The sequence below is a fragment of the Oncorhynchus clarkii genome, chromosome 1 (genome assembly GCF_045791955.1).
Source record: "Oncorhynchus clarkii lewisi isolate Uvic-CL-2024 chromosome 1, UVic_Ocla_1.0, whole genome shotgun sequence".
Lineage (NCBI taxonomy): Eukaryota > Metazoa > Chordata > Actinopteri > Salmoniformes > Salmonidae > Oncorhynchus > Oncorhynchus clarkii.
Window position 1 is genome coordinate 33441012 of NC_092147.1, and position 71355 is coordinate 33512366.

The window sequence follows — 71355 nt, forward strand, 5'->3', positions numbered from 1 at the left end:
GAGGTATGGTGCACTGTGTGTGTGCGTGTGCGTGCGTGTGTGTGTGTGTGTGTGTGGGGGGGGGGGTAGTGTACTATCAGTCTGTCTGTCTCTGTTGTGGGACGAATATGCCTCTCTTTCTCTCTCTCTCTCCCCCAGAGTGAGGTGCGTCTAGCGGAGGACTATGAGGTGTTTATTCCCAAGGCCCAGCTGGACTCAATCCTGGTCAACTACACACGCTCTGGAAGCCTGCTCTTCAGGAAGTTGGTGGGTCTTATTAACCTTATCACTGGCTTTATTCACTTTATTTATGTTGATTGACACACCATCTTGGTCACAGGTGTGCGCCTTCTTTGACGACACCACGCTAGCTAACTCACTGCCCAACGGCAAGAGGAAGAGAGGTCTGAACGACCAAAGGAAAGGACTGGACCAGAACATTGTGGGAGCCATTAAAGGTAGGAAAGAAACACACCGTGAGAGTGGAGTGGAGTGGAGAGAGATCGGGCATGGAGCGAGAGAGATGTAATATCTACTTGTTTTGTTGGGTTTTCTGTAAATCTCTCGTGCTGTGTCTAGTGTTTACAGAGAAGTACTGCACAGCTCACAGAATAGAGAAGCTGCCAGGCCCTCGAGATTGGGTCCAGATACTACAGGACCAGATCAAACTTGCCCGCAGACGACTAAAGAGAGGTAGGTGTGTGTGTGTGTGTGTGTGTGTTTGTGTGTGGGTTCAGAATGTATCTTACTGAAACTCTGTTGTTTTGTGGACTCAGCAGAGGCTACAGACCCTCAGGACATCTTCAACAGACCGTGCACAGGTACACACATATGCACACACATGACAACAGTCGCTGCACCTGACATTACCCCTTCCCCTCCTTCGCTCACCCATCCGTCCCTTGTTTATGCACCTTGGGTGTAATGGCTCTGTCTTTGGCCGGTATGTTTAAGTGAGGCAATCCCCCTGACATTTGACATTCTCTTCTCAGACTCCCAAAATGTCAGCTAATTCGTTTCACACGGTGCTACTATTTCCTGCTCCTCTCTATTTCAACTTACTCTTTCACACACACACACACTACAATTCTCTCTCCTCTGTCTCCTACGCTCTTTCACCAATCCCTCTACTCTCTTTCTCATGTCTCCCATCTTTATCTCTCTCGCACTCTTTCTTTCTTATTATTTCCCTCGCTCCCTCTCTTTTTCTCTTTTTTTGCCCTCCACATCTGTTTCTGTCTTCCCTCCCTCTCTGTCTACCCTGCTCCTTTCTCCCTCTGTCTGTCGGTAGTTCTCTATTACCTCATCGTGTATCAGTCCAGAAGTTCTGTAACATTAGGGTGGGGGATGTGGACACTGTCCAGAGGATGTACTGAACTGTGTTAGACTGGACTGAGCTCACCCCCTTTAACAGCAGCTCTCATATGAGAACAGCGGTACACTGGAGACTAGCAAACTCTCTACAACAGTAGTCAGTGGTGTAAAGTACTTAAGTACTACTTAAGTAGTTTTTTGGGGGTATCTGTACTTTACTTTTACTTCACTACATCCCTAAAGAAGATAATGTAGTTTTTACTGCAGACATTTCCCTGACACCCAAAAGTACTCTTTACATTTTGAATGCTTAACAGGACAGGAAAATGGTCCAATTCACACACTTATCAAGAAAACATCCCTGCTCATCCCTGCTGCCTCTGATTTGGCGGACTCACTAAACACAAATGCTGCATTTGTAAATTATGTCTGAGTGTTGAAGTGGGCCTTTGGCTATCCTTTTGATACTTAAGTATATTTTAAAACTAATACTTTCAGACTTTTACTCAAGTAGAATTTTACTGGGTGACTTTCACTTTTACTTGAGTCATTTTATATTAAGGTATCTTTACTTTTACTCAAGTATGACAATAGGGTACTTTTTCCACCACTGACAGTAGTATCGTAGTAAATGCTGAACATCTGTATGTTTGCTTCACACAAAACTGTGATACAAATCAAATCAAATCAATTTATATAGCCCTTCGTACATCAGCTGATATCTCAAAGTGCTGTACAGAAACCCAGCCTAAAACCCCAAACAGCAAGCAATGCAGGTGTAGAAGCACGGTGGCTAGGAAAAACTCCCTAGAAAGGCCAAAACCTAGGAAGAAACCTAGAGAGGAACCAGGCTATGTGGGGTGGCCAGTCCTCTTCTGGCTGTGCCGGGTGGAGATTATAACAGAACATGGCCAAGATGTTCAAATGTTCATAAATGACCAGCATGGTCGAATAATAATAAGGCAGAACAGTTGAAACTGGAGCAGCAGCACAGCCAGGTGGACTGGGGACAGCAAGGAGTCATCATGTCAGGTAGTCCTGGGGCATGGTCCTAGGGCTCAGGTCCTCCGAGAGAGAGAAAGAGAGAAGGAGAGAATTAGAGAACGCACACTTAGATTCACACAGGACACCGAATAGGACAGGAGAAGTACTCCAGATATAACAAACTGACCCTAGCCCCCCGACACATAAACTACTGCAGCATAAATACTGGAGGCTGAGACAGGACACAGCCTGAAATCAAACCAGGGTCTGTAGTGACGACTCTAGCGCTGAGATGCAGTGCCTTAGACCACTGAGCCACTCTGGAGCCTAGTTAAATAAAGGTTAAATAAATAAATAGATTTTTTAATGTGGATTGATAACTATGGTGATATCATATTCTTGCAATAGAATCTCTTCAGCTGTCTGGAGAGAGGGAGGAGAGGGAGTTTCTAACAACAGGTAACACCACACACACACACACACACACACAGGTTATAATTAGATAATTTAATTACATTTGATATAACACTGTTTTAATTGAAAATGTGTCCTGTAGGCTGTGACTACAACAAGCCAGCATGTTTGGTTAAGGTGGGGAAGAATGTGACTGATTGATTCCGGTGCTGTGAATCAACAACTTGCAATGAAGATACAACGCACTGTACTTTATGTCTTTGTTGCTCCACTAACTTGATGCGTTGTGCCACTTTAGAAAGTCCATTTTGGAAGATGTATTGTTCTTTTACAGCTATGTCAAAATTGTATTGTGGTTGTAGAGAAAAAAACAGAACAGTGACCAAAATAAGTTGGTCAGTGAAATGTAGTTAGTTTCCATGGACTGCTTTGTTTTACATATGCACACCACATGCACACACACAGACACACACAGAAATACACACACACACACCAGTCTGACCAGTATAGTCTAGGTGGTTCTGCTGGCTGACCAGCAAAGTCTAGCTAGTTATGATGGAAGAGCAGCATGGTCTAGCTGGTCTGACCAGCATGGGCTAGCTGGTTATGCTGGCAGACCAGCCTTCGTTGTGTTTTCACTGGTGACCTACCTGCATTGTGTTTTTGCTGGTGACCAGCCTTCGCTGTGTTTTCGCTGGCAGACCAGCATCTGTTGTGTTTATGCTGGTGACCAGCCTTCGTTGTGTTTTCGCTGGTGACAAGCCTTCGTTGTGTTTTTCGCTGGTGACCAGCCTTTGCTGGGTTTTGGACAGTGGTGATCATTGAAAAACATGCTAGCAGATACCCAGAGACATAAAAATGGTATCCACAAGTTCATCTGACTCTGGGGAAGTAGATAAAGGGGCTCATTGCCAAAATGTTCACGTATCCCTTTTCACGTATCTTGTTCGAAACAAGATTCATGTTAGAAATGAGAGGATCGTCCAGAGTCGAGGTCATCTGGGAAACACTCCCAGCAACAAGCAAATGTGCCTCCCCACCATAGACCAGGGTTCAAATCCGACTCCACCCTTAATGCTATGTGTCTGTCTAAGTAATGCAAAAAATACTAAATGTAGAGTGGAATTCCACTTAATTTTACCAACACAAAAAGATTCCACCATGTCGAACGAACAAATGATCTGTCAGCATTTATAAAATTGTACTGAAACAACCTGTTTCCTTCACAGCTGACGTGATACTTTTTTTTAATAAGGTATGACTTTACCCACATTAAAACTGGATGGAAATGTGGTAACTGACAGTCACTCAATTATCCCATGTCAACCAACATTTTTTAGACTGCTAAATTAGTCTAGCCAGCTATCTAAACTTAGTAATCATGGTTGAATTACATGATTTTGTTTATCACTCTCCTCAGATATCATATTAAAAACTGCATTTCTCTCCACCCTATGGAAAAATGTGAAGATTTGCAGGAAATTAGCTGTTAAATTGTAAAATATTTTATATGCCCAATGGAAAAATATGTTTCAGGAAATTAACTTCAGTTTTTTTTCTCCTGTCCAGCGGGGACACTAAAATGTTAGGGCCGGCTTTGACTGCATATGTGGGTATGGATGTGGTTACGCAGACCCGCAAGCCACTGTGGGCCCCTCATGATGAGTTCAGATTTTTTGTGGCCCCCATCCCAACCCAAAGTTACCCATCCTTGGTTTAGGTGGTTTCCTTTGTCCAATTCTCCCTACCTTGGCAGTCATTCCAAATGAAGGTTGAAAATTCCAATTGCTGGCTGGGTATTACATATCACTTTGCAAGCCAGCATAAAGTGACATGCCTGTTGTGCCTGTTGTGGCCTGCAAACCAGGAGTTTCAGACCACTGTGTTAGGGTAAAACTAGGCTGTTGAGGTATAGCCTTATGATACCGTATGTAATGTATTATCATGAAGGGTAACATTTTAAGGATACTATATTCACTTAGGCAATCACTTGGTGAAAGCTACTGGTTTGATAAGAATTAAATGCAAAACCATGTTTCTGTCACTAGCTAACACAGTCACGGTGACTCACGGGTGGTAATTCCAATGTTCACTAACTGGCACTCATATTTTCCCACATTTGCATATATCCCAGTGTGCTAAATGCATTAAGTCCAGTAAATGTAAATTGCACAATTATAATACAATTCAAGTTTGACCATTTTTAAAATTCCAATTCCATTCATTGGGATGTTTTTATTTTCCAATTCCAATTCCATTCCAAGGATGGTTTTGTTCTTCAATTCCAATTCAATTCATATTCAGACAGTCTAAATCCAATCCAATTCCATTCCAAGGTTCATGTTCAATTCCAATTCCAATTCCGACAATCAAAATTCTAATTGAAATCAAATTAAGTTGTTTGAAGATTGCTGCAATTCCAAGTAAATTATCTACTTCCTGCTTGAATTTGAGCATTGAATTTGAAATACAATTGGAATTGACCCCAATCCTGCTGGTCACCCGCGAAAACACAACGAAGGCTGGTCACTAGACTGTGCTGGTCTATGCTGTTTTTTTCAGCAGGGTTATTGTCTCTTTATGACTGTTTATCTGAAAACAAAGGTGGATAACTTCCTGGTAACTCTTTGTTTTGCACTTGTAAAGTCCCTCAGTCCTACAAAATAAAAACATCATCTCTTCCAGGTGACATCTTTGAACTTATGAACCTCAAATGTACGGATTGCGCCTTTTAAAATAGTTATGGTTTTGTATACCATGTAGACTGTAATGTGTTGTCTTAATGGCATTCTAACCTGCCACTCACTATGCACCTCAGTGCCATTTATGTTATTAATGTGACCAATAGGACAGTACTGTTTTTATTTGTGTTCACTGTGCCACCTGCCAACACCTTCATGTAAGGCTCCTTTGTGTACATGTACAGTTGACTGTGTATAATACATATTAAACTAAATATGATCTGATGGTACTGTGTTTTAGTTGATGATGAGTGCTGCTTTGAGAGCAAACACTGTAAATGATAGCTCCTTTGATTATATCAGTATCGTGCTAGAATTATGAACATGAGTTCAAGTGAGATTGTCAGAACTGATAACGAGCAAGTACAAGGTGTTGGGGTGAAATGAGGGTTTGAGTTAAAGGGCAATTCCAACACTTTCCAACCTAATTTTCACTTTCTCCAGCACAATACCAATACAAAGTTAAAAAGTTATACCCGATGACATCATCAAAAGTTTAAACATTTTTAAAACAGTGATTTTCTCCATCTAGTGTTTGCCAGGAGCCCAACACCATTCTGGTTCTGTTGGAACATATCAAACGCCTCCTCTCCTTACCACAGACAGGTGGAAACATCTTGGGGGCGTTTGACTGGTAAGGCGAAAGCAACTGACTGTAGACAAAAGTTGCGGAATGAAGTCGGGAAAGGTGTATCTGCGATATCCGAAAGTCGGACACTAATGTAGTTTTCCAACAGCAAGGCTCACATTGCAGTGTTTCATTTGTTTATAAACATTTTTCTTTGTAATGTCGAAATAAACATGGCTCCAACCCTTACATCACACACTCACAAACTTAAATCATATGTGTGTACATTGTACAATCAATCAGTGAGAGAGCATCAAATATCACATTCATTTGTACATATCCACTGTATACAGGACTCACGGCAAAGTTGTTTCCTGTTTCCGTCATGTCTTTGGCCACATTCGCGTGGGTCAAACAAAAACACCGTAATGATTGGTTGGCAATAGTCTCCCGCAATGCAGGTGATGGCTGCAGGATGAAGTTGGTAACAACTGCAGAAACTTGCAGTCAACTGCAGTCAAAAGTTCCGTTCCTCTGATCAGACGCTGCTGACGCCTGCCAGATCTTAAAACACCTTAATATGTTACGTATCAGCTAACCACATCATATGTTATAGCAATATTGTGCCCAACTGCGGTTGACGTGGTATGCAACGTCTGAGCCGGGGAACACGACCAAAACCTTAAATAACCTTTGATCACATGATTTTTGTAAAGTTCATACAGTCGACATGTAGGCGCTAGTCTGACATTTTTAACCCCATAATGCAATATACTTTGAAAGATGGTCACCAACTTTACAAAAATGATCCACTCGAACGTGCCCCTAGACATTATGAATTGTCTACTATAAATTATAGTTTATGTTCCCATTGCTTAACCCTCATATCAGCACCATTCAGTAGTTCCAGATGCATCAATGCCTTTGTGCTGACATATTATGAGTATAATTGTAAGACCTAATTAAAAATAAATTTAGCAAGTCGATTAATGCAAATCATTCATTCAGTCATTCATTTGCAAAGTTATCAGTCTTTCCCCACATGGTTAAAACCACGCACTAATGACACGTTTTATTTAAAAAACGATAGCCTACTGAACATATACTGGAATTCAGAGGTAATTTAACATTGAATGTACAATCATATAACATTACGCATGCACTGTTTATACTGTGAATACAACTAGATTACAGCATATGTAATGCTACTGATGTGAGGGATCACATTGGAGGGAAAATACTAAATTAAAGGTACAATCCATTGTTGACTTTTTATTGCCAGACTCTGCGGTTCTTTAAAGGGGAGGTAAAACCGCCAGTCTCCTTGTGAAGGACCCTTTGTGATCTCGTGCCACAGACAAAATAGTATTTTTGCTCGTGCTTAATCAAAAAAACTCCCCAGTTGTGATTACTTTCCTCACGTTGCGATATAATCTGACGCATGTACATCTATTTATTTTATGCACCTCCCAACGCCGAATAAATGTAATATTCTGTTGTATAACAAGAAATAAAAAGGAATGTATTTTTCGTCAGGCTATCTTCAGAGGCACCCGATTTACTCCAAATGCATTCTGGTACGGTCCCTTCTCTTGTATCGGGAGACCCGAAGCTAAAGCAAAACCGGTAAGGATAAACTGGTGAGAGCAATTAAAGGGGAAATGTTATAGGAATACACCTCCGCGTCAGCCCTGTAAATGCAAGGGTGGGTACTTTAAATATATCGTAGGCAGCATATGATGACAAACGGTGTGCAAGTTGCATGTATGGCGCTATTTTATTGTTACAAAGTCTGTTGTTGCACGTCTCGCATGGCGCTGGACACGAAGGGGTTAATTTTTTCCACCGCCGACATTTTTATACACTGCGCCTCCCGCTTACTTCGAACCATAAAATGCTCCTTATTGTTCTGGTTTCTATAACTGAAATGATGAATACAGTACTATTCTGTACGTTTTTTTAAAATCCTGTATGAGTCCCAATCAGTCATACTTGATTGATAGTTAACTCTTTGATTAGCAAACGTTAGCTCTCAGGCAGGTTTGTTCAAATCGGTGGGCTTTTCCTGTCTTGCAGCTAGCCCACCGAATTATTGTTAACATCATGTTTTACTGTCTGTAGATAGTTAATATTTCAAACTTTTGACTGCTGAAGTTGAAAGTTGGCTGCAAATGACTGGTGCATGATTTAACTGGAGCTGGCGCACACTAGCCCAACTTCACATCCTCCTCGCACTGTTTCAGGAGCCTCCAAAACGCCCCTGTTAAACCGTTTCAAACTAGGCCCTGAGCGCAACAATTTAGCCAGAGCCATGATGAAATACAGGCTCGATCACACAGGGAAAGTTTGCTCCTAGTCCTAGCCTGCGGCTGGGATTTTCTGTTTTATTTATCAAAGAAATTACATGAGTTAGGTCTGATTCTATGTCCTTAAAGGTGTTTGTAAACAGTGATGTAGTGCTATTTGTTTTAGGGGAGGGAGCGATTTTTAAAATTTAAATGATGTCATCATTTCTCAATTAAAATTTGCACCAACATATTTAGCCTATTTAATTAATATCATTGTAGAACAGGCCTATGCATAAAATGCATCCTCCAAATGTAACGTCTTCCTATGCCCACACATATTGTCAGAACATTTAATACTCATAAACACCAAGTTTGGCATACCTCATTTCAATAATGCCATGACTGTCAGTTGTGAATGTTAAATCTTCACGTTTTACCAGTGGACACTCCAAACTGCATGCCAATCCATTTGATCTCAATAAATTTCATGGGAATATGTATTTTGATCTTCTTGAATTACTGTTTCTTACGCGAATTAAAGCAGATGGTGTTAACAAACTATTAGCCTTTCTTGTAGACCTATATTGTTTCAATCAAAACATAGACCTATATCCTGCCTAGTTTTGGCCACAAGGGGAAAAAATGACTATTCAGCTTCAGATAAGAAATGACTGAGGAGGTGTTTTTGGTGTAACACATCTGCTTTAATCTGCTACAAAGCTACAGTGTATATAGGCCCTACTATTATTTTCAGTTCTGTTATGTAACATACTAATTAATAATTCTGAGCTTGCGAGGCATTGATTCAGCTTTGATTACTAAACAATCACCAATGTGAGAACTGATCATCTTCTATTTGTAATAATACTAAGTGATGAGTAGGACTTAGCATGGGCAACATATCTCGTTGAGGGTTATTTTAAGCGATTTGAAGGCCCTTTGAATCGTGGTGGTGAAAGGACTGCACCTTAACCAAGTGGTCACACATCGTTCTGGGTTCCACTACTGAAGAGGGGTCCGTGGAGTTTTCTGAACATCAAGGCAGGCACAGTGAATTTGGTTCCTAGATCTTGTTAGTTTGATGATTCATGGGGTGGATCCGTTTGTTTGCATATGGAATAGGGGTGGTACGTTTCTGTAAGCTAAGCACTCGGATTGTAGGGCGAGTTCAAGTGCATCGTACATGATCCCGAAGTCCATAACAACCTGTTTTGAGGACAGCTGTTTTAGCAACCCCTGGTAGAGTTTTCTGTCTGTGGCTTGTTACGTTGGTTTTGGCCCGCACAAAGTGGTCAAGCTTCCGACCGTCTTGCTTCTGCACACACGCCAGAGAGAGGGAAGGCAGGGAAGAAACCACCATTTACCTACCTATAGGCTACTATAGCTTACATATTAATTTACTATAATTTTCATGGAATTTGAGTGGTAATTAAATAGAATTGATCAGAATACATTTCCAGAAATATTTTCACCAGCTTTGTATTCTGAAATTGCGGCTCTGCCTGTGCTCCCCATGCAGCCCTATGGCAGCACTACATCCCTGGTAGGCAGCTCACTAGAACAATCAAATAAGATTTACCAATACTGTCTTTGAAACAATCTGTCTAGATCGATTTATCCTACTTTAAACAGCTCTGACTTTTCTAAGAAGTTCACTTTTTCCCTCAAATGTATTTTGAGTAATTCATTTATGATTGATTTTAGATAGGGTTTCGAAACAAATTAAAAACATCAATCAACTGATTCAGCCACTAAACGATACATAAATTAATAGGCAGTTTTGGTTGTATTAGGTATTTGCAAGTTCTCACTTTGGACATTTTGGAGTTATAACCTAATCTCCATTAATAGCACTATAACGTAGTCAATCATTCTTCAACATTCTTCCACACTATTGATACCCGAGGATACATTTTAACCAAATGTCAGCATCCGCTATACCTGTACCTTTTCAGTTTAGTCGTAGTTACACAACAACTGGATATTTCATGTTTTACTCTCTCTCCTTCACTCATCCCTCAGTCCTTCTCTGTTCCGTTATCCTAAGTCACTGTATCCCGATCCCAGATGCTGATTGGTTGAACAGAGTAGAGGTGTAGTTAGTGGTGAATGTCCAGCATTACTCCAGACATGTTTCTCATCCCTCTCTTCCCCTTTCCCGCTCTTCTGTCCACCTCAGGTTATTGACTGAGAGCCCAAAGTGTTTTCAGCCATGTCTGTCAGAGAGTCGTTTAACCCAGAGAGCTATGAGCTAGACAAAAGCTTCAGACTCACACGCTTCACTGAGCTCAAAGGAACGGGCTGCAAGGTGGGTTTTTCTACACCCCTGGCACTGTGAACAGAGAGTTATTAGGCGACATCTAAGACTGCCTACTGGTATAATGGCATTAAATAGAATGTTAATGTCCACTCAGTCTTTGCTGCTTACGAATATTATTTGCTGTATCCCTAGCTTCAATATTAAATAATGCTTGGGAGCAACGAGCAGACATTTACTCTATGTTCATAACTATACAATGTAAACTGTGATGAGTGTGAGAAGCACTACAAATGTTAACATTAGGATGATTATGATTATGCTTGACTTGTACTTCTAAGGTAATCTGCTTGTTATTCCATAGGTGCCCCAGGATGTGCTACAGAAGCTTCTAGAAGCCCTGCAGGAGAACCACTATCAGGAGGATGAACAGTTCCTTGGGGCTGTCATGCCCAGACTTGGTATGAACACATACACATATGCACTTTAATCACATCCATTCTTTAGATAACTTTTACAGTTTAATAATAACTCTGTTCTATGCAGGCATTGGTATGGACACCTGTGTCATCCCCCTCCGACACGGGGGCCTTTCTCTCGTCCAGACGACAGACTACATCTACCCCATAGTGGACGACCCCTACATGATGGTATGTTTTCATTCTGTACCACTCTTTGTGTTACTGTTTTCAGCTATACCACATGCTTTAGGTCCTGTGAATATCATATACAGTGAATTCTGAAAGTTATTCAGACCTCTTGACTTTTTCCACATTTTGTTACGTTACAGCCTTTTTATAAAATTGATTAAATCGTTTCCCCCTCTCAATCTACACACAATACCAAATAATGACGAAGCAAAAACAGGTTTTTAGACAAATGTATTAAAAATTAAAAGCGGAAAATATCACATTTATATAAGTATGCAGAGCCTTTACTCAGTACTTTGTTGAAGCACCTTTGGCAGTGATTACAGCCTCAGGTCTGACGCTACAAGGTTGGCACAGCTGTATTTGGGGAGTTTCTCCCATTCCGCTCTGCAGAGCCTCTCAAGCTCTGTCAGGTTGGATGGGGAGCGTCGCTGCACAGCTATTTTCAGGTCTCTCCAGAGAGGTTAGATCCGGTTCAAGTCTGGGCTCTGGCTGGGTCACTCAGACATTCAGTCACTCCTGCGTTGTCTTGGCTGTGTGCTTAAGGTTGTTGTCCTGTTGGTAGATTAACCTTCACCCCAGTCTGAGGTCCTGAGCACTCTGGAGTAAGTTTTCATCAAGGATCTCTCTGTACTTTGCTTTATTCATCTTGCCCTCAATCCTGAATAGTCTCCCAGTCCCTGCCGCTGAAAACATCTCCACAGCATGATGCTGCCACCACCATGCTTCACCGTAGCAATGGTGCCAGGTTTCCTCCAGAGGTGACGCTTGGCATTCAGGCCAAAGAGTTCAATCTTGGTTTCATCAGACCAGAGAATCTTGTTACTCATGATCTGAGAGTCCTTTAGGTGCATTTTGGCAAACTCCAAGCGGGCTGTCATGTGCCTTTTACTGAGGAGTGGCTTCTGTCTGGCAACTCTACCGTAAATGCCTGATTGGTGGAGTGCTGTAGAGATGGTCGCCCTTCTGGAAGGTTCTCCCATCTACACAGAGGAACTCTGGAACTCTGTCAGTGATCATTGGGTTCTTGGTCACCTCCATGATCAAGGCCCTTCTGCCCCGATTGCTCAGTTTGCCGGGCGGCCAGTTCTACCCTTCCCCAGATCTGTGCCTCAACACAATCCTGTCTCGGAGCTCTGCAGACAATTCCTTTGACCTCATGGCTTGGTTACTGGTCTGACATGCACTGTCAACTGTGAGACATTTATGTAGATGGGTGTGTGCCTTTCCAAATCATGTCCAATCAATTGAATGTTCCACAGGTGGACTCCAATCATGTTTTAGAAACATTTCAAAGGAAACAGGATGCACCTGAGCTCAATTTTGAGTCTCATAGGGTCTGAATACTTATGTAAATAAGGTATTTAAAAAAATAATTTTGCGAACATTTCTAAAAACCTGTTCTTGCTTTGTCATTATGGGGTAGATGGTAGTGTGTGTAGACTGATGAGTAACATTTTTTATTTAATTCCACAAATTGTGTGGAAAAGTCAAGGGGTCTGAATACTTTCCGAATGCACTGTAGATTGAATAGTTACGGAGAGCTTTGGACAGGAGTCTTTCACCCTGAGCGGAGTATGTGTTATCTTCATTCATACACTATATATACACAAGTATGTGGACACCCCTTCAAATTAGTGGATTTGGCTATTTCGGCCACACCGTTCCTGACAGGTGTATAAAATGGAACACACAGCCATGCAATCTCCATAGACAAACATTGATATTTGAATGGCCTTACTGAAGAGCTCAGTGACTTTCAACGTGAATGATAGGATGCCAACATTTCAACAAGTCAGTTTATTAAATTTCTACGCTGCTAGAGTTGCCACGGTCAACTGTAAGTACAGTTATTGTGAGGTGGAAACGTCTTGGAGCAACAACAGAGTGGTAGGCCTCACATGCTCACAGAATGGGACCGCCGAGTGCTGAAGCGCGTAAAATTAATCTGTCCTCAGTTGCAACACTCACTAATGAGTTCCAAACTGCCTCTGCAAGCAACGTCAGCACAATAACTGTTCGTCAGGAGCTTCATGAGATCGGTTTCCAAGACCGTCGGCTGGAGTGGTGTAAAGCTCGCCGATATTGGACTCTGGAGCAGTGGAAACGCGTTCTCTGGAGTGATGTATCTGGCAGTCTGACAGACAAATCTGGCTTTGGTGGATGCCAGGAGAACTCTACCCGCTCCAATGCATAGTGCCAACTGTAAAGTTTGGTGGAGGAGGAATAATGGTCTGGGGCTGTTTTTCATGGTTTGGGCTAGGCCCCTTTGTTTCAGTAAAGGGAAATCTTAACGCTACAGCATACAATGACATTATAGAAGATTCTGTGTTTCCAACTTTGTGGCAACAGTTTGGGGAAGGCCCTTTCCTGTTTCAGCATGACAATGCCCCGATGCACAAAGCGAGGTCCATACAGAAATGGTTTGTCGAGATCGGTGTGGAAGAACTTGAATGGCCTGCACAGAGCCCTGACCTCACACCTAAACCCCATTGAACACCTTTGGGATTAATTGGAACGCATACTGTGAGCCACGTCTCATCGCCCGACCTCACTAACGCTCTTGTGGCTGAATGGGAAGCAAGTCCCCGCAGCAATGTTCCAACATCTAGTGGAAAGCCTTCCCAGAAGAGTAGATGCTGTTATAGCAGCAAAGGGGAGAACCAACTCCATATAAATGCCCATGATTTTAGAATGAGACGTTCGACGAGCAGTTCTCCACCTACTTTTGGTCATGTAGTGTTTCTAAATCATGTCAATAATGCCTTCTTGATAACTGTCTGTAGGGGCGAATTGCGTGTGCCAATGTTCTAAGTGACCTGTATGCCATGGGAGTGACGGAATGTGACAACATGCTGATGCTACTGGGGATCAGTAACAAACTGTCAGAAAAGGTAAATTGCATTAACACACACACACCACCACCACCACCAATGGCTAGCACCCAGCCACTAAATTGTCCCTCTCCTTTCTCTATTTCCCTGTCAGGAGCGGGACAAGGTGATGCCTCTGATCATCCAGGGTTTCAAAGACGCGTCAGAGGAAGCAGGCACGTCTGTGACAGGGGGACAGACGGTGCTTAACCCCTGGGTGGTCATGGGGGGTGTGGCCACCACCGTCTGTCAACCCAATGAGTTCATCATGTAAGAACGCTCTCATAGACAGCTACCCTCTTGTCCAACTCTTGCCCCCTCTCGGTCGCTCTCTCCGTCTCGTTTTTGTTCTCTGTTTAAGCCTCTGAACTATTGCTAGCTTGTTCATGTGAGCTGTGTTTTGCGTTGTGATAGTCATGATATCAGAATTGATCATGTTGATGATGTGTTCTCTGCTGTCTCCCAGGCCAGATAACGCAGTGCCAGGAGATGTGTTGGTGCTCACCAAACCTCTGGGGACTCAGGTGGCTGTGGCTGTACACCAGTGGCTGGACATCGTAAGTGTCAACACACAAATCACCTTTCATTTGATTTAATAGCCTATATTGTAACTTCAACACTAAAATGTCAACAAACAAGGTGTCTGTATTTGTTCCAAAATATCAACCTCTACAGTCGAGTTAAAGCTTTATCGGTGGTTTTCATTAATTCAAAGTGGTCTAATGTCGTGTGTACAGTGCCTTCGGAAAGTATTCAGACCACTTTACTTTTCCCACATTTTGTTACGTTACAGCCTTATTCTAAAATTGAATTGAAAAATCTACCCACAATACCCCATAACAACAAAGCTAAAACAGGTTTAGAATTTTTTTTGCAAATTTATTATTATGCCTTATTTACATGAGTATTCAGACCCTTCGCTATGAGACTCGAAATTGAGCTCAGGTGCGTCCTGTTTCCTTTGAAATGTTTCTAAAACTTGATTAGAGTCCACCTGTGGTAAATTCAATTGATTGGACATGATTTGTAAAGGCACACCTCTGTCTATATAAGGTCCCACAGTTGACAGTGCATGTCAGAGCAAAAACCAAGCCATGAGGTCAAAAGGAATTGTCCGTAGAGCTCATAGACAGGATTGTGTCGAGGCACAGATCTGGGAAAGTGTACCAAAATATTTCTGCAGCATTGAAGGTCCCCAAGTACACAGTGGCCTCCATCATTCCTAAATGGAAGAAGATTGGAACCACCAAGACTCTTTCTAGAGCTGGCCACCTGGACAAACGGAGCAATCGGGGCAGAAGGGCCTTAGTCAGGGAAGTGACCAAGAACCCAATGGTCACTCTGACAGAGCCCCAGAGTTCCACTGTGGAGATGGGAGAACCTTCCAGAAGGACAACCATCTCTGCAGCACTCCACCAATCAGTCCTTTAAAGTAGAGTGGCCAGACGGAAGTCACTCCTCAGTAAAAGGCACATGACAGCCTGCTTGAAGTTTGCTAAAAGGCACCCAAAGACTCTCAGACCATGAGAAACAAGATTTTCTGGTCTGATGAAACCAAGATTGAACTCTTTGGCCTGAATGCCAAACGTCCTGTCTGGAGGAAACCTGGCACCATCCCTACGGTGAAGCATGGTTGTGGAAGCCTCATCCTGTGTGGATGTTCTTCAGCAGTAGGGACTGGGAGACTATTCAGGATCGAGGCAAAGATGAATGGAGCAAAGTACAGAGAGATCCTTGATGAAAACCTGCTCCAGAGTGCTCAGGACCTCAGACTGGGGCGAAGGTTCACCTTCCAACAGGAGAACGACCCTAAGCACACAGCCAAGACAATGCAAGAGTGGCTTCGGGACACGTTTCTGAATGTCCTTGAGTGATCCAGCCAGAGCCCGGACTTGAACCCAATCGAACATCTCTGGAGAGACCTGAAAATAGATGTGCAGCAACGCTCCCCAACTTTGTAGCGTTCTACCCAAGAAGAGTCAAGGCTGTAATTGCTGCCAAAGGTGCTTCAACAAAGTACCGAGTAAATGGTCTGAATACTTATGTAAATGTATTATTTCATTTTTATTTTATTTTAATACATTTACAAAAATTATAAAAACCTGTTTTTGCTTTGTGATTAATGGGTATTGTGTTTAGATTGATAAGGATTTATTTTTATTTATATATATATATATAAACATTTTTAGAAAAAGCTGTAACATAACAAAATGTGGATAAAGTCAAGGGGTCTGAATATTTCCCAATTGCACTGTGTATGTATGTACAGTCATAAGTTTGGACACCTACTCATTCCAGGGTTTTCCTTTATTTTACAGTTTTCTACAATGTAAAATAATAGTGAAGACATCCAAATTATGAAGTAACACATATGGAATAGTAGTAGTAGTAACCAAAAAAGTCTTTAAAAAATCTAAATGGTTTCTTCAAAGTGTCCACACTTTGCCTAGATGACAGATTTACACGCATTCTCTCAACCAGCTTCATGAGGAAGTCACCTGGAATCCATTTCAGTTAACAGGTGTGCCTTGTTCATTTGTGGAATTTCTTTCCTTAATGCATTTGAGCCAATCAGTTGTGTTGTGACAAGGTAGGGGTGGTATACAGAATTTGGTAAAAGACCAAGTCCATATTATTCGGTAAAAGACCAAGTCCATATTATGACAAGACCAGCTAAAATAAGCGAAGAGAAACGGCATTCCATCATTACTTTAAGACATGAAGGTCAGTGAATCTGGAAAATGTCAAGAACTTGAAAGTTTCTTCAAGTGCAATTGCAAAAACCATTAAGCGCTATGCTGAAACTCTCTCATGAGGACCGCCATAGGAATGGAAGACCCAGAGTTAGCCCCGCTGCAGAGGATAGGTTCATTAGAGTTAACTGTCTCTCATGAGGACCGCCATAGGAATGGAAGACCCAGAGTTAGCCCCGCTGCAGAGGATAAGTTCATTAGAGTTAACTGTCTCTCATGAGGACCGCCATAGGAATGGAAGACCCAGAGTTAGCCCCGCTGCAGAGGATAGGTTCATTAGAGTTAACTGCACCTCAGATTGCAGCCCAAATGAATTATTCACAGTTCAAGTAACAGACACATCTCAACATCAACTGTTCAGAGGAGACTGCATGAATCAGGCCTTCATGGCCGAATTGCTGTAAATAAACCACTACTAAAGGACACCAATAAGAAGAAGAGACTTGCTTGGGCCAAGAAACACAAGCAATGGACATTAGACCGGTGGAAATCTGTCCAAATTTGAGATTTTTAGTTCCCACCGCTGTCTTTGTGAAACGCACAGTAGGTGAACGTGCCTGTGGTTTCCACCGTGAAGCATGGAGGAGGAGGTGTGATGGTGAGGGGTTGCTTTGCTGGTGACACTGTCAGTGATTTTATTAAGAATTCAAGGCACACTTAATCAGCATGGCTACCACAGCATTCAGCAGCCATACGCCATCCCCTCTGCTTTATGCCTAGTCCTACTATCATTTGTTTTTCAACAGGACAATGACCCCAAACACACCTCCAGGATGTGTAAGGGCTATTTGACCAAGAAGGAGAGTGATGGAGTGCTGCATCAGATGACCTGGCCTCCACACTCACCCGACCTCAACCCAGTTCAGATGGGTTGGGATGAGTTAAACCGCAGAGTGAAGGAAAAGCAGCCTACAAGTGCTCAGCATATGTGGGAACTCCTTCAAGACTGTTGGAAAAACATTCCTCATGAAGCTGGTTTAGAGAATGCCAAGAGTGTGCAAAGCTGTCATCAAGGCAAAGGTTGGCTACTTTGAAGAATCTCATATATTTTGATTTAACACCTTTGGTTACTACATGATTCAATATGCGTTATTTTATAGTGTTGATGTCTTCACTATTCTATATTGTAGAAAATAGTAAAAAATAAGGGAAAACCCTTGAATGAGTAGGTGTGTCAACTTTTGACTGGTACTGTATATATCGTTTGTGTGTGTCTCTCTGTCTGTCCTTCAGCCTGAGAAGTGGAATAAGATCAAGCTAGTGGTGACTCAGGAGGATGTAGAGCTGGCCTATCAAGAAGCCATGATGAACATGGCCCGGCTCAACAGGACAGGTACACACGCACACGTGTGTAAAATACTGAAGCTGGACTTTTCCTCATGAAGGACAATGAAGCGTGATTTATACTGTCCATTTGATACGATTAGTTAGCTTTAATTTGTCTTAGAAACACACACACACACAGCCCGACTCGACAGACCAAGTACATATCCTCAAGTTGTTCTCCCTCCCTTCTTTCTCTTCTCCTCTCCTCTCTTCTACCATTGTTTGAACCAATATGATTTTAAATATTGATGTCGTTGTTTTTCTCTCTACAGCCGCTGGTCTGATGCACACCTTCAATGCACACGCTGCCACTGACATCACTGGCTTTGGGATCCTGGGCCACGCCCAGACATTGGCACGGCAACAGCGTAGCGAGGTGTCGTTCGTCATCCACAACCTCCCCGTGCTCGCCAAGATGGCAGCTGTGTCCAAGGCCTGCGGGAATATGTTCGGACTCATGCACGGAACCTGCCCTGAGACATCAGGTGTGTGTGTCTGGGCGTTTTTGTCAGTCTGTTGTCTCTTGCTTGTCTTTCACACACATAATCATCACCCACCTCTCTCTACCTACCTGTAGGGGGTCTGTTGATCTGTCTTCCCAGGGAGCAGGCAGCTCGTTTCTGCGCTGAGATCAAATCTCCTAAATACGGTGAGGGCCACCAGGCCTGGATCATCGGCATCGTGGAGAAGGGCAACCGCACTGCCCGCATAATCGATAAACCACGAATCATCGAGGTCGCTCCTCAGCTCTCCACACAGAATGTCAATCCCACACCCGGCGCAACCTCATAATAACCCCCACCCCCTGCAACGCAGACCAGAACCACAAGCTCGGACACGTTTTTTTTATTTTTTCGCATATTCTTAAACTAGAGCGTGTTAAATGTATACATGTGTGTGTGTGTGTGTGTATGTATGTATGTATGTATGTATGTATGTATGTATGTATGTATGTATGTATGTATGTGTATATATATATATATACACACACACAATTAACTGGGTTGCTGTGTATGCACACCTGCCTCAGACAGAAGCCTTAGGGGCAGGTCATCACACAACTAAAAAGAAAAATTCTCTCAAAAGAATAGAACGAAAGTAAAAATCCATTTGCCTTTTGTGTCTGTTGTAATCTGTTACGTTTAATTGTAGAGGCAGGCAGCTTCTGGGTTTGAGAATTGATGATGATGAAGATTATCCGATACTGTTGATTCATTTTGAATCTTTTGGAGACTGGGTGTCCGTTGCCTTTTGGGCTCTTTTTAAAGGGTGCTAAGCATGTGTAAGTGATGGGTAGCGAGATAGCGTTTTTGTTTGTCCGTTCACTATGTGTACAGTTCAAAAGCCTAGTTCAAGTTGAAAGCTATAAGCGATGCCTTGAAAGATTGAAAAATGCCTTTAAAGAGTGTGAACGTAAGGGTTGCTTTTTTTACTTTCACTTTTTGTATTTTTTCCCCCAAAATAAACCAAATGTTTTATTTTCTTGCGTTGTTTTACGAGAGCACTATCAAACTGATGGAACCTGAGGTGGACTCCGTCTGTTCACATTGCAGAACAAGGACATTAAATCATTTTACAGGAAAAGAACACAACGGCCTGGGATAATTGGATATACTCACCTATAGAGATGTGATCACACAATAGGATTTTGAAGAAGTCGGAGCATTCTGTCTCAACTCTGTTGCATTGTACGACTGACTACCTTTTCAGGAAGCAGGGGTCATGATGAGGCAGGTGAAATGGAAAGCACTCAAGTCTTGGTTGACACTTTTCTCCATGAAAATAATACCAGTGTATCCATCTGTAGCAGAGCTTCCTCTGATGTGCCATATAATCTTCCAGTACCTAGAGGTTCCATCATTTGTATACCGGTAGTGTACTTTGTTCACAGTATCTCAAATCTACAATCTGTTTCTAATCATCCTGGTTGGGATCAGTGTAGTCTTAATACTCTCCAGTCATCTGATATAAGGCCTTTTCTAATATCTGGTACCATAAAGGGTTGTATGGCACTGCTTCCAAACTGAAATAAAACTGGATCCTCTCTTACACTGAAGGACTGTGTGTTCTCTCATCTTGTTTCTTAAAGCAGGAAGTAGCCATCTACACAGCAACATCAAGGGCTCTATTCAATCTGACTTGTGGAAGTTCAGCATTACAGCGTGAATGAAATATAAAGGAAACGTTCCAGCATTAGTGGAGACTACATTCACGGTAAACGCTGCATATGTCGGCTCAATCGGAAAAGACCTTAAAATTTCCAGCGCGCAATCTAACACTTCAGCGATCCAGATTGAATAGAGCCCTAAATTGTCATTATGCCATATAGTAACTAACCACCTTGTACACCAGAATGTAATTCCTCTATTATACATGGCAATGGCAGCAGCTGGCCACACAGTTGAGGTTTCCAACTGCCCTGGAGTCCAAAGAAGAAGTCGAACAATCAACATATCCTTTATTATAATATACTAATAAACACAAATACATAAGCATAACAGATTCCGATATACAACCTTATATTACAACACTTAAAATACTCAAAACAATGGTATATACAAGTGTACACATATTACAATCAGAAGCAAATACTATAACCTCTCTAAACAGATGAGTGGCCTATCCTTACAAGGCTACATTCATTTATCATTCTACTACAATCAAAATCACATTAATAATAGTTCTATATGGCCACCAAGGCATTATGTGCTCCATTGCTCTTGCCAGAATCGGTTCAAAACTATACTCAAAATTCACTGCCCTTTTATAGAGAGGATAGTGTCTGATATAAATAGTGAAAATGCTTTATTAAATATGTATTCTTCTGCAAAGCAATTCCTCCTGCTCTCTGAGTAGATATCCAGAAGCTTTATAACTTAACCCAGTCTAAAGTTGCTACCCAGAAGAGACTAGTCGTGACCAGCCATTTGGGAAACAATGTTGTAAAGTCACAGAGCACAAAAATGTGGTGTGAAGGCTATAAAGACCTTCCAGACTGTCTTCTCATCACATCTCCTTCTCCTTCTTGTCTTTTTGGTCGAATAGCGCACGAATGTCCAGCATGGCCTGTCGAATGTTCTGTCCAAAGCGGTACGAGTCCTACAGAGAACAAGACAGTTGTTTAACCTGATAAATATTCACCCAGATTGCCATTAAGGTAATATGTGAGGGCTATATACTGTGTGATTCAGTAGGTTTGTGTAGTGTTAGACAGTGGTCTCACCGTTTCAGGGCTGGAAAACTTGCTGGAGATGTGGAATGTGATGAGGTTCTCTCCTATAATGATGTAAGAGACGCCATAGCCGTCCTCAGCCACCTGGGGGCGCAGGAGAGACAGTACCACTCACCCCTAACTCTGACCACATCATAAAAGTAAAAGCAGACATAGAAGAAGTAACAGAAGACACAACGGCAGTAAGACTTGAGATTCTGGTACCAGCTAATTTATTACCGTATGTCTGTCTGTGTGCGTGTGTATAGCATGTGCGTGTGGGCGGTTGACTCACAGGGCCGAACCCCCCTCCTGCGCCCACGTATCTGGGAAACTTCTTTATGTCAACCATGTTGAGCTGCTGTTGAGGAGTCTGACTAGTGGACAACCTCCAGGGTTCTGACAACACCTAAACGGAGAGGGAGAAGGGTGAGGGGGTAAGCGTAAATCTCTGATATAATTTCACTTGGTCACCAAAGTATCATTTAACATGTAGAATGGTGTTAACATCACACCCACACACCTGTTTGAGGAATGGTGAGTCGATGCTGAGGTACTTAGACATGATGTAGAGACAGAAGAGGTGTCTGTCGATGCCAGAGCCTGTCATGGCCAGACGGTACATGTTCTGGTGTTTGTCTGCGGCCTTCCGGAAGAGGTCCAACTTTTGGGCACTCTTTCCACAGAGAAACAGAGGGTATTCAATCAAAACCTAGATACAGCTCAAAAACACAACAGATAGAGCAGTGGTGGCCAACCCTCCACCTGGAAAGCTACTGAGTGTGCAGGTATTCGGTGCAGCCCTACTCAGACACACCTGATTCTACCTATCAGCTGTTTATCAGCACTTTGATGAGCTAAATCAGGTATGTTAGCACAGGAGCAAAAGTAAAAAGTACATAGCCAGTAGCTGGCCAAGTTCAGAGATCAGAGTCCAGAAACAGACATTTGGGTCCTGGTCACCTAGTTTTCAGTCAGAGTGACCTGAGCCTTACTGGAAGTTACATCATGTCACTCTCTATCAATAACTCCCACAGACAAGGCTACTGACTGTGGAACTACTGACCTGCAGTGCTGAACCCACACTGTGTTTAACATCAGATACTGTCAACCGTCTGATGGTCTAGCACGTTCTAGCATGTAAGTGGAAGGTGATTGTTACTGCTCTTGTGTTGTCATTAGTTCATTCTATATTTTCTCTGACATGATTAACCGAGGCGTGTCCTCACCGCAGTGTTCTTGTCCTCCATGGCTCTGACAAAGGCTGTGGACTCTGAGGTGCAGGAGCGAACCGTCTCTGTCCTACCCTCACGGAACATCCGGGTCATTGAGGCCTCATACGTCAGACAGAACTCCCCCTTATCCTACAACACATAGACAACAAATACATTGAGATGCATTGCTATGGACTTGATAGTGTCTTGTGTTGTTAATGTTAACCTAATCATTGTGTTGTATTGTTTGTCTGGTATCATCCATTGACATCAGGTCAGGTGTCATGACTATTCATGATGAAAGCACACACACACACACGCACGCACGCACGCACGCACGCACACACACACACACACACACACACACACACACCCTGAATTGGGCCAGCTGTAGTGCTAGCTGTATGAAGGCATCAGGACTGGTCCTACTCTTCTTGATCAGGCCTTTCCCAAACTCATCAAACAGACAGCCATGAAAGTCCACGTCATCAGCTATCACCTTGGCAACCATGTAGGACTCCTCAATGACCTCCTGGCACTGAGGGACGAGGAGAGACCAGAGGACAGACAGGGTCAGACAAGACACAGGGCAGCCTGTAGAAACTACTGACTGGTCTACTGAACACAACACAGTCTAAACTAGCGTTACTGACTCTACAGAGAGAATTTTCATTCATCCCATTTCCTCTTTACTAAAGCTACAACTTTTATCCCTAACACATTAGAAGCCATACCTCCAGTGGAATGTCCCATTGTAGTTTGGTGGGGGGAGGCAGGCCCTTGTTGATGTCTCCTTTGCAGTGCCCCTCCTCTGTGTAGCCCAAATGGAAGCAGTCCGTTGCTAGGACATACTACACAGAGACAGCACAACAATCATTAGACTCACACAACACACATCCCAATTAATCACAATGTCGTACACTGAGTGTACAAAATATTAAGGACACCTGCCTAATATTGAGTTGCACCCCCCCTTTGCCCTCAGAACAGCCTCAATTCGTCAGGGCATGGACTCTACAAAGGTGTCGAAAGCATTCCACTGACCCGAGTTGACTCCAATGCTTCCCACAGTTGTGTCAAGTTGGCTGGATGTCCTTTGGATGGTGGACCATCCTTGATACACACGGGAAACTGTTGAACATGAAAAACCTAGCAGTGTTGTAGTTCTTGACACAAACCGGTGCGCATGGCACCTACTCCCATACCCTGTTCAATGGCACTTTTGTCATGCCCATTTACACTCTGAATGGCAGACATACACAATCCATGTCTCAATTGTCTCAAGGCTTAAAAATCCTTATCTAACCTGTCTCCTCCCCTTCATCTACACTGATTGAAGTGGATTTAACAAGTGACATCAATAAGGGATCATAACTTTAACTTGGATTCACCTGGTCAGTCTGTGTCATGGAAAGAGCAAGTGTCCTTAATGTTTTGTACACTTAGTCTATATTTAGGCAATAAGGCACGGGGGTGTGGTATATGACCAATTTACAACGGCTAAGGGCTGTTCATAGCACAATGCAAAGTGGAGTGCCTGGATACAGCCCTAAGCAGTGGTATATTGACCTTATACCACAAACCCCCGAGGTGCATTATTGCTATTATAAACTGGTTACCAACGTCATACACGTGGTATATGGTTTGATATACCACGGCTTTCAACCAATCAGCATTCAGGGCTCGAACCACCCAGTTTATAATGTGTTTTAGAAAAACTTGTTTGTTCATTAATGCAATACATCATTAATACCATCAATAATATGGTTATTACCTCCCACATGTGTCCTATAATGGGAGCGTCTGCCCACGAGTGTTCTGCATTAACCCCCAGTTTACCGTTCTTATAAGCGATCAGAGTGAAAGATTTGTCAAACCACCTGAGAGAAAGAATGCATATCGGGTTAAACACTGTAACACACTCATCACAAGGCAGTGCACAGAACAGCAATTTACCACTAAACTACAGTTTAGTGAAAAATAGTCCTACTTTACAATAGATGCTTTCTTCCTCATTTCCTGTCCTGTCCTACCTGTCATAGCACTTCCTGTTTGTCTCACCTGTCATAGCACTTCCCGTGCAGCAGGGACTTGGCATATAGGTCCAATGACCTCAGCTTGTCAGGGTTGTAACCGTGTGCCTCGTCGTCAAGGCTGAGGAAGAAAGCTGACGTCTCGATGGCCTCCAGAGAGGCTTTGTTAACACCCTGGCTGAAGTACTTCAGACGAGCCCGCGCCCACGGAACTCTGGAGGAGAGGTGGCTGTTTTATTTCTGATGTGTGTGTAAGGAAGGGGGGTGTATATGTACCCCTCTGTGAGTGTGTGTGCAGGTGTGTTTGCCATTTCATGCCTATATGTGTGAATACCTGTTGCCGGCTGTGAGGGCAGCCAGTTTGAGTTCCCCAGGCTGTGGCTCGGTGGTGTCGTCGAGGATCCTCTGGAACTGAGTCTCCAGCTCAGAGGGCCAGAGGTGACGCCCCCCGTAGTACAGCCACACCTTAAAGAAACGTCCCTTATGGTACACCACCAGGTGCTTCCGGTCACTCAGGTGCTGAACAAAGTCTGGATCATGGAACATAGAACATTATTTGTGGGTTGGGGGGGATGCACATAACGCTCCTTTATAGCTTTTGTCTTCGATTGTCGGAAGATGTGTCTTACACAAATGCATGTTCATATTTAGTCATGCAACTACCCAGCGATAGTCTGATAGTGTTATGCCCCCAGCAGGCAGCAGTGTGCTCACCTGTCTCTATACCAGGGATACGTGTGGTGTTGAACATCCTCTCCATCTGATAAGAACACATGGGCACCACCCCCAGAGCCCTCAACTAGTGAGAGAAAGACAGATGGAGAGGGAGAGAGATATAGAGAAAAGAGAGAGAGAGAGATAGAAGAGAGAGAGAGAGAGAGAGAGAGAGAGAGAAGAGAGAGAGTGGGGTTACTTTAGTAGAGCAGAAATAAGTCAAAGGCAGTGGGAGGATGATTTAGGTTAACAGAGAAGGAGGAGGAAGATGACCTGGGTTATTTAAGGGGTAGAGAGAGGGCCATGGGTCCAAGGGGAATGGAGGAGGTACCTAAATACTCCCAGGGGAAGGGAGAGAGGGATAGAAGAGCGGTGAGAGAGACAGAGAGAGGGGTTTTCGTTACCGGTGCATGTTCTCCTCTCTCTAGTTTGCGGCGGTACTGCAGCATAGCGTGAACAACATTCCCTGCCCGAGCTGCCTGTCTGTGTGTGGGAGTCACGTACAGCAGATCCTAAATCAGATCATCATTACAGCATTAGGGAAGGGTACTGGATGCATCTTAATTAATGCCATGTTCCCTGTATAATGTCTACAGTACACGTACAGTACAGACATGTCTTACCATGGAGTAGAAGTTACTGTTGACCATGATGGGACTCCTGCCTCTAAGGTAGATGTACTCCTCCCACCAATCACTCACCTGCAACAGGTAAAACAATCTATTACAATCATTTGTTTGACTACTATTTTGTTTTAAAGAGCAATTCCATCACTCACCAAAACAGTAATACAGTCATTTATTTTTTATAAATAAAGCTACCAACATTATTGTTTAATGTATCCTAACATGGCACTTTGAAACAATCTGAATACGTACATAGTTAGTAGCCCACCAGGATTTGAGGATGAGGTATTTCTGGAGTTTGGGTGCCTGGTCCTTCTTGAAGTCATTGGCCACCACCTCCATCTGGTTGTACTGCTCTTCATCCAGCAGGGGGCGCACTGACTCCAGGTACTGCAAGGTCATAGAGAGATTATATGATATAATACCGATATGTAGTGTACATGTATACTGGTCCTGGTCTCTCCTGAACAAATTATCAGTTTGATATTGTATTTCAACCAAGCATATGAGACACATAAACATCTCTCTTTCTCTCACCCTGGTTATGGTGTCATCCACGCTAGGCACAGGTAGTCTGGGTAGGGAGGTCTGGAAGCTATAGAGGAGAGGTCTGCGCCCAGAGAGCATCTTCACCAGACTCTGAGGAGAAACAACACAACACAATGACTGGGTTAATTGCCAGAATAATCCAATACTGAGCTCAGACAATATATTGTCTTGATTCTGAGCTATGAGTGAGCTGCACTTTTGGTCATGTTGATTTTGAAATAGAGACATTTAACAGACATACCAGCCAGAGTTTGGTGCAGAAGCTAATTTTGCCGTGGGACTCAAAGATCCAGGCATGGTAGGAGAGAAGGGCCTTGAGAATGTACCTCAGCATGAGGATGAGAGAGAGCCACAGGCCTGTGGAAAACAGGATGGCACTCAGCACTGTCTGGGTCTGCACTGTCATGTAGCCACTGGAGTGAGGGGAGACGAGAGAGTGGAAAGGAGAAAATCCAGTCAGGTACTGCAGCAAGCAAACTTTTAAAAATAGTTTTTCAAACGGAATGGCACTCATCACTGTCATGTAGCCACTGGACACAGGAGAGAACACAACTTTACCTAATTTTATCACAACAAAATAGCATTAGGCAAAAAGTCAAACCATCAAACAATCAAAATTATGTTTATTGTTCTTCACAAGGAAATTATTTTGACAGATAACCACAGGCCGAAAAGAAGATGTATCGTTGTTCCACAGTGCCTGTTCATCATTGTGCTATTTGCTCACTGACCTGACAGACATGGTCCTCTTGATGGTGTCTATCATTCCCAGTGATGGGTCTATCCTGGCATATATGGTGCTCATTATGGCTATCACAACGATCAGCAAACTGGATGGGCTGGCAGGGTAGACCCCTGTCAATATCCCATTCTGAAATAAAATCATATAATTCAATGTTCATTTAGGTAGTTACCCTACAAACAGACCAACTAGGCTATTCCTAGATGTGCAAGCATTTGTCCCAGCTCAGCAGTAGGCTACACACACCTGAATAAATCAAGGCAATAATAATAACTTGACTAATTTATTTTATTGCTGGACTGCAACAAACACCAAGCTAGCTATCATGTCCAGGATTGGTAATAACTGTAGGGCTACTTAATAATTGGAAAACAAACTTTAAATCTTATGGCGCGCTTTGTCCATGACGTCACTCCCGACAGGTAGATGTGTTTGAGTACCTCGCGGCTCAGGTGGAGGTCGATCCCGTCTGGGGTGACGGTGAACTGGAAGCCAACTGCTTGATGTGCCTCTGCCATCCCGGTGACGTCGAAGACCCTGTTAAAAAAAGAGAGATATAGACAGAGGCGTTCAACTTTTTTAACCCTAAATGAGCCAACGCATTTTTATCTTAAAAGCGCGAACAGGGGTCAATTTTTTTACCCCAAATTGGTAATGATTGTGAAGAGATACTGTCTGTGAAGTAGTAACACTTTCTTTAATTAACTTTTTTGTTTGTTTTTTTGTTGTTGAATTTTACCCCCTTTTCTCCCCAATTTCGTGGTATCCGATTGTTAGTAGTTACTATCTTGTCTCATCGCTACAACTCCCATACGGGCTCGGGAGAGACGAAAGTCGAAAGTCATGCGTCCTCCGAAACACAACCCAACCAAGCAGCACTGCTTCTTAACACAGCTTCTTAACACACAGCGCGCATCCAACCCGGAAGCCAGCCACACCAATGTGTCGGAGGAAACACTGTGCACCTGGTTAGCGCACACTGCGCCCGGCCCGCCACAGGAGTCGCTGGTCCTTTGCTTAGTAAAGAGCTTTATTGGCACTATGGTGTTGAACGCTGAGCTGTTGTCAATGAAAAGCATTCTCACATTGGTGTTGCTTTTGTCCAGGTGGGAAAAGAAAGTGTGGAGTGCGATTGAGATTGCACGATCTGTGGATCTGTTGAGGCGGTATGTGAATTGGAGTGGGTCTTGCTTCTGTTATGATTGTCTTGAAGTGTGCCATTACCAGCTGGTCAAAGCACATTATGGCCACCGACGTGAGTGCTACGGGGCGGTAATCATTTAGGCAGGTTACCTTCACTTTCTTGCGCACATGGACTGTGTGGGTCTGTATGAAACATGTAGGTATTACAGTTTTGGCCAGGGAGAGGTAGAACAGCGAATGTTTACCTGTTTAAAGGTCTTGCTCACATCGGCTATGGAGAGCGTGATCACATAGTCATCCGGAACAGCTGGTGTTCTCATGCATGAGTCAGTGTTGCTTGCCTCGAAGCGAGCATAAAAAGCATTTAGCTCGTCTGGTACGCTCACGTAACTGGGCAGCTGGTTTCCCTTTGTAGTCTATAATATTTTTCAAGCCCTGCCACATCCGACGAGCATCAAAGCCGGTGTAGTAGGATTCAATATTAGTGTTGTCACCGGTGGTTCAAAACCCCACCCATGCAAAACAAGCAAAAATGTCAGTCAGGCTTTTCAAACAGCTCATACACTAAAAGAACATCATCTTAATTTTCACAATTTCACAGTATTATTTAAACTTCATAGTGTGGAAATATATTTAAAATATTAAATCCTTATTTTTTTGCGCAATTATCAAATAGAGCATGTCTGTTTATATTCCTAATAACCAGGAAATGAGTTATTTCTGGTTGGTTCCAGCCATTCTTATATGAATGGGGAAAGAATGGGGTTATGGGATAAATGCCGGCAATAAGGTCTAAAGTTAACACAGGCTTACGCCTGTTTCACAAATATATTCTGATGCCATTTTGTGGCGTTTTTGTTAATTTCGGTGTTCGGCAGGTTTTTTTCCAGCTCTTCGCCACACACATCTTTCTTGAGGCAAGTTGAAGTTTGGTAGCTGATGTCTACGCCCCTTCATTGGTGATTGGTCAACAGTAGGGGTAGGACATATGGACGGGATTGTTCAATGAAGTGTTTGCTGTCATTCAACGAGAGACAAGAGAGCTAAGCAGCAGCTAGGCCCTACTGTATGTGCACTACTAGTTTTCATGCACAATTTTTCACCTGAGAAGTACTGCACCAAACATCTTAGGTAGATGTAAAACGTAAAAACGTATTACAGATTTCTTGATTTTTCTTTGATTCATTCTGACTATTTTGAGGAAGTGCATGAAAATGTTGTTGCCATGGTGGCTCTAGAGACAAACAACAGTAATATTGCTGCTTTTTTCTAGTTTAACAAACAATGTTTTTTAAGGAGTATGTGAGAACAGACGTTCACTTCTACTAGCCGAGTTCGGATAGGACCTAACGGAACCTATGTATGTGCCTTTAGGAGATCATATACTTTTTTTAATGAGATAACATCAGTCAGTTAACATGACCTTTATGAATATGAAGCCTTTATGTGCTTGTTTTGATTACATATATGCTTCGAAATTCACAAAAAGTTACGTTAGCCGATGAAGATCATGGAACAAAACGTATAGATCTCCTAAGCCTGTGTTAACCACAGACCTATTTTTGGCGTTTATCCAAAAACACACAAAAAAACAGTAATTTCCCCATAGGCATTGGCCAACGAGCCATGGCGGAGTTAGTGCCTACTAAAAGACGCCATTACTATTGCTCTAGCCTCATGGTTAAAACCAAACCAACTTTAGGCTGACGGTTGGGAATGGATGCATGCAGGAATGTAGTCGAACCTCTCTCAGGTGAGAGAAACCTTCATTTTCATAGACTCATGGAAACAATGACTAAGAAATAGCCATAGGCAGCCCTTTTGTAATTTCAAGGATTAGTTAAATATTTTCTAACTGTATGTGGAGGTCATAAGTCTGTTTATGTTGTGGCCCGGTTGACTGACAAGTTGGGCTTGAATTCCTTTTTCCATGTCATATGCCGTGCCCGGCAGCCAAGTAGGGCAAAGTTGAAATGGCAGATATAGAGGCCGGTGTAGCCTGGGTTACTGGCATGCGCTCAGAAGTGGAACCGGTTTATAAATATAAACACTGCAGACTAGGAAGAGCAGCCTACTACACCACTGACCACATAACGAAACATTTTGCATGATGTACTCATAAAAAAGGTTAGGTTTGATCATCAGGGCCATAATACAGTGCCAAATACATAATACAGTGCCAAATACATATTACAGTGCCAAATACATAATACAGTGCCAAATACATAATACAGTGCCAAATACATATTACAGTGCCAAATAGATAATACAGTGCCAAATACATAATACAGTGCCAAATACATAATACAGTGCCAAATACATAATACAGTGCCATCAGTGCCAAATGGATATTTCTCCAGTATAGCTTTATAATATGTGTCCGGTCAGCTAAAAGTTTAGATTTTAACAATATCAACTGAAGAATGAGACAATTAATTTCCTTCAGTTAACATTTACTTTTTCAAATCAATTGTGAGAATGCAGACTTCCTATGAATTAACTTTCCGTTAGCCTATTACACACACTTATTGTGTGGCACAAGGGGGCTAGAGAATAACTAACTTTTGACTTGCTTTTGTTTGTCAAGCATCTGAAATGTTTCCTATAGCTCTCAGGTGCCTAGACGGTGACACCCAACCCAGCACCAGCAACAAATCTATATGGTAACTAACTACACTAGTACAGTACTACATACTTAGTGTTTCTCAGAGACATAGACAGCTACAGTAGCCAAATAGTTGATACATAATAACAATCCAAAAACCAAACATTCAGTAATTCAATACCTTGAAAATCGATTCAATTCAAGCTTGGCTGAAGTGAAACAGAAGAAGACAGTGACTTTGGTTTCTCACAGTGGAATTCCTCTGGACCAGAGCTGAGCTCTCTGTGTGTGTGCTGCCTCTGTTGTCTGTCTGTGACTCCTATGCCCTTGAAGCGGCTTTCCTCAGGTACTGGGAGCAAAATTCTACCCCCTTTCCTTTCTGCAACTGGACACCATCTGGAGCTAGACTGTATCCTTGTGTGCCTGCTGACCACATAGCATTCAAACCCCTACAGAGTACTACTAGAAACACCTGATGTTTATTCATCAATCTATTTACGTATATATTACGTTTTGGCCGTGGTACCCGGTGACAAATGGTTAATAATTCATAGTTATAAGGCAACTTTTGAGGCGAGTTTCATATCTCTGTGAACAGTGTGTCTATCGTTGCTGTGTTACGTAATAGCCCGCCATGTTCCGTTTTTCTATCATTACGTCTGTGGACACACTGGTTTTTATGGTTTGACAGGCTTTAAGCTTTAGGCAGTCAACCAAGCAGTTAATTCTCCTTTAACCTCCATATCACAAATACATCTGTCACAAAGTGCTTATAAGTAAGTAAACCTCCCAAAAGAGTAAACAAAGGTAATAGTAGCTATATTTCAATCCAATTGGCAACGGATACTCCGAATTCTGCATAAAGAAAATGTCTGAATTGTCCCACCAGTGGTCTTTCCACCAAACGGACATGTTTCTGTTAAAAATCAGTATGTGATGATGTAGTGCACACTAATGATGTAGTGTACACTAATGATGTAGTGCACACAAGCTTTCATGTACTGAATAAATATCTAGAGTTCATTGTGTTTCTATGCCTATCAAATTCTACCGATAATTTTGTCATAAAAACTGTTGCATTAAATAGCAAATGTGCCTACTCTGTACTTAGCATGTGCGCTCTACACAAGAGCTGGCAGATACTGTAGAGTGCGGGTAGGCTGTGCACAATGTACGGGTAGGCTAGTGAGTCTACATGATGAGATTATTATGGATAAGAGACCAAATATCTTTATTTGTCAAATGGCAGTCAAGCATCAATCATCATGTCACACTCAACATTTATTGGAAAGGCGCATCAAACTCATCACCGCACACTGTTGTGAAATTCATCAGAACTGATTTCATCTATATCCTAATAAACTGCACGATTTCCCGAGTCTTAGTAGTAGGACCACACACCATATCATCACACGTGACTCCAGGTTACCTTCGATATTGTTATAATATATCAATACTTGCGCATTAAGTTGTTTCCACTGCAACGCCATAATGAAACTTACCAACACAAAAAGATCCCACCACGTCGAACGCACAAATGATCTGTCGGCATTTATACAATTGTACCAAAACTTCCTGTTTCCACCACAGCTCTCGTGATTTTTTAAATTTATATGGTATAACTTCACTCACATAAAAACTGGAAAGAAACGTGGTTACTGGGAAAAACTCCCTAGGAAACCTTTAAAAGGAACCTGACTAAGAAGAAAATGAGATTGGGAGCCCATCCTCCTCCGGGTAAAGATTTAAGAGACGACCAGACCGGTAGGATTGTCTAGCATCTGCTGGCGAGAGTACTTAGCACCTCTGAACAGTCTTGGCTGTAATTTGCAAACTGAACACAAGCCGGGGGACAATCGGTCCGGTGAGTTATCTCCTGTAGATTAGGCCTACTTAAGTTAATAAAGTTGTCATGTAAGGCAGAGTGAAAGCAGGACAAGGCATATTGTTGCTGACACAGAATGGTGAAGTCCACATGTAGCAAAGACCCCCTTGATGATGAGTCTGCGTTTGTCCAGAAGCACTAAACAAAAAACCCTGACCTAAACCCCAGAAACAGCAAGGCAAGTCAAATCAGACTAATTGATGAAAGTTGTTTTAGAAGGAAAGGTGAAGGAGGGCTTCATAGCGAATGCAGATGGGTAGAGGAGGGAGGACAGTGAGAGATAGGGAGTGGAGATCCAGCCTTACAGCAGCGTTGTGTTCTATACCTGGCATGTACACCTGGTCACCCAGCACTGTCCCTTGTCCAGCTAATGCTACCTTCTCAGCCCCTTTCACCTAGGACCAGAAACAGGAGGATTAGATAGATAGTCCTATGGCATTTAAAGCAACTTAATCTCATTCAAGATAACGCTTAGGTGGTGGTCTCACCTGCCCCCACTTCCCAGACTCCACACAGAATGATGTCACCACATTCTCTGAGTTGTTTCCTCCAATCACAAACAGCCGGTCCGTGGCACCCAGGAAGTAGAGGCTGGGGAGGTCAGCGTTGGCTTTGGTTAGGGTAGGGAGCAGCTCAGACCATAAGTCTGGGAAAGACAGAGAAAACAGGAGTGTTCATGTCTGTCTGTGTGTGTTTGTATGTGTGTGATAGGGGCTCAAAGGCTGTTATTGATTAGACTACAGCCTGCAATTGACCAACATGTAAGGTTGCAAGGAACAACTCCACTCAAGATTGATACTGCTTTACCTTGCCTGGTGTCATACTGTAGAAGCAGCTTTTCTCCAGTCCTCTGGATGTTCCCCAGGACATAGAGACGGGAGCCCAGGCTGGTGGCCAGAGGGAGGTCATGGGACAGGGACATGGTGAACTGTAAGTCAGTCAGAGGCAGAGAGGAGACAAACCTGCAGCAGAGAACACACACAAACCTATAGGTTAGACTAAGAGGTACAGTAGCAGCTAGGGCTGTCAGAGTTAATCCGTCAACTCGAGTTACTTTGGACAAAATCAAGACATCGATATTCTTGTAATGCTTTTTGTATATAAAAAAAAAGATCTTCCAATTCTGAATTTGTGATTAATCGCGAGTAAATAATCACAGCAAATACTGTGATTAAGACGATGAAATGTTTTTATCGTTTGACAGCCAAAGTAGCAACATAAGAATACACATCCAGGTAGGAGCTGTATCCTACGTCCATGTGTTGTCCCTGGGGTGGTATCGCTCCACAGCAGTGTAGAGGGCTGTGCTAGAGTCCGGAGTTACCAAAGAGTCCAAGTACCAGCCTCCCACAGCATAGATACAGCCATCACATGACACCGCACTGAAATGCCTCCTGTGCTGTCGGGAAGACAACAGATATAGACACTTAATATACATTTTATATTACAATGATTAACAATGATTGATTTTCATGAGGTGGATGTCTTTCCTGTACCTTGATGAGAGGTGCAGTGGAGACCCAGGTGTTGGTGAAGGGGTTGTACCTAAAGGAGGCCATTTTGAACTCCCAGCCCCTCTTGGCCCGCTGCCTGTAGCCACCGATGAGGTAGAGGTAGTTGAGTAGAACCACCGTGGTGAAGCACCACTTATCAGCCATGAAGGGGAGCTCTGTTAGTGGACGCCAGTCACCAGTGACCTCTGATCCATCTAGGGTGAAGAGGTGGCGGGCGGCTTCTGTTTCTAGGTCATTCCAGGAGGTCAGGTTCTCCTTCCTCACGCAGCAGAGCCGGAGATCACCCTGCCACCTCAGACGGGTCAGTTCAGCCCTGTCTTCAGCCGGCAAACACCTGGCCATGCATTCACAATATGAAGAATAATCAATTTTCAGTTGAAAGGAGAGTTCACTCCTTGCAGCTGAAGATTATTTGCTTGGTGTGGAACTTGAAACCCATGAAGTAGGCCGATTAAATGAGGTCAAGTATTGGGGAATGTCATGCTGTACCTGGTGAGGTGAGACAGCTCCAGAAGGTGTCTGCTGAGGTAGGAGAACACAGTCGTCTCCATCTCAGTACAGCTGATGTCCCGGGCCAGAGCCAGGTAGGACAGGCAGGTGTCTGGGGTTAGAACACCAGACAGGGCCAACAGGCACTGTGACACAAAGGCCTCAGCCAGCAGGTAGCTTCCCACCTCCAGAATCAGACAGAGAAATTGAGTTATCATACATACAACATTTCAAACAATAAATTGCTGGTGCTCTGTGTGATGTGCCAGCCTGGGACAGATTCATTTCCATATGAGTGGAAAATAAGTATGATATATGGGGAATAAGATGTCCACCCACTTGGATGTGTTCTCCCAACTCCTCCGGGGGAACGCTGAAGTCATTCCGGAAGCAGAATTCTAGGAGGGAATGGAAGACTGAGGATGGAATGTGGTCCAGGACAATCAGGCTCTCTGTGGTCTCTCTCATACTGGACTGGGACAGGGCTCTGAAGTACTCACTACAGTCAGTCAGTCGACCAAGGTTCACCTTATACACACAGATGAAAGAACAAAAAACATAGATGGAATGTTATCTTTGTCATTATGTCAAGTTATGGAAAAATTCTGCAGTATGTCTGATGAGACAATCTCCATTATGGTGAAGTGAGGTGTACCATTTCTAAAGGCAATGCAGGGATGATGTGATGACATACAGCAGCTGTTAACTTACGTAGAAGGCATGTGTGCTGGTCTGGACTGTAACCATTGTTCCACTTCCATGGTGATAGGTACGATACACCTCATTGGTTAGCCACTCCTTTGACAACCTGTCATACAGTCCTTCACCTGAGTTGCCTGGTGATGTCACCCAGGTGTGTGGCACTGAGAACGGCATTCTCCACACCCTCTCTAACGCATACTTCAACCACCCGCTGATCCACAGCACCACAACTTTCACATACGGTCTGAGATGACTTATCATACTGAGGGGAAAATATGATTTACTAATATTAAAGGGCGTTACCTCATCTATCTCACAAATCGATCTTATTTTCTGTCTCTCAAAACTGTGTTAGGTTCTAGCCAAAATATATCTGTGTCATTTTTTAAAGATTCATGTCATACATTTGACCAATTATGCTAATATTGTATAACTATTTGTCATAGGAAGAAAAACAGGCATATGTTAGCCACTAACTGAGAGAAACCCAGATTTAAACTTAGATCCTAGAAACATTGAACAACCTCCTGCTATAGAGAACTCAAGGAGAAGGGCTTGCATTACACAACAACAATACAGAGCATGAAGGAAACACACTGAACACTGAACAGACACTCGAGGGTCCTAACACACATTTATCTCCCTGATCCATCGCAGCTCAGAGTCACATGTCTGATAAGATAACAGTCCAGCAGCAGCAGCAGCAGCAGCTGTAATACTAGCTGAATGCCACACACCAGTGGCCACACAAAAGAAGAAAGAAATGCAATTGGTCCACAGCAACTATGTTGCTTGGACCCCTAACAATGACATCCCAAACGTGCATAAATCCAAAATCCAGCTTCGATCCCCGTGTGAGAGTAGACAAGGTCAGTTATAAAGCCTCTTCTCCATAGACAGTCCAAGCAGGGCTTACATGGAACTGTGTGCAGAAAAACAGCTCTACAGGACTGATCTATTTTAGGCATCATGGGGGACTTGTGCCTAATTCCAAATGAACCCATAGCCCCTACCCCTAGGTACTCCCCATTCCCCTTCCTTCTATGCACTGAAAGGAAGAAATATGGATGTTAGTGATATAGTGAAACTCCCATCTAGTTAAGAGGTGTAGCTATTTCCATATTGAATATCTACCCAATCCTTACAGATTAGCATTAAGTATGCTAGTGTGAAATACGACACCCCTAAATCTGCTAAGAATTGTACCATTAGGGGGAGCTCTGGTTCCTGAACATGTATTGTTTTTCTACAGTACACGTACAAGGTGAAAAGAACTGTTGCCATATCAATAAATTCATATCCATAATCAATCAGGTATCAAGCATGTTTATTAGCTGTTAATTTATCATATTTACACCGCAGGAGGATTTTGGACAGGATTGAGATGTAATGTAAAATACTCAAAAATGAAGCTAGATGATGACGCACTGGCTTCTAAAGTAGGCAGTTTCATATTCTCTAAAATCTAACACCGGCCTATATCCACAGCATACATTCTAATTCTGATATCATAGGGCCAATTCATAGGGAAACCTTTACTATAACCGACATACCAAAAACTGAGGGTACTGCACTTAGCAAACAAATATACTAAATCATTTACAACGTTAGAAATGATACTGAACAACATTTTGACGTGTTCAAATGATTGCCATTCCAAGGAAAAAAATCACTTTTCTTTCAACCTGATCCCATTTTCATTATCTTTGGATCTGAATTTAAAAATCATGCAGATGATATTACACTTGGTTTAAATAATACTTTAGGCGTACGCAAACAGTGTCCAAATGCACATTTTAATCAGACACAAAATCTGTTGTTCAAAGTCATGAACAGTTTTATTTAGCTATTGTGGTTCTTGGTATGAAATGGAAAATGACAAACATTTAAACGTTGGGCATAGTTGTCACGTCCTGACCTTAGTTCCTTTTGTATGTTTCTATTTTAGGTTGGTCAGGGCGTGAGTTGGGGTGGGCATTCAATGTTTTTGTTCTATGTTTGGTATTTCTGTGTGTTTGGCCTGGTATGGTTCCCAATCAGAGGCAGCTGTCAATCGTTGTCTCTGATTGAGAACCACACTTAGGTAGCCTGTTTTCCCACTCTTGTTTGTGGGTGGTTGTTTTCTGTTTATGTCACCTTGCAGAACTGTTTCGTTTCTTCCATTCACTTCGTTATTTTGTTTTGTGTGTTCGGTTAATAAATGAACATGGACACTTACCACGCTGCGCATTGGTCCGATATTTCATACTCGTCGTCAGATGACGAAGAGATCCGTTAAAATAGTCAAATTGTGACAGACAGTTCTATACCATTTACTAGTAATGGAACAGCTTTAGAATGCAAGGTAAACCTAGTCAGATTGCAATGACTTCATAAAAGCCAGACGGCTTTCAGCAACAACAAAAAAAGGATGACGATATTTAGCACATTCTGATACTGAAAGCTGTACAGTATATAACTGAGATTATTATTTTCAAAAGATGCTCTCTGAGATATGTTGTGCAATTAGCTGCCATTGTCTATAACCAAAAACATGTTTTTGAATCATTTAGTTTCACTCCTTTATACATTTGCTCATTTGTCATGCAAACATAAAATGTGCAAAATCATCCTGATTGTTGTGAAGAGGTAGAATGACTCTAGAGACTCTTAAAATAGACTGGCTATATAGTTTAACTAGAGAGAATGCTGAAACAGGTAGGCCATACATTGAGTTTAGGCCCCATTCAAACAGACCCCATCATAGAGAAAGGTCAAAAACAACATCCTGTTTAAGAACATATTTGACTTACTATGCAATTGAGCGTCTGCTTTTTTCCCACAGCGTTAACACTTTCACTGATAGATGAAGATGATCATAAATGTTAACATACAATCTTGCCCGGCAACAAAGTTGTTGTGTTCCTCCGGCCACTTAGTTACTATTTCTAAATGAATAGGACCATCAGTCTGTGTTCCATACTGTACTACAAAGCAACAGATAACTACAGTATGAATGGAGTTCTGAGCTGCAGCTTGATTCTCTGCCATTCTATGTAATATGTCCATGCCAGCACCCAACACCATGCACAGAGCACACATTTACCAAACAAGAACACACATTTAACAAACAAGTCAAGAACAAAACATGCAACACAAAATGTGCATATTTTGACCCTGAAGTGTGTACTGAAGGCCAACAATAATCATTTAAATTACGAGGTGGGGTAAAATAAAAAGAAGGTGAGTTGAATGACTGTAAAATAATGCACACGAATACAGAACAATCTGACTACAGGTTTTGAAAAGAAATGTATGGAACCAGTAGATAACTAATGTAAACAAACAACATACATTTTTGCTGTGCTTTTTCACTGAATTTCGTATTTCATAGTAGGGGTTGATGAGTGCATTTAGTTGGATTGCAGATAAGTCCCTGCTTCACCGTTACTTGTTACAGGCAGTGCAAAGTTTTGGATGCTACTAAGCAAAGATACTATATGGATGGTATAGTGGTATATTATAAATATAAAAGTTCAAACGATGGATTATCTTGTAAAAATCCACCTCAGACTCTTAGTGGGTGTTTTTCCCCCTTATTTGGCTTGGTTTCACCACTTAATAAATCTGCCTTGTTAACCATGTTTCTGCTACGTTATCATTTCACTCAAATCCCTTTATACATACTTTGAATAAATGAACCAAACTAAAAAGGTAAAAAGTAGCTTTTTCTGCCGACGTAAGCATCAAATCGAGACTGGGCATAGTTCTGAAATGACAATGTAAATATTGATGTGTTTTGGAAGCACATGCCACTGTTTATCCAGGTCATAGAACCACTCACTTAGTGGAGAGGCCATAGAACACCTATACCTGCAATGTCATGTGAATTACATTAATTGATGTTACAATACGCTGAGGCACTACTTTGCAAAAGGTGAGTTTTCCACCTTATTATGTCAAGCGCTATGAGCACCTAGATGGAAAAGCGCAGTATAAATCCAATCAATTATGACAATCATACAATGAAAAGTAGTGTAGATTACTTTTAAATTCAGAAAATCAATCTTCGATTTAGGAGTGAGCTATCTCTTTTGGGCTAATTTGTGGTATATGTTTTTGTCTTACCGATTTGCTTCGAAGAACATCTCCAGCTCTTTGCGAGCTTGGTCCTCATGCATAGTGCTCTCTGAATATCCACCCATCTCCAGCAGGTAGTTAAGAAAGAAATGCAGCTGAAGAGAAAAACACACTCGCTCAGAGATGAGGGACACCAAATAGATTTAATCTATACATGGATTTCCCTGGCTTGTATCAATAACCTGAAAATAATGCATTTGCAATTGTGTCATTGTATTAGACGTTTGACTTCATGAGTTCTGGAAATGTGCATGCATAGTTTGTTTCCACTGGATGGCGATGTGGTCAGAAAAACAGTTCCATACAACTGGGCAGACTGGACAGACATAATGTACATCACACAATTAGGAAATAAAAGATATACACTGGTAGTGAACCCACAGAGTTTCTAAACCCAGAGGCGCAACATTGCGAGACTTCCGGGAACACTTGTGAAACAGACCAAGCAGACCAGGCTGGTGTTTGAGAAGTCATTGGGCTCGTTTGAGTGGTAAGGCTAAAGAAACCGACTGCAGACGGAAGTCGAGTAGTTAAGTAGGGGGAGATACATCTGCAACAGCTGAAAGTCGGACATTAAAGTGGTTTTCCAACAGCAAGGCTCAGATCAACATGGGAGTGTTGCCATTTAGGGCTAGAGTCTTTTTTTCTCAATTTCCGCCTGACTGACGCGCCCAAAGTAAACTGCATGTTGCTCAAGCCCTGAAGCCAGGATATGCATATAATTGGTGCCATTGGAAAGAAAACAGTTTGTAGTTTGTAGAAATGTTAAAATAATGTAGGAGACTATAACATAATACATATGGTAGGAGAAAATCCAAAGAAAAACCAACCAGAATAAAACATTTTTGAGAGCCCATGCTCTTACAATGGAAAGTATAGGGAAATAATTAAATCAAACTCCCAGTATTCAATTCCTATGGCTTCCACAGGGTGTCAGCACTCTACGTTCAAGGTTTCAGGCTTGTTTCTTAGAAAACAAGTAAGAAATTAGAGTTTTAGCACTGGGACATACTATTGGAAATTCGTGTTTGGGCGCACGAGAAAGACAAGGTGCATTTGCTAATATTGGTTTCCTATTGAACATACTTCTTTCCATATGAAATATTATAGTTTGATTACATTTGAGGGTATCTGAGGAGTCAATAGAAACATATTTTGACTTGTTTAGAAAAAGTTTAGCGGTAGATTTTGGGATTCCTTTCTCTGCATGTTGAACGTGTGGATTACTCAAATCGATGGCGCCAACTAAACTGACTTTTTGGGATATAATGAATGATCAAAACGACACTACATGTTATATCTGGGACCCTTTGGATGACAAATCAGAGGAAGATTTTCAAAAAGTAAGTTAATATTTAATTGCTATTTGTGAATTTATGAAACCTGTGCCGGTGTAAAAATATTTTGATGTGGGGCGCCGTCGTCAATCGCATGGCATGCTTTCGCTGTAAGGGCTACTGTAAATTGGACAGTGCAGTTAGATTAACAAGAATTTAGGCTTTCAACCGATGTAAGACACTTGTATGTACATACATGTTTAATAGCCATAATTTATTTATTTGAATTGCGCTCACTCCAGTTTCACCCGAAGTTGTCCCGCGAGCGGGACGCCTAGCCCTAAGAAGATTTATGAAAGTTTTTCTTTATAATGTCGAAATAAACATGTCTCCAACCCACATATCACACACTAACATACTGGAATCATGTGTGTGTACATTGTAAATCAATTGAGAGAGAGAGAGAGACTCATATCACATTCATTTGTAAAATCCACTGTATACATGAATCGCGGCAAAGTTTTTTTTCCTTTTTCAGTCATGTCTTTGGTCACATTCGCGTGGGTCAAACATAAACACCCTAGGGATTGGTTGATAATAAAGCCTCCCACAATGCAGACGATGGCTGCAAGGAGAAGTTGATGAAGAGCGACTGCAGAAACTTGCAGTGGACTGCAGTCAAAACTTAATAACCCTTGATCACATGATTTATGTAAACAATTTTTATCCCCATAATGCAACATTCTGTTACCAGGTTGACTCCCTCAGGCAGTAGTATCCGACTGTAGACAAAAGTTGCCAAGTGAAGTTGGGAGGTGCATCTGCGTCAGCTGAAAGTCAGACACTGTACTGAGCAAAACCCATTGTGAGTAGAGCCGATATATCAGACCAGAAAAGGCCAATATCGGTCCATCGGCCCTTCTCGATCGGATTTGCAGATAGTTCCTTCACAAAGCAAAACTGCTGCTATGCCAGCCGCCACAAGCTCATTCTCCAGCTGAAAGGTGCAGTATTGAGAAAAGGTTGAATTGACACAGTAACCAAAATGTAACACCCGTTGTAAATAGTTTAGTTTAATTCACTAATAATATGGCTTGTAGCTAGATAATCAGATAGCTATGTGACTTGTTAGCAAAGATTATGAATATTAAACTTTATCTGTGATGTTAGCTAGATATATTGCTACTATGGTAGTTAGCTGGCTAGATAAACATGGTGCTAAGATATCAGATAGGAGCTAATAGCCAACATAGCTAGCTAACATTAGCTTGTTGTCATTTTGAACATGAAACATTTTCGGCAACGAACCATCTGACTTGTGGTGTAACGTTAGCCATTTACTAGTTTGCTGATATGACTTGCCGCAATTGTATCCATAAATTGACAGATAGTTGGATTAGAGGATTGTCATAATAGGGAAAGAAAGAAGTGTTTTAAAATGCCTAAATAAAGGTTAGCAATAGGTTTAACTACCTAAGAATTTTCCTGCATGTTTATGGACCATAAAGCTGAATATTAGCGTGTGTGTGTCACGTTCTGACCATAGTTGTTTTGTGTTTTCCTTGTTTTAGTCTTGGTCAGGACGTGAGCTGGGTGGGCATTCTATGTTGTGTGTCTAGTTTGTCTATTTCTATGTTTGGCCTGATATGGTTCTCAATCAGAAGCAGGTGTTAGTCATTGTCTCTGATTGGGAACCATATTTAGGTAGCCTGTTTTGTGTTGGGATTTGTGGGTGGTTGTCTCCTGTGTCAGTGTTTGTGCCACACGGGACTGTTTTCGGGTTTTCACGGTTCTTGTTTTGTATTCTGTTCATGTATAGTTTCTCTGATTAAAGAACCATGAACTTTAACCACGCTGCATATTGGTCCTCCGATCCTTCTCGCCTCTCCTCTTCGGAAGAAGAGGAGGAAATCCCTTAGAGTGTGCGCATTCTCACATCTCAAACTATGGGCAGATTTGAGAAATTCAGACTGAACGTGTATCGTTGTTTAATCTTTTTTTCCTACCCTCGCTCTCCTTGTTAGATGTTACACACATTTATAGCTTGCTAGCAAATGTTATCGCCATTGAGCTAGTTATCATAGTAGCAGTAAACAGCAGCAAGTAATGAGTGATGGAGAGAGATGTGAGGTGAAGCTCCAATTGTAGCAGTGGGAACCTGACCATTTACTGATAGGTAGATGAACTAGCCAATTAAGTTGCTTCAAATTTCGTCCTGGCAGCTGAGTTGTTTAGAGATGCATCCTGAGAGCTGAAACAAATATTTTTTTCCAGATCATGGAAAATGACAAATACTATACTGAGACCAGCCACCCGGACAGCTGATGAAACCAAAGAATTTATGCACAAACTGTCAGAAACCATCTTGGGGAAGCTCATCTGCATGCATGCTTGTTGTCCTCACCAGGTCCTTGACCTGACTGCAGTTTGGCGTCGTAACCGACTTCAGTGGGCAAATGCTCAACTTCGATGGCCACTGGCACCCTGAAAAAGTGTGCTCTTCACGGATGAGTAGCTGTTTCAACTGTACCGGGCAGATGGCGTCGTGTGGGCGAGCAGTTTTCTGATGTCAATGTTGTGAACAGAGTGCCCCGTGGTGGCGGTGGGGTTATGGTATGGGTAGGCATAAGCTACGAACAACGAACACAGTTGCATTTTATCGATTAGCAATTTGAATGCACAGAGATACCGTCACGAGATCCTGAGGCCCATTGTCGTGCCATTCATCCACCACCTTCACCTCATGTTTTAGCATGATAATGCACCGCCCCATGTTGCAAGGATCTGTACACAATTCATGGAAAATGTCCAAGTTCTTCCATGACCTGCATACTCAGCTGCATACATGGTCACCCACTGCGCATGCTTGAGATGCTCTAGATTGATGTGTACGACAGTATGTTCCAGTTCCCGCCAATGTACAGCAACTTCACATAGCCATTGAAGAGGAGTGGGACAGAATTCCACAGGCCACAATCAACAGCCTGATTATCTGTGTGCAAAGGAGATGACGGGCTGCATGAGGCAAATGGTGGTCACACCAGATACTGACTGGATTTACGATCCACTCCCCTACCTTTTTTTAAAGGTATCTGTGACCAACAGATCTGTATTGCCAGTCATGTGAAATCCATAGATTAGGCCTAATGAATGCATTTCAAATGACTGAACAGAATAGCGCCGAAGGAGATGGCTGACGTTTTACATGCTCCTAACCAATTGTGCTATTTTGTGTGTTTTTTTGCGTTATTTGTAACTTACTTTGTACATAATTTTTCTGCCACCGTCTCTTATGACCAAAAAGAGCTTCTGGATATCAGAACAGCGATCACTTACCTCGAACTGGACAAATATTTTGTATTTAACGAGTTGGACGCAAAGGATTTACTGCAGATACCGGACCAGGCCCAAATCCCTGTCATTCGAATGAAGAAAAGATGCCGATAGAGGGGACGCGGGTCCGGGTGCCTTGTGAGAATTTGTGAGTGAGTGTGTACTAGCCAACTTGCAATCATTGGTGAATAAACTGGGAATAAACTGGATGAGCTCCGTTCAAGACTATCCTACCAACGGGACATCAGCTACCAAGTCTTGGCTGAACGATGACATGGATAATATACAGTTGGCTGGGTTTTCCGTGCATCGGCAAGACAAAGCAGCTACTTCCGGTAAGACAAGGGGTGTCAGTCTGTGTCTATTTGTCAATAACAGCTGGTACGCAAAATCAAATATTAAGAAAGTATCAAGGTTTTGCTCGCCTGTGGTAGAGTATCTCATGATAAGCTGAAGACAACTCTTGGTAAATAGTGTGTTCATCTATATTTTTCATAGCGGTCTATACAGATGCTGGCACTAAGACTGCACTGAATGAGATGTATATGCTCATCCAGAGGCGGTGTTCCTACCATTTGGCAAATCTGACCATAATTCTATTATTCCAATTCCTGCTTACAAACAAAAACTAAAGCAGGAAGTACCAGTGACTCGCTCAATAAGGAAGTGGTCAGATGAGGCAGAATATGTTCCGGGATTCATCTGATGGCATTGAGGAGTATAACACATCAGTCACTGGCTTCATCAATAATTGCATCTATGACGTCGTCCCCACAGTGACTGTACGTACATACCCCAACCAGAAGCTATGGATTAAAGGCAACAACCACACTGAGCTAAAGGGTAGAGCTGCCGCTTTCAAGGAGCTGGACTCTAACCCGGACGCTTATAAGAAATCCTGCTATGCCCTCCGACGAACAATCAAACAGGCAAAGTGTCTATACAGACTAAGATTGAACCCTACTACACCGGCTCCGACACTTGTTAGATGTTAGGGGGAGTGATGAGCTCTACAGCAGAGTCTCACAACTCAATCGCTTGTTAAAAACTGTTTTCTGCCCCTCCCAAAAGATAGAATTTGTAGATAATTGGCCCTCTTTCTGGGACTCACCCACAAACAGGACCAAGCCTGACCTGCTGAGGAGTGACGGACTCCATCCTAGCTGGAGGGGTGCTCTCATTTCATCTACCAACATAGACAGGGCTCTAACTCCTCTAGCTCCACAATGAAATAGGGTGCAGGCCAGGCAGCAGGCTGTTAGCCAGCCTGCCAGCATAGTGGAGTCTGCCACTAGCACAGTCAGTGTAGTCAGCTCAGCTATCACCATTGAGACCGTGTCTGTGCCTCGACCTAGGTTGGGCAAAACTAAACATGGCGGTGTTCGCCTTAGCAATCTCACTAGGATAAAGACCACCTCCATTCCTGTCATTATTAAAAGAGATCATGATACCTCACATCTCAAAATAGGGCTACTTAATGTTAGATCCCTTACTTCAAAGGCAATTATAGTCAATGAACTAATCACTGATCATAATCTTGATGTGATTGGCCTGACTGAAACATGGCTTAAGCCTGATGAATTTACTGTGTTAAATGAGGCCTCACCTCCTGGCTACACTAGTGACCATATCCCCCGTGCATCCCGCAAAGGCGGAGGTGTTGCTAACATTTACGATAGCAAATTTCAATTTACAAAATAAAAAATGACGTTTTAGTCTTTTGAGCTTCTAGTCATGAAATCTATGCAGCCTACTCAATCACTTTTTATAGCTACTGTTTACAGGCCTCCTGGGCCATATACAGCGTTCCTCACTGAGTTCCCTGAATTCCTATCGGACCTTGTAGTCATAGCAGATAATATTATAATCTTTGGTGACTTTAATATTCACATGGAAAAGTCCACAGACCCACTCCAAAAGGCTTTCGGAGCCATCATCGACTCAGTGGGTTTTGTCCAACATGTCTCTGGACCCACTCACTGTCACAGTCATACGCTGGACCTAGTTTTGTCCCATGGAATAAATGTTGTGGATCTTAATGTTTTTCCTCATAATCCTGGACTATCGGACCACCATTTTATTACGCAACAAATAATCTGCCCAGACCCCAACCAAGGATCATCAAAAGTCGTGCTATAAATTCACAGACAACACAAAGATTCCTTGATGTCTTTCCAGATTCCCTCTGTCTACCCAAGGACGCCAGAGGACAAAAATCAGTTAACCACCTAACTGAGGAACTCAATTTAACCTTGCGCAATACCCTAGATGCAGTTGCACCCCTAAAAACCAAAAACATTTCTCAGCTCCCTGGTACACAGAAAATACCCGAGCTCTGAAGCAAGCTTCCAGAAAATTGGAAAGGAAATGGCGCCACACCAAACTGGAAGTCTTCCGACTAGCTTGGAAAGACAGTACTGTGCAGTACCGAAGAGCCCTTACTGCTGCTCGATCATCCTATTTTTCTAACTTAATTGAGGAAAATAAGAACAATCCGAAATTCCTTTTTGATACTGTCGCAAAGCTAACTAAAAAGCAGCATTCCCCAAGAGAGGATGACTTTCAATTTAGCAGTGATAAATTCATGAACTTCTTTGAGGAAAAGATTATGATTATTAGAAAGCAAATTACGGACTCCTCCTTAAATCTGCGTATTCCTTCAAAGCTCAGTTGTCCTGAGTCTGCACAACTCTGCCAGGACCTAGGATCAAGAGAGACGCTCAAGTGTTTTAGTACTATATCTCTTGACACAATGATGACAAATAATCATGGCCTCTAAACCTTCAAGCTGCATACTGGACCCTATTCCAACTAAACTACTGAAATAGCTGCTTCCTGTGCTTGGCCCTCCTATGTTGAACATAATAAACGGCTCTCTATCCACCGGATGTGTACCAAACTCACTAAAAGTGGCAGTAATAAAGCCTCTCTTGAAAAAGCCAAACCTTGACCCAGAAAATATAAAAAACTATCGGCCTATATCGAATCTTCCATTCCTCTCAAAAATTTTAGAAAAGGCTGTTGCGCAACAACTCACTGCCTTCCTGAAGACAAACAATGTATACGAAATGCTTCAGTCTGGTTTGAGACCCCATTGTAGCACTGAGACGGCACTTGTGAAGGTGGTAAATTACATTTTAATGGCATCGGACCGAGGCTCTGCATCTGTCCTCGTGCTCCTAGACCTTAGTGCTGCTTTTGATACCATCGATCACCACATTCTTTTGGAGAGATTGGAAACCCAAATAAACTTCAGTTAGTGCTAAATACGGCTGCTAGAATCCTGACTAGAACCAAAAAATTTGATCATTTTACTCCAGTGCTAGCCTCTCTACACTGGCTTCCTGTCAAAGCAAGGGCTGATTTCAAGGTTTTACTGCTAACCTACAAAGCATTACATGGGCTTGCTCCTACCTATCTCTCTGATTTGGTCCTGCCGTACATACCTACACGTACGCTACGGTCACAAGACGCAGGCCTCCTAATTGTCCCTAGAATTTCTAAGCAAACAGCTGGAGGCAGGGCTTTCTCCTATAGAGGCTCTCTCATGCCGTCCCTGGAGGGGGTGCGTCACCTGAGTGGGTTGGGTCTTTCTCTCTCTCGGAGGACCTGAGCCCTAGGACCATGCCCCAGAACTACCTGACATGATGACTCCTTGCTGTCTCCAGTCCACCTGACCGTGCTGCTGCTCCAGTTTCAACTGTTCTACCTTATTATTATTCGACCATGCTGGTCATTTATGAACATTTGAACATCTTGGCCATGTTCTGTTATAATCTCCACCCGGCACAGCCAGAAGAGGACTGGCCAACCCACATAGCCTGGTTCCTCTCTAGGTTTCTTCCTAGGTTTTGGCCTTTCTAGGGAGTTTTTCCTAGCCACCGTGCTTCTACACCTGCATTGCTTGCTGTTTGGGGTTTTAGGCTGGGTTTCTGTACAGCACTTTGAGATATCAGCTGATGTACGAAGGGCTATATAAATACATTTGATTTGATTTGATTTGATGTGGCAGGGCTTGCAAACTATTACAGACTACAAAGGGAAGCCCAGATGCTAGCTGCCCAGACGCTAGCTGCCCTACTTTGAGGCAAGCAACACTGAAGCATGCATGAGAGCACCAGCTGTTCCTGATGACTGGTTGATCACGCTCAGCTTAGCCGATGTGAATAAGACCTTTAAACAGGTCAACATTCACAAGGCCGCAGGGCCAGACAAATTATTGTCTTCACTGACATTTTCAATCTGTCCCTGGCCGAGTCTATAATACCTACATGTTTCAAGCAGACCACCATAGTCCCTGTGCCCTGAACAACAAGGTAACCTGCCTAAATGACAACCGATCCGTAGCACTCACGTCTGTAGCCATGAAGTGCTTTGAAAGGCTGGTCATGGCTCACATCAACTGCATCATCCCAGAAACCCTAGACCCACTCCAATTTGCATACCGCCCCAACTGATCCACAGCTGACACACTCTCTGTTGTACTTCACACTGCCCTTGTCCACCTGGACAAAAGGAACACCTATATGAGAATGCTGTTCATTGACTACAACTCAGCGTTCAACACCATAGTGCCCTCAGAGCTCATAATTAAGCTAAAGACCCTGGGACTAAACACTTCCCTCTGCAACTGGGGTAAGGTTAGGCAACAACACATCTGACACTCTGATCCTTAATACGGGGCCCCCTCAGGGGTGTGTGCTTAGTCCCCTCCTGTACTCCCTGTTGTACTCTCTGTGTGGCCAAACACAACTCCAACACCATCATTAAGTTTTCCAACGACACAACGGTGGATGGCCTGATCACCGACAATGATGAGACAGCCTAGAGGTAGGAGGTCAGAGGCCTGACAGTGTGGTGCCAGGACAACAACCTCTCCCTCAATGTGATCAAGACAAAGGAGATGATCATGGACTACAGGAAAATGAGGGCAGAGCACACTCCCATTCTCATCGACAGGGCTGTAGTGGAGCAGGTTGAGAGCATCAAGTTTCTTGGTGTCCACAACGGCAAAAAACTATCATGGTTCAAACACACCAATACAGTCATGAAGAGGGCACAACAATGCCAATTCCCCCTCACGAGAGTGAAAAAATTTGACATGGGTTCTCAGATCCTCAAAAAGTTCTACAGCTGCACCATCAAGAGAATCCTGACTGGTTGCATCACTGCTTGGTATGGCAACTGCTCGGTCTCCGACCACAAGGCTCTACAGAAGGTAATGCGTATGGCCCAGTACATCATTTTTGTTTTGTTTTTTACTTACAGTATCTATTTTTTACTGAACACTTATTATTTCTTAACTGCATTGTTGGTTAAGGGCTTGTAAGTAAGCATTTCACTGTAAGGTCTACACATGTTGTATTCGGCACGTGACAAATAAAATGTGATTTGATTTGAGACTATGTTAACCTCTGTAGTGACAATGTGGTGCCAAGCAAAACAGTGAAATGCTATGCAAATAATAAGCCATGGGTCACAAAGTAAATCAATGAGGCACTGAACAGGAAAAATAAGGCTTTTGAACCTGGAAATAGGGATGAGTTGAAAGTAGTACAGAAGAAAATGAAAGAGCTGATCAGGAAAGGCAAACACAAATACGAACTGAAGCTAGAAAGCAAGCTGCAAGCGTACAACATGAAGGATGTCTGGGATGGTATGAAGAAGATAACCAGCTACAGCACAACTACAAGTGATGAGGGAAGGGACAGAGCCTTTTTTCTCCCCAATTTTGTGGGATCCAATTGGTAGTTACAGTCTTGTCTCATTGCTGCAACTCCCGTACGGACTTGGGAGAGTAGAAGGTCGAGAGCCATGTGTCCTCTGAAACACATCCCAGCCTGGACTCAAATCAGGATTTCTAATGGCACAGCTAGCACTGCGAGGCAGTGCCTTAGATCACTGCCCCACTCGGGAGGCCATAACCAGTTTTTTTTTTTTACCAGATTCAATGAGTATGATTTCTCAACAGAGCTACAGCAGATGAGGGAGGTGCTGGACTCTGATCTGGGAAGCACTGAGCCCATGAGAATCTCTGAGAAACAAGCGGTGAAGCAGCTGAAGAGGATCAGTCCCAGTAAGTCAGCAGTGCCTGATGTTTTTAATGCCAGAGTACTCAGGGTATGTGCTAATCAATTTTCATACTGCAGTATACAATATATGTCAACCCTAATGCTATCAGATATTCCTACTAAATGGAAAACATCCTATATAGTGAGGTGGCAGCCTATCTGTATCCTTTGCAATTTGCCTACCGCCCAAAAACTGGTGTTGAAGATGCTCTGCTCAATCTCTTCTACAGAGTATATGTATATAACCTGGAGAAACCCGGCTGTGTGGTGAGAACAATTTTCTTTTGACTTCTCCAGTGCTTTCAATACCACACAACCCCACCTGCTGGCCCAAAAGCTAAAGGACATTCACGTAAATCCACACACAATAAATTGGATTGTGAACTAACTGACCAATAGACCACAGTCTGATGACTGCTATAGTGAGCTGTGTCAGGAGAGGATACGATGCTCATCACAGGGATATAACGGAGTCCTTTGTGGAATGGTGTGAGGCCAATTAATTGGACCTGAATGTACTGAAGTATCAAGGAGCTAGTGATAAATTCTAGGAAAAATAAGTACTTGGGTGTAATAGTGGACAACAAACTCCCAAAAAATCCCAATCCACACTGTACTTTTTAAGGAAGTTTAGATCTTTTAATGTATGTGACAAAATGGTCCGTATGTTCTATAGCAGTGTCGTGGCGAGTGTAATGACCTATGCCATTGTGTGCTGGAAAGGGAATTTAGCTAAGGAAGACTTTAACAAGCTTGACAAAATCATTAAGAAAGCCAGTGCTACAATTGGCTGCAGCCTGGAATCAATGCAGGACATGTTCATGAAAAGGCTGCAACTAAAAACACATATGGTCATGTACATTGACACACACCCACTCCACAGCACTCTAATGCAACACAGGAGCAGCTTTAGTAGCAGGTTCATCCTGCCCATGGGTGTAATTGATTAACTGTTTTATTGGGTCTTTCTATTAGAAAATGTTGTTGCCTGTTTTCCCCAGAGTACGATGAAAAACAACACTTGAATCAAACTATTATTTTAGGGATACTATGGTTAGTGCATGTGCCTTTGTCTTAATGTGTTTTTCCCCTTCTTTTTATCATGTGTTGGTCATAGTGTGTTCTGTCATTGTAAGTCATTAATGATGCATGCTGTGATAAAACAGATGTTACATGTTTTCTCAAATGTTAGGATTATAAAATGTAACTTTGCAAACAGGTTGATAACTTGTAGCTACACAATTCCCTTCCATTCATGGTCCCCTTTCTTATGTGCTAAAGGGTCATTGCTGAGGAAGGCCTGCAGGATGAGGAGGACCATGAGGTCATGGACTTCTTGGAGGAAGATACTTTTGATGAGGAGCTACTTGGTGAAAAAGAGGATGAAGATTTTGAGACACACAGATAGGACAGACAGGTGAATATTGACTGGTTTGAGAAGCAGCTGAACTGGTTCCCCCCTAACCCTCCCAAGTCGACGCTGGTGAAGCCTAAGCTAACATTTGGTTGATTTTCAGAACAGAAAGAGGGAAACTTCAATTTACTTGGTGACTGCTCTAGAAATTCTTGGCTTTGTTACAGGAAAGATAGAAAGGAGAATATGATGTGGTTTGGTTGTGTGGCAACTTTTTATATAACCTTTATTTTGACAGGGAAGACATATTGAGACCTAGGTATATTTTCCAAATGCTTCCTGTATAATACAATTTAAAATACACAGTAAACAAACCAATAAAATACATATATACATACAGTGCATTCTGAAAGTATTCAGACCCCAGGATTTTTAAATATTTTATTACGTTACAGCATTATTCTAAAATGTATTCAATTTTTTTTCTCCCTCGTAAATCTACACATAATACCACATAATGACAAAGCAAAAACAGGTTTTTAGAATGTTTTGCAAATGTATAAAAAATGTACATAAGTATTCAGACCCTTTACTCAGTAACTTGTTGAAGCACCTTTGGCAGTAATTACAGCCTCAAGTCGTCTTGGGTATGATGCTTCAAGCTTAGCACACCTGTATTTGGCAAGTTTCTCAGATTCTTCTCTGCAGATCCTCTTAAGCACTGTCAGGTTGGATGGGGAGCATCATTGCACAGCTATTTTCAGGTCTCTCCAGAGATGTTCGGTCGTGTTATAGTCCAGGCTCTGGCTGTGCCACTCAAGGACATTTAGAGACTTGTCCTGAAGCAACTCCTGCGTCGTCTGACTGTGTGCTTAGGGTCGTTCTCCTGTTGGGAGGTGAACCTTTGTCCCAGTATGAGGTCCTGAGTGCTATGGAGCAGGATTTCATCAAGGATCTTTCTGTGCTCCGTTCATCTTTCTCTCGATCCTGACTAGTCTTCCAGTCCCTGCCACTGAAAAACATCCCCCCCCAGGGTGATACTGCCACCACGCTTCACCATAGGGTTGGTGCCAGGTTTCCTCCAGACATGACACTTGGAATTCAGGAGTTAAATCTTAGTTTCATCAGACCAGACAATCTGGTATCATGGTATGATAGTAATTTAGGTGGCAAATTCCAAGTGGGCTGTCATGTGCCTTTTACTGAGGAGTGGCTTCCGTCTTGCCACTCTAAAATAAAGGCCTGATTGGTGGAGTGCTGCAGAGAGCAGAGATGGTTGTCCATCTGGAAGGTTCTCCCATCTCCACAGAGGAACTCTGGAACTCTGTCAGAGTGACCATCAGGTTCGTGGTCACCTCCCTGACCAAGGCCCTTCTCCCCAAATTTCTCAGTTTGACTTGGCAGCCAGCTCTAGGAAGCAAATTTTGTCCATTTAAGAATGATGGATGCCACTGTGATCTTGGGGATCTTCAATGCTGCAGAAATGCTTTGTTAACTTCTCAAGATCTGTGCCTCGACACAATCTTGTCTCTGAGCTCTACGGACAATTCCTTCAACCTCATGGCTTGGTTTTTGCTCTGACATGCAGTCAACTGTGGGACCTTTATATAGACAGATGTGTGCCTTTCCAAATCATGTCCAACCAATTGAATTTACCATAGGTGGATTCCAAGTTGTAGAAACAGCTCAAGGATGATAGATGGAAACAGGATGCTCATAATTTTTTTATTTAATCCATTTTAGAATAAGGCTGCAACGTAACAACATGTGGAAAAAGTCAAGAGGCCTGAATACTTTCCGAATGCACTGTATGCACACATTGAAATACAGGCTGTATGACAACCGAGTCCCCTAGGGCGGCACACAAACGTCGTCCGGGTTTGGCTGATGTAGGCCGACATTGTAAATAATAATTTGTTCTTTACTGACTTGCCAAGTTAAATAAAGGTTAAATGAAAAAATGATTTAAAAAAACATTCTGAGAACAAATAAAACATCCCAAATCACCCAGAAAAACAAAGGCAAAGGAGGGCTAAATAAAGGGAGAGTAAACAGGGTGATGAAGCTCAGGTGTGCGCAATGATGGTTGCCAGGTGTGCTTAATCTGGGTTGCCTGGACTGGTGGTTAGTAGAACGGCGACATCGAGTACCAGAGCAGTAGTAGGCGTGACAGTACCCCCCGCATCCTGATGTGCGGCTCCAGCCGCAGATCGACACTAGCCAAGGGGAAGGCCCAGATGGCGAGGAGCGGGCCGGTCCGGACCGTGGAGGTGGAAATCCCGGACGATGTCGGGATCCAGGATGTCTTCCACCAGGACCCAACAGCGCTCCTCTGGACTGTACCCCTGGACGGTACCCCTCCCAGCCCACCAGGCTCTGCCGCAGGGAGGTGTGTGGCCCCTACCTCCATTGGTTCAGGCTCTGTTTCAGGACGGCCAAAGGAAGAAGGCGAGAGACGAGGAGGGTGCTGGCGCTCTCAAAGAAGGTTATCCAGACGGATGGCCAGTGCTATGAAAGCGTCCAAGGAAAGGTTGTTGTCCCAACACGCGAAGACCTGAACAGAGCCATGAACCTCTCATAGGAACCCAGCTCCTCCTCTCCTCTCTTCCAGATATCTGTAGCTCACTCCAAAGCCCATCCGGTCAGCAGGGAAATAACTGTTGCAACCTTGGACATCTCGGTGCTGAGGGCTCCTGTCTGATGAGCGAAATAGAGAGATCACTGGGAGTAGGAAGCCACAGCATGTCGATGGAGTCCTGTCATATTTGTCTGGGAGGGACAATAGGGCATCGCTGAACTGAGCGAACTGCTGGATGGGCTGAGGGACAGGCTCGCTGGGACGACTCGTGGTAGAGGATCCTCCTCTCAGGTGTTGTCGAGGTGGTGAAGAACGCAGAGGACCTTATCCATTACCGTACCCAGTTGAGCCAGCTGGTCATGGTGTTGACGGAGTAGGTGTTCCTGTTTGTCGACCATCTGGGAGATATCCTTAACTTCTGCTGTTTCCATATATTGAGGCAGTATTCTGTTATGTATACGCAGGGAGTCAGGAAGCAGGTGCAGAAGGTGAGTATAATAATAAGAAACTTGAAAATAAAAAAAATGGGAGTGGCATACTGAATGTAAACAAAACCAATACTGTCTGAAGACTTAGGCCATTGAGGGCTTAATATAGGGAGAGTAATCAGGGTGATGATGAAGTCCAGGTGTGAGTAATGATGGTTGCCAGGTCTGCATAATGTGGACCGGTGGTTAGTAGACCGGCGACGTGGTGCGGGAGATCGGGAGTAGGCGTGACAGGTGTAGACCCTAGGAACCTCAAGAGTTAACCAATCCTGTGAGCGGGTTAGTAAAATCAGGTGTCTATACTTCAACAGCAAAGTTAGATAAAATGGAAGTTTATGAAGTAAATGCGAGGGCAAGTGGTTGTGTAAGATTTTATGGTTATGATAGTGATGTAACTTGCACTTTGTTTTCAGGTTTGAATGAGAAAATATATTCCCCAAACCTGATCATTTCAATAAAGTAATTTTTTATTAATAGTATATTACTTGTGGGGGTGGGGGGAGGGCGAGTTTGGAAACCCTGATTTACTGTGTTTGGCTTTTGATATGCAGAGGCCTATCGTATGCCCTGTATACATGGAGGGCCTAGTGTCTGCAGGTTTTAGATTTTCCCTTTCAATTAAGCTCAAGACAACCAGGGGAGTTCCTTACTAATTAGTGACCTTAACCTGTCTAGGAACGGTGACTCCTCTCCTCGCCAACAGCCAATGAAATTGCAGGGCGCCAAATACAAATCAACAGAAATCTCATAAATCAAATTTCTCAAACATACAAGTATTAGGCACCATTTTAAAGATATAATTCTCGTTAATCCAGCCATGGTGTCTGATTTCAAAAATGCTTTACAGCGAAAGCTCCACAAACGATTATGTTAGGTCACCACCAACTCACAGAAAAACCCAGCCATTTTTCCAGCCAAAGAGAGAGTCACAAAAAGCACAAATAGAGATAAAATGAATCACTAACCTTTGATGATCGTCATCAGATGACACTCATGGGACTTCATGTTACATAATACATGTATGTTTTGTTCGATAAAGTGCATATTTATATCCAAAAATCTAATTTTACATTGGCGCGTTATGCTCAGTAATGTTTTGCTTCCAAAACATGCGGTGATTTTGCAGAGAGCCACATCAATTTACAGAAATACAATTATAAATGTTGATGAAAATACAAGTGTTATGCATGGTACTTTAGATACACTTCTCAACAGGTTAAGATGTTTTCGAGTGACATTTATTTGTATACATCCATAACAATGAGCTATTGAGACGTGATTTCGCCTGGCATAGAAAATGTGCTCACTCATCAGGACACAGTTGTTCAGAGGAGCTAGCCAACAACACAGCTAACACAATCACTTCAAACTGAAGATGGAAAGACTACAAACTAGCACTTTGCTTCGTTTTACATTTTTTAAATTGACATTTCTTTGTATGTATCCATAAAAATTATGCCAGCTGATTCATGATTTCGACTGGCTGAGAAACGCTGCCTGCTCGTCTGTCTCGTCCAGACTCCTGATACATTCATTACTATGGGACAGCTGGAGATATAATTATAATATTGAAACAATGTTGCAAATGCCGGGGAGAACAACAGCAAGGTTTATACAAATCTCCGCCGTGAAAACTAAATGTTAGTCTAAAAGAAATGTGAGAATTTCTAGATGTTTTTTTATGGTGGAGATTAAGTTTATACATTTCCTGGCTAGACTGATGAGACAGTAAATAGGCATTTTAACGTCATAGATTTAGCCAGTGGTAACTTGTGGAATAGACACCGGCTTGAATGCGGTTTTAACCAATCAGGATTAGATTCACCTGTTGTAAAATAATTGTTAGCTTGTGGTGCCTAATGTTAGCTGATGTTTTGCAGTGGCTGTTTAAAGAAAACCGAACAATGGATTCAAATTTCTCCTGGCACATAAACTACTTTAAGGATGTGGAACCATCTAACAATAAGTTGTAAAATCCCGAACTAGTTCTTCAAGAGGAAAGTTCATAGCCAGATTCACTATTTTGAAGATAGGCTTTCAAATTTAAAAGTACAACGCCATACTCCAGAAATATTAAATATTTTGAATTGAAAGCTTGGGCTGTGTAATTTCTTTATGATTTAAAAACAATATCTTGAATATATCCTGAGTCAAAAGTCAAAATAATGTGTTAGCCCACTGATCTAAAGCCTATACACTAGCTCAAGGATGGGGATAACACAATTAATCTCCAAGACAAGGTTACTCATCACTTGGGCCAAGCCTGTCACTTCTGACACCAATGTGACGGACTGGGGCTCAAACTATGCGCTTCACCTCCGTAATGCACGCACGCTCGCACACACACACACGCACACGCACGCGCACACACACACACACACACACACACACACACACACACACACACACACACACACACACACACACACACACACACACACACACACACACACACCAGTGGAGGCTGGTATCACTTTAAAGTAGAGGCTTTAAAGAAGGCTCACTGTAATGACCGAATGGAATGAATGGAACTATAACCAAAAAATTTATGAACAACAAGTTCGAGGACAGTCAGATTTATTTGCACATGCCTCACTGTGAAGTCATCATAACAGCCGACAGCACCACGGTGACAAAGTGCTTGAGTTAAGTCAAAAGATTTTCTAGTTGGTGAGCTCCCTTGGGTCAGTCAGGATCAGTTCGCCACTGGAAACCAAATTAGACTTGATTCTGGTGGTCTTCTGAACTGCAGCAGGAATGTCTCTCCCTGGAAAAAAACATTTTATGTGGTCATTTGCAGAGAGAGGGACGAGACTCAAACTGTAGGGAAGGGTGGAAGGGATTGAAACTATTTGCTGGAATGCAATGCAGCCTATCAGAGAAAAGTAACTCACTCTTTCTGTAGCATCTTGGTTCACAGCTGTCTCCAAGGGATGGCAGGCACACAGCTGTATTACAATGGATGAACACCTGCAAGAGACAGTACAGATTGTTTTTTAAATGCAATAAGTATCTAGCCAGATAATTACTACCCAAGAATAAATTAGAGTAGTTTAATATTTATGTAAACTATATGCTTTTATATTACTTATGTAATTGTAAGAAATAGGCCTACCAGAAAGTACCAATTGTGACCAAGCAAGCCGACACATTTTTGTTAAATCATTAATTACCAGTAATTAGTGGAAATAATATCACAAATACTAATTGTAATAGGACAGTGAAAAGTGTTATCAAAAATCTAATGTAAGCATAAAGTACAGCACTTCTATTTCATGCATGAATTTAATAAACAGTGTTAGCATGATAATCAACAACAACAATGTAGTTGTTTCAAACCTCTTATTATAATTATGATTAATTTGAACTCTATGGTTCCAGTAGAATTAGAACACAGTCATACCCTCAGAATTAAATAGAACAATATCTGTAAATATGTAACATAAATGTATCTCTATGGTCATACCGTCTCCCTCAGGGGGGCCATAGACATTGGATCCACAAAGGTGAACATCTTAAGGACGAAGCGCCTGTAGTGGGTTGGGTAGGACAGACCCGAAGAGGGTCCCACAGTGATGGGAGTGGTCAGGTAACGGTCATCCTGGTAAGGACATCTAATGATATGAACAGAGAGAGAGAGAGAGAGAGACAGACAGAGAGAGTGAGACGTAGACAGACAGACAGAGTCATGGTCAAGTGTCTGTCTGCGTCAGGGTTGGCATGCCGCATGCCATGTTACGACTCTCACTTTGCCGTTACCCCCTTTACACCAGCAACGGCAAATACATTGATCAAGGCTATGAGATGACACATTGGTTTTGATAATAAAGAGTCATTTTTTTAAGTGAATAACTCCAAGAGCTGCTGAACATTTTCCTAATCTTCGCAAGGAAGGGCAGAACAGTAATTGGACGAAACAGTTACTAAAATGTTTACTACTTCTACTACTACCTATTCAGATATTTACCCATCAATGAGAAGGTCCCACTGGGGCAGGCTGAGAGGGTTTGGGGTTGTGGTAGCCCAGCAGCGACCCAGGGTCAGCACAATGTTGGGATCTGTCCTCGCCAGGATGCGAACCTCAGTGTAGACAGGATCCCTGAGGACCTTGGTGACAGGGTAGTCTGCCTCTGTGTAGTAAGAGGTGTAGGCCACTTCCTCTGTTTCAAAAGAGGAAAGATTCATTAATTCACCCATTTATTAATCCAACCAACCAATCAATGAATATAGTGCCACATACCTTCATTACATCCCTTGGTAAGGCATCCTCCGCTGCCCAGTCTGAGCTCAACTATGAGGGGCCCAGGAGCTATATCAGGATTTGGAGGAGGAACCGGCTTCACATCAATAACCACAGCCACAATGGTACTGCCCTTATATCTGCACTGGAATGTTAGACTGGGAAGAAATGATGTGTGGTCAGACATCTTGAAGGTGTCTGAGAGACTTTAAAGCAGGACGTATAAGGTGATGACTAAAGATCCCATTGCTTATTTAACAATAAAAATTGTGTTAAGTCCAGTGTCTTGTTAAAAGTTCCAACCAGGGGCCTCACTTCTCAAAGGCGAATGCACACAAAAGAGACTCTAAACCTTGTGTTTGCAGGTTTTCCCATAAAGGTTGGCATTTATCCTTGTTGACAGGAAAGTGTGGGTATCTCCATGCAAATCTCTGACTGTGCGTACCCAGAACTTAGAGCGGTTGATCAATTGTATTGCAAGCAAATATTCTTATTTTGAAGGAAATTAATGTGTACAGGAATTATAATAATGGTAGGCTAATAAGAACAGGGTTAATCATAACATTTATACATTTTTCATTGGTAATGTATGTTGCCCAATGTGTTTTTTAAAACTTTTATTATATAGGCCTAAATTATGTCTCTCCTTTTCTCACAACTGGTTTTCCCACTACACAACAAATAATAGCCTACCATTTATCCATTGCTCATTTAATAGCCAAACATGCTCGGACGTAAAGACCGGTAGCCTATTTAAATTGGGTAGGCTACAGTATTGATAGGAATGCAACATCATAGCCTATTTAAATTCAGAGCCTAAACCAAAGCAGGATAAGCCAAATATTTAACAACAATTCGTATTTTCACGAGTGCAAAAATATAGTATGGCTCTAATTTATCAATGAAAACATGAGTATGTGCTGCGTTCGACAGTTGAATGATCCCAATAATTTGTTGCTCAAGCTAATCCTAGAATCTCCACGTACCCCAGAATTGTATGTATGCACGGTTGATAAATGAGGCCCCTGGCTCCATATATAGTACACAACAATTTAAAGTGATGGTTCCTTAGGATGTTGTTGTTTTTGTGTTGTTATTATAATTTTTTTTTTTTATATCACCTACTCAAATTGGCTGTCCCTGGTGATGGAGCCAAAGGGGCCAACCCCCACTTGATATGAAGAGGACATCCTATTCTCATAGATAATAGTATCAGTTTCCTCCTGCAATAAACACAACTATGTTATACAGGTCATCTTTAAGAGGCAAAATCACTATAGCTTTGACAACGAGCTTTTGTCACAATGTGGCAGCATCTTTAAACCTGAATAAACAATCAGTGATATGATCATGATATGATCATTGTTGCAACCAATACAGAAGATGTGATCCAATTATTTGAAGGAGATAGGAGCTACTTCCCTGTACTGAGACGGAAGCCAGGCACAGGTGATACGTACCGTCATGACAGTTCCACATTCAGTGACTTTAAACTGGTAGATGGCAAAGACAGAAGTTGTGCCAATAGGGTGGCAGTGGGCTCCGTTTGTCCCCAGCAGGCTGATGGAGTCCAGTTCCAGGCTGGGCAGAGTGGCATCCCTGGCCACCACCACCACAAACTGGCCATCCTTGGTACACTGAACAGTCACTGGTGACAAAGAGCATAACAAAAACATGAACTTAGTGTCCTTGAGTAAATTGGAGCATGTTGGAACATGTTGATATTAAACTGCTTTGGATAAAAATTGTCCATATATAAGTGGAAGTGGAATCAGTGAGAGTTCAGAATACAATGATTTGTTTTCTGGTGAAGTGCGATAAACAAGTTTCTCTGAGGGGGCAGTACATAAAGTAAAACCGTACTGTTACAACATAGAGTTCTAGAGTAAAATGAGCATGGTCAAAAACATACCTGATTTTCCGTAGAAGCACATCCGTCCATCAAAACAGCAGTTAATGGCATCACAATGGGCGGCAGTGATGTCAGGAAGTCCACACTGCACCTTGTGTTGGCCATCAACATCACAGCTCTGCTTTGAGCCTGGGTCAGAGGGGAATTTAGGCCTCTGAAGCGGCGTACCGGGTTGGACAGGCCACTGAGGGGGTTGGGCAGGCCTTTGAGGGGGTTGGGCAGGCCTCTGAGGGGGTTGGGCAGGTCTTTGAGGGGGTTGGGCAGGCCTCTGAGGGGGTTGGGCAGGCCACTGAGGGGGCTGGGCAGGCCTCTGAGGGGGTTGGGCAGGCCACTGCTGGGGTTGGGCAGGCCTCTGAGGGGGCTGGGCAGGCCTCTGAGGGGGCTGGGCAGGCCTCTGAGGGGGCTGGGCAGGCCTCTGAGGGGGCTGGGCAGGCCACTGAGGGGGCTGGGCAGGCCTCTGAGGGGGTTGAATAGGCTTCTGAGGGGGTTGGGCTGGCCATGACGGTGGTGTCTGGATGGGTGGCCATCCTGGTTTTTCCAAGTAAATCTGAGCATCACACAGCCAGCCAAGCGTGGCCACTGCCACTAGACAAACTGCACTCCACTTCATCGCAATGGCTTCGCTACAAGAACTAATCCGCAATGTTCACTGGATGCTGTGATGAGGATGAACGAATTGCGGCCACCTTTATAACAGATGGAGCGTTGTTTACTTATTGGAAATCCGCCCCCTCTTTATCTGACCGTTCCTTTTCTGAGGGGTCAAAGTTTTAGCCAATCAAATGCCCTGGCTAATGTTCCTTTAGTAGCACACTATTCAAAAGAGTTGTGTAACATTTGCGAACATCCAACATTTCGGTCATGGCCTTGAGAAAGGTCTTTGTGACCGACACGTCATGTCATTGGAGGCTTTGCCAGTTCTGTCAGTATCTAATTTGCTCCTAGTTGTTGTATGTGACAATATACATATATATTTATTTATATATTTATTTTGATAGTCAGAAACAATTCAAAATGATTTACGCATTATAAATAGATAATTAGACAATTTTGTATATATTACAGTTTTTTTCTTTTCTGAGGGCAAAAGAGGGTGCAACTCAATAGTAGCAAGGTGTTCTAATGTTTTGTATACTCAGTGTATAGTGTAGTGTAGAATGCATTTCTGAAATACCTGGGTTGTATATACTGTTTTTTCAACCACTTTGGCACATTTTTCAGAAGTGGTATATTTTCAAAACTCTAAGTAAAAAACTCTAAACTGATAACACTTCTAATGTCCCCTATCTTATGTTCAGAAGCTTTGATTGTACATTCATTGGGGTTTCACACACCTCCACATTTAGTCGTTTATGCAAAATCAAAGTTTTCCTTGAAATACCATGTGCATCTTTTGATTAGTCACCGCTACAGTAGATAATGATAGGCTCACCATTTAGTCCTTTTAACTACCATTTAATCCAATAGAATAAATGACAGGATACACATTTCAAAACATATTTTTGAAGTTCTGAATAGAAAGAATAGTAGACATCATTTTTATACAGTATTTGACTATAACTTGACATGCACACTTTTTAAAATAACTTGTGTCAAACGGCAGGTTGTTAGTATGTTGACAAATATGTCAGTCTTCCAGTTTCATTATCCTTATACCATCGTGTCCCAAACTAGGGGTTGTGACCCGATGTGGGGGTCACGAGAGAAACTGAAATCAAATGTATCAAATTGAGCTTGGTTGATAGAACCGACATTAGGTCAGTAACCTCTGGTTGCCGCTAGATGTGTTTGAAATAAACAGAGCGGTTTCTGTTTTCTTCCTACAAATGTGGCTCTATCTTTTAAACCGTTTAAGCTACAAAATATTATGACCCAATCATTGAAAGATAATACTCTCAGGAATACGTATGTGTCTTCTGTTTCCCTCTACAAGCCACACAGGACTCATGGACAAGACCAGGTACTAAATCAGACTGGGGGGAAAAGATCATCATCAAGAGCACTCAAAATGTTCTGATGCATTTCAGTCACTTAAAATCCTACTTCCATCAGATTGAAATACTTTCAAAGGTACTGTCAAAGTGATTTGTAATAAACTGTCATAGCCCAAATAAAAAAAGTAAACATTGGCCGTTTATAACATAACATTTTTCACATGGCGGGATTACAAAAACATTTTAATTTCAAAATGGGGTTGCGGCCAAAAAAACAGTTTGGGAACCCCTGCCGTATACACTACATATATAGGACAGAACCAGAAATAGGTGTATTGTAAAGCAGGTGGCTACTGTGAAAACATAGCATGTTGTTGTATGCCATTTCTGCCCGATGCAACATTGTACAAGATCACCTTTTCTATGTGACTTGTCAAATCATACAGTTTTGCCTGGCTCTCTAATTGAAATTATTTATATATTACTGTAATTTAAATAATGAGTGGATTATATTGTTATATACAACCCAGGTAAGTAGTGCATTGTACACTAAACTACATTTCCAAAATATAGCACAGATGACTCTTTTTTCCAATGACTCTTTCGATTGGAGAATGATGATGCAGTATTTACAGCCACATCCATATATTATTTGGTTGCAACATAAATTGATGTCAAATTGATGCATTATGAGGTAAAAGATAGACATTTACAGAGTTCATTAGTTATCAAACCATATACGTTAACTAGCAAATCCAGCACTTGCAGAATAAGTTAGGACAGTATTCACACCATGTCACGCCCTGTGTTTTAGGTCAGGGCGTGACTAGGGGGGTTTCTAGGTATTATATTTCTATGTTGGTGTGTGTGTGTGCATGGTTCCCAATTGGAGGCAGCTGATGATCGTTACCTCTAATTGGGGATCAGACTTAGTGTGTCCTTTTGCCCACCTGCGATGTGGGATATTATTTTGTTTGAGTGCCAATGTGCGCAACGTATTTCACGATCGTGATATCGTTGTTGTTTTAGAAGTGTCAGTATCATTAAAATGTGGAACTCTACTCACGCTGCGCCTTGGTCCAATTATTCATATGAAGGTCGTGGCACACCACTTTACTTTTTTCACATTTTGTTGTGTTACAAAGTGGGAATAAAATGTATTTAATTTTCTTTTTTCGTTAACAATCTACATAAAATACCCTCTGAAAGTGTAAGAAAATGTTTAATTTGAAAAATAAAACAATCATTCTGTACATCTATTCAACTCCCTGAGTCAATATATGTTAGAATCACCTTTGGCAGTGGTTACAGCTGTGATTTTTTCTTCTTCTGGGTAAGTCTCGAAGAGCTTTCCACACCTGGACTGTGCAATATTTGCCCATTATTCTTTTCAAAATTATTCAAGCTCCGTCAAATTGGTTGTTGATCATTGCTGGACAACCATTTTCAGGTCTTGCCATATATTTTTAAGCAGATTCAGGTCAAAACTGTAACTCAGCCTCTCAGGAACATTCACCTTCTTCTTGGTAAGCAACTCCAGTGTCGATTTGGCCTTGTGTTTTAGGTTATTGTCCTGCTGACAAAGTTGTCTTACAGGGCGACCATGTCTGTCGGTGGGATGTTGTTACAATCCAATTACCCTGAATTTAAATTCCTTATCTTCTTTCAACTCAAGCCAAACTCAACCCAACTACCTCAATCATGGCAGATTCCAAAGACAAAGTTAAAACCTCTCAACAAACTAAGAGCGGTAAACCTTAATGTCCACTGAATTCTGAAACCTTTCAGGAATTTGGGGAATTAGCTTAACATGTAAAATATATAAAATAATACAATAAGATGCTTTACAAATTAAAAGATACAATCATAAAGATGTAAATAAAACACATTCAATTAGTGAAAATCATAGAAAAGTAAAATTGTGTTTATATGAACAGCATGAAATAAGGCTGAAATTGCTAAATACTCTATTCCACTTTCCCCCAATTGGTTTGGAACATTGTGGGGATCTTAGCTCCATGCTCTAAAAACAATCACCAAAACAACCTTTTTATGAGATTTGGAAACACCTAAAACACATTTGCTACTCTTTTTTAATATTCAAACAAAACATTGTATGTAACATGCCCTTTATGTAAGTTACACATTATTTTGTCAGTTGCTTAAGATTATAGGAATGAGTGGATCGTAAAGACAGATCGTCCAGAGCCGTGGTTATGGGGGCAACACTCCCACCAACAAGCAAATGTGTGCTTTCCCACTGAAGACCAGTGTTCAATTGCCATCTCCACCTTTAATGTCATGTGTCTGTCTAAATAAAGCAAAAAATACTAAAGGTAGAGTGAAATTCCACTCTCCATAAAAGAAATGCGACCTTTACTAATTCAGGATTTAAATTAACACCCAGCGATGTTTAAAAAACATTGGCCTTGATAGCCTGCGTGTGATTATGTAATTTCTCTATGTAGTAAAACATTGACACTCAAAACCACATATTTCCCAGCATGCTTTATTGCAGGTTGATATTTTGTTTCAATATCTGTGTTTTTACATACACATTGATTGATTAATTGATCTTAGGCTATACAAAGATAAATAGCATACATTTTTCTAAACTAATCCAATCTGTTAGTAGTTGGATTTATTGCACCCATTAATGAGATGGTTGTTCTCGTTTAAATGGTTTAGGTTGTCTCCTTTAACCAGCTTTTCCTTATATGGTAGTCATTGTAAATGCATTTTGCGGGTGATTAAAAGGGCCAATTGCTGGATATCTTGACTTTGGCTTAAATATCACTTTTCAAGCCAACATAACGTGGCATGCAAACCAGGAGTTTCAGACCACAGTCTTATGGTAATACTAGGCTTTTGAGGTATTGCTTTAAGGATGACATTGTAAGCACTCACTTGGTGAAGGATTAATACATATTGAATGCAACAATCATGTCTCTGTCACAAGGAAACACGGCTATGGATGGTAAATTCCAACATTTATAACAGGCACTCTGAGATATATGCATATATTTGCTGACATTTGCCTATATCCCAGTGTGCCTTTAGAGTCAATGTTGGAATTACCACCCATGACTGTGTTTGTTAGTGACACAGAGTTAGTCATTGTATTCACCTGCATGTTAAGTGCTGATCAAGGGCTGCAGTAAAATATATGTTGTTATAGGTGTGGTTAAATACCAGAAGGTACACCTTTTTCTGTTTTTTTTTCTGTTTACTATAGCGTCGCACCTTTAACCTTTAACTTTCTCCAGGACCCTCCACTTCTATGCCTCAAGGTAAGATTAAAAACAACATGAATTATACTTCAATGGTGTTATTAACCAGAGCCAAGTTGTTTCCCAAAAGTATAATTTAAATAGCAACTGCTAACTTGCTAACTGCTAAAAGTTGCTGCTTAGCTTATCTGCCTGGCAAGCTAGCATGGTAATGGTACAGTAAACTTACAGTAGCTCTAGCATTCATTTTCATAGGTAAGAACACTGTCAAAGTTGATGAGACCTCAAATACAATGCAATCTGCTAACGTTACCAAGGTTAAGTTATTGCCCATTTTAGTAAACACTGTTTAGCTATTTCAGCCAGCTAAGTTTGTTAGTTATCTAAACAGCTTACAGTACAGTCACACATATCATTTGGTAAAGTGACAGTAGCATTCACTTTCAATGGGGGGAGCTGTCAGAGTTCGTGTAACCAGATTTTCTTTTGACTTTTTTTGCTAGGTTATGCCAGCTAATTTAGATAATGCTTTGATATCCATGGGATAAAATGTGAAACTAGGTGTATGTCATCAGTCACGACATCACAGGAGAGCCGTTTGAACATAAAAAATAGATTTTGGGCAGAAATGCCTCCTCGAACATGTGAACTTCATGTGCCTTAATATCAAACTTGTATGCCATCTGTAAATATGAATACAATTGTTAAACTATGAGCCTAGTTGGTTTAGCCACAGAAAAAGTAGCAGCCTTCTCTTTGGCCATGATTGGCTGAGATAATGAGTGGGCTGGACATGCCAAGAGATGAGTTTGGATTGGTCTGCCATATAGCACACGTCTGTCTATTGGAGGAGGTCAGTATGTTTAGGTAATCGTGTCGAACACGCTTTTTTAGAAATGTATCGCTTTGTAAAACTGCATAAACCTAATGTCAAGTTAAAGTGTACTGTTAGCTAGCTAACGTTAGCTGGTTACATCTTCAAAATAAGGGCAACCATGCATGGCATCAGACAGGAGACGTGTCCAACCATGATAACAGGTAAGATAGTCAAGCTAGCTACATTTTCATATATTACACGTTTCTAATTTTGACAGAAAGTGGTTTCATTTCAAGTGTACTGTTAGTTAGCTAACATTAGCTGGCTGGGTCGCTAGCTAACGTTATGTGTATGATCTTGTTCTTCGCATCTCACACATTTGCTTGACTAGTTGTAGCCATAGAACCTGGTTGGTTAGCTACCTGAAGATACATGCAGGGTAGTAATGTCATGAGTTGTGATTATGGTCCATTGATTTGCTAGTTAGATAGCTACATGTCTTAACAAAAGACTCCACTATGCAAGTATCCATTTCAATAGAATGTCAATGCAACTATTGATAGACGCACAAGCTGGTAAATTTGCTCTGGCTATCTACTCCGATTTCAGACCACATGTAAGATATTCTCTAGCTAGCTACATTTTCCGATTCTAATTTTGACAAAGTATTTTAATTGAAAGACGGTTTTCTCAAAAGTGAGTTTACAAGTTGATCAACTTTCAAAGCAGAATTACTTTCCCATTGTTCCTCAAATGCAGTGTATGATATACCGTTTGGTAGCTCTGAGTCTCTACATTTATGCAATGTAAAAAACAGAAATTAAAATGTTGCTACATGAGACAGAATCCAGGTGGTGAGTCACAAATGTGTTATAAACATCTAGCCATAGCGAACATGACCTATATACCTATTTATTTGTTAATTAATTAAAATCAGTCAGTCCATGATATAGCCTATATAGCTGAAATAGCCTAAATTGATATATTTGCCATTATGCTTGATTAGCATACTTGCTTGAATACTGACACATTTCCCAATAACATTATGTATTCTTGTAGCCTGACTCTATTAGCCAAGTTTACATTAGGTTTTCTATGCATTTCTAAATGTTATTGTGGTCGTGTGATACATTCATCTTGTTTGTTTCAGATGTCTAAAAAGCCCCATAAGCCCCATAAGGGAGTGCGTACATTTGCCACCACAGTGGTTTGGCCTGCCGATGCGGGCAACAGGCCAGCTCCGAGGTGGTATGTCCTTTCATATTATGACAAGAGATAATGGCAAAACATGCATAGGCCTATGACATTTGAACTTTGTGTTCCTCTAGAAAACATACTGTACTACTAGAAATACCTGTCAGTAAATGTAGGCCTTTACTACTAATGAACAGCAACTTTATTATAATAATTGGCCATCAAATTGTCATTGCAACAAAAAGACTATTCACAGTGTCAAAGTCCCAAGCTGTGGTCTTGTCAACCAATCACAACAGGTTAAGGGAAGTTCCAGAGAGAGCTAGACTTCAACCTTTGACACTGTGGGGGATGGATAGTGGGGTTAGCTGCTTGAAAGAGCTGTGAGATGGTGAGCTCACCAGCAGGGGACTTCCTAACACAGGCTTCCTTATTTATTGTTACAGATAGAGAATTGTCAAATGCAGGTCCGTGGACAACTCTCCTCGGGGGGCTTCAGAGATGATGTGTTTGTGGATTTCACCCCCAGAAGTTAGGAGTTCAAATTAATAAAGTTAACAGGCTAAAACAACATGTATACTCTTTTCTGATTTACTGAAATTAGATACCGTGCTGTAGTGTTGTCTCTGTATTTTCCCCCTATATTTTAAGCAGGTCTCTACCAGTGGACCTACTGGACCAGTACCTACAGCTCCCCCAGCGCCTGTGTCTGCTGTTCAGGCTCCTTCATTGAGGACTGCATTGAATTTATCAATGGTAAATATGTTTGTTTTTTTGTCACATTATGAACTACTACGGCTCTGCTGCCATGATAGAACACTGACTCAATTTATCCTTTTGACTTGGTTTCCTCCTCGGTTCATCGGGACTTAGGTTTTACTCTCTCTTTTGCGGTTCAATAAGCAAATGTTTTGGGGGTTCATATGTCTGCAGCAACAGGCTAATCTGTCAAAAGATTGGTTTGTATTGATCATCTGTTTCTATAACAGTATAACTTTAAATAATCTTAACGCAACTACATATTTGTTACAGACACAACATGTCCGTAACCCGGCCAAGTTGTCTACAGCCTTTGTGAGTGCTCCCACCCTTCCACTGGCCTCTGTGAGGGCCTCAACCCTTTTCTGGCCTCTGGGAGGGCCCCCATCCCTACTCAGCATCTGCGAGTGCCCCAATCCCTGCAATGCTGTCAAGAAGTGACATTTTACCTACTACATCATGCACCGTTGTCATTTTAGAACTACAGTGCCTTCCGAAAGTATTCACACCCCTAGACTTTTTCCACATTTTGCTGTGTTACAGCCTGAATTTAAAATTGATACAATTTAGATTTTGTGTCACTAATCTACACACAATACCCCGACACAACAGTGGTAGGCCTGATCACCGACAACGACGAGACAGCCTATAGGGAGGAGGTCAGAGACCTGGCCGGGTGGTGCCAGAATAACAACCTATCCCTCAACGTAACCAAGACTAAGGAGATGATTGTGGACTACAGGAAAAGGAGGACAGAGCACACCCCCATTCTCATCGACGGGGCTGTAGTGGAGCAGCTTGAGAGCTTCAAGTTCCTTGGTGTCCACATCAACAACAAACTAGAATGGTCCAAACACACCAAGACAGTCGTGAAGAGGGCACGACAAAGCCTATTCCCCCTCAGGAAACTAAACAGATTTGGCATGGGTCCTGAGATCCTCAAAAGGTTCTACAGCTGCAACATCGACAGCCTGGTTGCATCACTGCCTGGTACGGCAATTGCCCGGCCTCTGACCACAAGGCATTACAGAGGGTAGTGCGTACGGCCCAGTACATCACTGGGGCTAAGCTGCCTGTCATCCAGGACCTCTACACCAGGCGGTGTCAGAGGAAGGCCCTAAAAATTGTCAAAGACCCCAGCCACCCCAGTCATAGACTGTTTTCTTTACTACCACATTGCAAGCGGTATCAGAGTGCCAAGTCTAGGACAAAAAGGCTTCTTAACAGTTTTTACCCCCAAGCCATAAGACTCCTGAACAGGTATTCAAATGGCTACCCGGACTATTTGCATTGTGTGCCCCCCCAACCCCTATTTTTACGCTGCTGCTACTCTCTGTTTATCATTTATGCATAGTCACTTTAACTATACATTCATGTACATACTACCTCAATCAGCCTGACTAACCGGTGTCTGTATGTAGCCTCGCTACTGTATATAGCCTGTCTTTTTACTGTTGTTTTATTTCTTTACTTACCTATTGTTCACCTAATACATTTTTTGCACTACTGGTTAGAGCCTGTAAGTAAGCATTTCACTGTAAGGTCCACACCTGTTGTATTTGGCACACGTGACAAATAAACTTTGATTTGAATGTCAAAAGGGAATTGCTGTATGTTTTTAGACATTTTTTCAAATTAACAAAACATTTAAAGCTGAAACGCCTTGAGTCAATAAGTATATAACCCCTTTGTAATGCAAGCCCAAATAACTTTGAGTAAAATTTGCTTAACAAGTCAGATAATACGTTTCTTGGACTAACTCTTTGTGCATTTAATGGTGTTTAACATATTTTTTTTATGACTACCCCATCTCTGTACCCCACACATGCAATGATCTGTAAGGTCCCTCAGTCGAGCAGTGGATTTCAAGCACAGATTCAACAGATTCAACGAAGGGAAGTTGTCCAATACCTCGCAAAGAAGGGCACCTATTGATAGATGGGTAAAAAAAAGCAGAAATATAATATCCCTTTGAGGATGGTGAAGTTAATAATTATACTTTGGATGGTGTGTCAATGCACCCAGTCATTACAAAGACACAGGAGTCCTTCCTAACTCAGTTGACAGAGAGGAAGGAAACCACTCAGGGATTTCACCATTATTTAACTAGGCAAGTCAATTAAGAACAAATTCTTATTTTCAATGATAGCCTAGGAACAGTGGGTTAACTGCCTTGTTCAGTGGCAGAATTACAGATTTTTACCTTGTCAGCTTGGGGAATCGATCTTGCAACTTTTTGTCCAGAATGCAAAGCGTTATGTTTGGGGCAAATCCAACACAACACATCACTGAGTACCATTCTTCATATTTTCAAGCATGGTGGTGACTGCATCATGTTATGGGTATGTTTGTCATCGGAAAGGACTAGGGAGTTTTTCAGCATAAAAAGAAAAGGAATAGAGCTAAGTACAGACACCTGGTGCAGTTTCCTTTCCAAAAGTGGAATGCAAATCCACCAGCAGGACAATAAACTAA

The 71355-nt window shown here is 42.2% G+C and overlaps 4 protein-coding genes and 1 pseudogene across 11 annotated transcripts in view; 2 read left to right on the top strand and 3 right to left on the bottom strand.

The window, feature by feature from the left end:
* The window catches only part of LOC139416100 (BEN domain containing 7), a 6279-nt gene extending 2602 nt beyond the window's left edge, over positions 1-3677 (top strand). Inside the window, exons 4-10 of the mRNA XM_071164387.1 lie at positions 1-3; positions 139-246; positions 320-437; positions 559-672; positions 756-800; positions 2686-2736; positions 2834-3677. The exon at positions 1-3 is cut by the window's left edge and continues 479 nt beyond it. Coding sequence (XP_071020488.1) covers positions 1-3; positions 139-246; positions 320-437; positions 559-672; positions 756-800; positions 2686-2736; positions 2834-2892 — 498 coding nt within the window. The 3' untranslated portion in view covers positions 2893-3677. The remainder of the gene's footprint in view (positions 4-138; positions 247-319; positions 438-558; positions 673-755; positions 801-2685; positions 2737-2833) is intronic.
* A 3907-nt stretch (positions 3678-7584) lies between these two features.
* On the top strand, positions 7585-20200 carry LOC139406056 (selenide, water dikinase 1). Of its 4 annotated transcripts, none has more exons than XM_071148523.1 (10): positions 7585-7705; positions 10468-10596; positions 10910-11006; positions 11092-11195; positions 13982-14089; positions 14184-14338; positions 14535-14625; positions 18055-18154; positions 18420-18632; positions 18725-20200. In XM_071148523.1, the coding sequence occupies exons 2-10, from the start codon at positions 10501-10503 to the stop codon at positions 18937-18939; spliced, it is 1179 nt and encodes a 392-aa protein (XP_071004624.1). In that variant the 5' UTR covers positions 7585-7705; positions 10468-10500; the 3' UTR covers positions 18940-20200. The 4 variants fall into 4 exon arrangements, with proteins under 4 accessions (XP_071004624.1, XP_071004631.1, XP_071004638.1 ...); XM_071148530.1 differs by having other exon boundaries at positions 7585-7626; XM_071148537.1 differs by having other exon boundaries at positions 7619-7640; positions 18725-19221.
* Positions 20201-20588: 388 nt separating this feature from the next.
* Positions 20589-33227, bottom strand: LOC139406008 (carnitine O-palmitoyltransferase 1, liver isoform-like). 5 transcript variants are annotated; one of them, XM_071148480.1, is made up of 19 exons: positions 33175-33227; positions 27614-27773; positions 27226-27365; positions 26736-26907; positions 26483-26584; positions 26198-26335; positions 25943-26020; positions 25724-25831; positions 25320-25404; positions 24940-25135; positions 24634-24819; positions 24347-24452; positions 23307-23423; positions 22946-23110; positions 22588-22722; positions 21882-22034; positions 21654-21767; positions 21371-21463; positions 20589-21246 (listed from the first exon to the last, which is right to left on the bottom strand). In XM_071148480.1, the coding sequence occupies exons 2-19, from the start codon at positions 27752-27754 to the stop codon at positions 21154-21156; spliced, it is 2322 nt and encodes a 773-aa protein (XP_071004581.1). In that variant the 5' UTR covers positions 27755-27773; positions 33175-33227; the 3' UTR covers positions 20589-21153. The 5 variants fall into 5 exon arrangements, with proteins under 5 accessions (XP_071004581.1, XP_071004596.1, XP_071004574.1 ...); XM_071148495.1 differs by lacking the exon at positions 33175-33227 and adding an exon at positions 31166-31442 and having other exon boundaries at positions 23072-23110; XM_071148473.1 differs by lacking the exon at positions 33175-33227 and adding an exon at positions 31166-31442.
* LOC139406046 (kelch-like protein 42) lies at positions 32843-36624 on the bottom strand. Its single transcript, XM_071148513.1, has 8 exons — positions 35584-36624; positions 35212-35400; positions 34873-35057; positions 34366-34717; positions 34123-34268; positions 33677-33831; positions 33358-33515; positions 32843-33264 (listed from the first exon to the last, which is right to left on the bottom strand). Exons 1-8 carry the CDS (start codon positions 35833-35835, stop codon positions 33082-33084), a joined length of 1620 nt encoding a protein of 539 aa, XP_071004614.1. The 5' UTR covers positions 35836-36624; the 3' UTR covers positions 32843-33081.
* Positions 36625-57354: 20730 nt separating this feature from the next.
* On the bottom strand, positions 57355-61619 carry LOC139406376 (zona pellucida sperm-binding protein 4-like; annotated as a pseudogene).
* Between the last annotated feature and the right edge of the window lie 9736 nt (positions 61620-71355).

Bases quoted from the DNA above. Each gene is read 5' to 3' on its own strand.
- LOC139406056 (XM_071148523.1), top strand. From the start codon at position 10,501: ATGTCTGTCAGAGAGTCGTTTAACCCAGAGAGCTATGAGCTAGACAAA. The intron at 14,339-14,534 runs GTAAGAACGCTC...GCTGTCTCCCAG, and splicing joins CAACCCAATGAGTTCATCAT to GCCAGATAACGCAGTGCCAG. The intron at 18,633-18,724 runs GTGTGTGTGTCT...ACCTACCTGTAG, and splicing joins AACCTGCCCTGAGACATCAG to GGGGTCTGTTGATCTGTCTT.
- LOC139406008 (XM_071148480.1), bottom strand. From the start codon at position 27,754: ATGGCAGAGGCACATCAAGCAGTTGGCTTCCAGTTCACCGTCACCCCA. The intron at 26,021-26,197 runs GTACGTATTCAG...TACCTGTTGCAG, and splicing joins CCTGGTGGGCTACTAACTAT to GTGAGTGATTGGTGGGAGGA. The intron at 22,035-22,587 runs GTGAGGACACGC...CTCTGTGGAAAG, and splicing joins TGGAGGACAAGAACACTGCG to AGTGCCCAAAAGTTGGACCT.
- LOC139406046 (XM_071148513.1), bottom strand. From the start codon at position 35,835: ATGATAAGTCATCTCAGACCGTATGTGAAAGTTGTGGTGCTGTGGATC. The intron at 34,718-34,872 runs GTACAGCATGAC...ATGCATGGCCAG, and splicing joins GAGCTGTCTCACCTCACCAG to GTGTTTGCCGGCTGAAGACA. The intron at 34,269-34,365 runs GTACAGGAAAGA...TCTTCCCGACAG, and splicing joins CCACTGCACCTCTCATCAAG to CACAGGAGGCATTTCAGTGC.